At 39.3% G+C, this 53,568-nt stretch overlaps 1 protein-coding gene across 1 annotated transcript; it reads left to right on the top strand.

Annotated features, from left to right (window-relative positions):
* Nucleotides 1–12,107: 12,107 nt before the first annotated feature.
* Ddx1 (DEAD (Asp-Glu-Ala-Asp) box helicase 1) lies at nucleotides 12,108–41,857 on the top strand. The gene is made up of 26 exons (XM_013013691.1): nucleotides 12,108–12,180; nucleotides 14,972–15,023; nucleotides 15,279–15,342; nucleotides 16,013–16,042; nucleotides 16,584–16,680; nucleotides 18,322–18,369; nucleotides 22,143–22,226; nucleotides 22,402–22,485; nucleotides 22,958–23,034; nucleotides 23,722–23,794; nucleotides 24,915–24,991; nucleotides 25,101–25,215; nucleotides 26,281–26,419; nucleotides 28,671–28,731; nucleotides 31,492–31,590; nucleotides 32,494–32,583; nucleotides 33,200–33,388; nucleotides 34,032–34,083; nucleotides 35,598–35,744; nucleotides 37,841–37,932; nucleotides 38,956–39,028; nucleotides 39,150–39,222; nucleotides 39,304–39,346; nucleotides 40,367–40,462; nucleotides 40,759–40,879; nucleotides 41,530–41,857. Exons 1-26 carry the CDS (start codon nucleotides 12,165–12,167, stop codon nucleotides 41,658–41,660), a joined length of 2,223 nt encoding a protein of 740 aa, XP_012869145.1. The 5' UTR covers nucleotides 12,108–12,164; the 3' UTR covers nucleotides 41,661–41,857.
* The last annotated feature ends 11,711 nt before the right edge of the window (nucleotides 41,858–53,568 follow it).

Here is a 53,568-nt window from a genome sequence, read left to right as displayed (position 1 = left end):
GCTTGAACTCTGGGCCTGGGCGCTGTCCCTCAGCTCTTCAGCTCAAGGCGAGCGCTCTACCACTTGAGCTACAGCGCCACTTCCGGTTTTCTGGTCATTTATTGGAGATAGGAGTCTCATGGTCTTTCTTGCCCGGGCTAGCTTTGAACTGCGATCCTCAGATCTCAGCCTCCTGAGTAGCTAGGATTACAGGCGTGAGCCACCAGCACCCGGCCTATTGGCCATTCTTATTTGCTCTTCAGATAAGTCTCTCTTTAAATCTTTAGCCCACTTATTAATTGGGCAGTTGTTTCTTTGAGGATTTGTTGTTGGGGGATTTAATATTTTTAGTTCTAAGTGTATTTTAGATATGAGACCCTTGTTCGTTGTATGGCTAGTGAAGATCTTCTCCCAGTCCATGGACTTTCTATTGGTCTTGCTAGCTCTGTCCTTTGCCATGCAGAAGCTCTGCAGTTTCATGCAATCCCATTTGTCAAACCTTTCTTTGATTTGTTGTGTTTCTGGGTCTCTATGAAGAAAATTTCAGCCTATGCTACGGAGACCTAGAGTTTCTCCTATTTCTTCCTGTAATGTTTTCAGGGTGTCTGCTTTTATTTTGAGGTCTTTGATCCATTTGGAGTTGATTCTGGTGCAGGGTGATATATATGGATCTAGCTTTAGTTTTCTACAGGTGTTTAACCAATTTTGCCAGCACCACTTACTGCAAAGGCTGTCTTTCTTCAATTCTATTTTTTTAGCTCCCTTGTCAAAGATTAGGTGGCTATAGGTCTGTGGGTTCATTTCTGTGTATTCAGTCCTATTCCATTGGTCCTCAGGTATGTTCTTGTGCCAGTACCAAGCAGAAACAAGAGACTTTTTTATGGCACTATTTGCAGTTCTTTCTTTTTTCTCTCTCTTTTAGTTTATTTTCTGTTGTCATTATTTTTTATTTCTATACCCTTTGTCTTGTATATAAGTTTATCTGATTTGGGGAAAAGAAGAAACTCTTCCCCAAATCAGATAAACTTATATACACAGAAAGGTGGGACAAAGGGTAAACCAATGCAACAGTAATACTCACTATACTATGTTGAAAATGAACTTTACACTTTGAGGGGGAAGGGGAATTGGGAGTTATAAGGGAAAAATAGGGAGGAGTAACATTGTTCAAAAACAAATGTACTTATTACCTTACTTATGTAACTGTAACCCCTCCATACATCACCTTTACAATAAAAATTGTAAAAATAAAGTATGCTGCTCATTTTGTTACTTTCTTATGTTCCAGTTCACACTTGGAAACATATGAAGCATAATTTATACCCTCTACCTGATATTTCTAGTGTTGGAGAATCCGTTTCCATTTTTTTCTACTGCTCATGGTAGCTTTTTTTTTTTTTCTGTTGTGTAGGAATCTAACCGCTTCTTCATAAGTTTGGGGATGAAGTATCTGAAGATAGTTTGAGAACTATCTCAGAGGCTGCCTTTCCTGGGATGCCTTCTCTGTTACAAGGTACCTAGTTGTCCATCCAGATCTACCTCAAATGAAGATTCTAAAATTTTTCAGATGACACACAAGTGTACATTCTAGGCCCAAACTTATAAGAAGGGCAAGTTGTACACATAAATTCTTAAAAGAGACTTTCATATCCATACAAATTCCAGGCTGAATGACAGATTTGGTTTCTGTTCACCTTATGAGAACTAACAGAAAAAAATGGCAATTTATAGGTGCGAACATCAATTAGGAAATATTCAGTGATCAGTGATCCCCTCTCTACAGGCCCAAGCCTTTGTTCTCGAACTTTCCTACTATCCCCCAGCCACCTGGATTATTGCCATACCTAAACCTGGTGATCTTAGTTCTTGATTTTTCCGCAGATTTTCCTGCCCATTACCAAGGCCCGAGATTTTTGTTTAGCTTTAAAAAAAATTCATCTATTGGTGTGTGTGTGTGTGTGTGTGTGTGTGTGCGCGCGTGCACGCGCGCACGCACCCATGCACTTGTGCCAGTAGTAAGGCCTGAACTCAGGGCTTAAAGCTCTTGCTTGACTTGATCCCTCAAGACTGGAGCTCTATTATTTGAGCCCTAAGTCTACTTCTGACTGTTTGTTTATTGGTCATAAGAGTTTCACTCACTTTGCTGCTGAGGCTGGCTTTGAACCATGATGCTCAGATCTCAGCCTTCCAAATGACTAGGTGTGAGCCAACAAAGCCTGGATTATCCCTTTGTTTTTTTTTTTTAGATAAATACAACACATATACTTGAAAGCAAGAGATATGAAACTTTGTAGGTTAGGTAATATACAACATTTAAACAGCTTCACACTGGGGATGTGGCTGGCTCAAGTGGGAGAGTGTGTGCCTAATAAGCTTGAGGACAAGGTTAAACCCCAGAGTAAGGTGAACAAAGAACAGCTTCAGTATCTCCCCAGATCAACCCAGGGCCTCATGAGCGCTAGATGAACACTTGCAGCTTTCCAGTTATCCCTTTGTTTTTAACACTGTGATTCTGTTTCTGTTTCTTTCTAGCACTCTTAGTGTTCATGGAAGTTTTTCATGACATGTTCTCTGACAAATTGCCTGCCCCCACCAAAAAAAAACAACACTTGGAAACTAGCAGAGGGGTAGTAAGAGGGAGGGCATTCTCCCCAACTTTGCCCAAACAAGTGAAACAGCTTACACACACCACAGACCAAAGAGCATATCCACGGGACTCCAAAGAGAGATTATTGGCAGAGTCCAAAGGAATTAGCTCTGCTTGCCAATATGTACTAGACACTTCTGGGGCTCTCTAGAAATATTTTGTAGGGGGTCTAACCACTGAATGAGAATTCTGTGTCACCAACTGGGAGTTAGGTCAGTGAAATTACAGTGTTTCAGATTACACTGACTACTAGTCATGTCCACAAATGTGGGGATGCCTAGGGAGTCTCAAATAACACCAATAATTCAAAACTTCAAAGGGCAGCTACAAAACCAAAATACTGTAATTCTTTGTGGACAGAGACAATGGCTTTTTAATCACTGTAAATTCAGCTGGAGGGTAAACGCTGAACAAATTTGTATTGCCTCTATGATTTATTCATGGCAAGGTTGATGCTGTTATAGATTACCCTGTTGCTTAAAGAGATGGTGATCTTTAAAATAAATTCTTTCCTCTTGGAAAAATATACACTTACTGGACATCCTCTCAATAAACAGACCCTTTGTAAACTGGTTTGTTTTCTTCTCTTGTAGCAAAATTATAATCAAGTCCTTTCATTTATTCTTGACTTTATTTTCTTTACTAGCCAAAAAACAAACATTAAATGGAACTGAAGAATAATTAAACTGTTTTGATTCTGTAAGATATTGAGTGAAAATGTAGAAGTTATTAAAAACATGTAAATCAGACATTCTGCTATGTGAGAGAGCTACATTATTAAACATCAAGAATTAAAAACTACTGGAGAAAGAATTATTAAATGTTGCTTAGCAATATTTGTTTTAGCTCAACTAGTTTTGAGCTTAACTAATATTAAGCTCTTAAAATATTTTTGTAGAGTCTAAATTGTCACATCCTGATATAGACATGAGATAAATGATTTTCAGGAAAGAAACTTCCCAACCTAATTAAGTCATAAAGGAGCTGACTAAAAGAAAAACTGAGAGCTGGGCACCAGTGGTTCACGCCTGTAATCCTAGCTACTCAAAAAGCTGAGATCTAAGGATCACAGTTCAAAGCCAGCCAGGGTAGGAAAGTCTGTGAGACTCTTATCTCCAATTATCCACCAGAAAACCCAAAGTGGAGCTGTGACTCAAAGTAGTAGAGTGCTACCCTTGAACAAAAGAGCTTAGGGATAGCACCTAGCTCCTGAGTTCAAGCCCCACTAATGACAAGCCACATTACTGATTAGTGAGTGTAAAAGAAGACTGTCTGGAGGAGATGAGTGGGAAGGGGAGAGCAGAAGGAGGAAAATGGAGGATAAAGAGAATGAAAATATGATCTAGATAAAAACAGCATAATGAAGCCTACTACTCTTTGGGACAGGAATGGAGGAGAAAGAGAGGTAAGGGAATATAATAGGAGAGTGAACTTGCTTGCTCCATGTCCATCTATGGGTTGTCACAATGAACCATCCTATTGCTAGTAATATATGCTAACAAAAAATGAATGAATAAATACAAAGGAAAATGAAAGGCCTTTCAGCAAAGATACAGATCTTACCAAACTTAAGTCATTATACTGTATTAAATATAACCATCATTATGCTAAAAATTGCTTTACAATTTCTGTATGTTGAACCCCAAAGATAAAAGATAAAACTCGATTGTTCTCCAGTCAGTACACATTTTCAGTGTTATTTCTTCAGTTGAATGTCTGCAATCTGCCTGCTCCTTCTCCTCCTCCTAGAGTCAGAAAGGCCTTAGTTTGAGTCACAGCTCTGTTACTGACTAGTTCTATGGCCTTGCACAAAGTATTTGGTCTGTTTTAGCTCTCTAATCTAAAACATAGTCCGACAAGGGTCTTGGTGGTTAGTAGGCATGTGCTTTACCATGTCCCAAGTGCTCCCCCTCCCCCTGCTATTTTTCAGGTAGGGGCTTGTATTTTCATCCAGGCTGGCTGCATATGACTACTCTCTATGAAGCCACTCACCACCATACCTGGCTTATTAGTTAAGATTGGAGTCTTACTAACTTTTTGCCTATGTTGGCCCCAAACCTTGATCCTCCTAATTTCTGCCTCTGGAATAGCTATAATTACAAACATGCACTGTCATGCTTGGCTGAAAGAGTCTTACATGAACCCAAATTGGCCAGAATCCTCTGAGTTACCTTCTTAGCTAGGCTCTAACCATGGACTACAAAAAGCCACAGTCTCTGAACACAAATGACTTCACCCATCCTCCATCCCTTTCTCAAAGGCAGAGTTGCTTTTTCAAGTTTCAGACTTGCTTTTTTACTTATGGTAGATTGTACTTTGCAGAGATGACCATGTGCTCAGTTTCTTATAGAGAGTGCTGTTTCTTCTAGTCATGATTCACAGATACAGAAATCAAAGGGTGTGGGTAGGAGTGGCCTTATTATGGCCAATGGACCATTGGCAAAGTTATCACTTCCTGTCCTTACAATGTTATGCTTTGCTTTGTTCAAAGAGAAGAATGTCTCCACCAGAATGGTGAGTAGAGACCATTTGGTCCCTTTGGGATCTTCATTTCTCTGAACCAACTGGCAAAGAAGGGGCTTACTACTCCAGTTGGCATAATTGATCCTGGATACAAATGGATAATTGGTTTGCTACTCAGCAATGGAGGCGAGGAAGAATAACTCTGGAATGCAGGTTTCCCCTCAAAATTGACCTGACTTTTGTTACTATCTCAATTAATAGAGTGAAGAGGAAATAATACTGCTTGGGTTTTTGAAGTTTTCACATAAACGCCATTGCCTTTGAGATACTCGACTTCAGAATACAAATACCACGCTGTGTAAAAACCCAGGCCATGTGAGATGCCATGAATGCTAAATTAGCCACAGAAGGGGCTCATCAACATGAATATCAGGTGCAACAAGTAAACCACCAGATCTTCTAAAGACTCCAGCCCCAGCCTTTGAGTTACTCAATAGCTGGGAATTATGGAACAGCTAGAAGCCATGCTGAATGCTCTGTATCCACAGAATCTATGAATTTAAAAAATAAAGAATTATTAAACCATGATATTTTCAGGGAATTTATTGTGCAGCCATGGAAACTGGAACATCACACTACAGAACTACTTGAAGCAGCACTTGTTAGATTCCACTCTTTTTTTTAAATAAGTTTTTTATTGTAAAAATACTGTACAGAGGGGTTACAGTTACATGAGCAAGGTAATGAGTCCATTTCCTATCGAGCATTGTTACCTCCTCCTTCATTTCCCCGTATCATCCCATCCCTCCCACCTCCTCAACTACACCCCACCCCCACCCACACCCCCACCTTAATTGTAAAGTTTGTTTTTCGACATAGCCTCTTGTACATCTCATTGTTGCAATGGGTCCACCTGTATCCCTATTTAAACATTTTGTTTTTTCCCTTCCCCTCCCCAAATTATACCAACATCAAATACAGTGAAAACAGGGGTTATACCATGGGGGAAGGTTAAATCCCATTCTTACCATTGCAACCGTATGCACTGGATACTGTGTATTTCTGTATTCAAATGTATTGTCTCCAGGCATTTCAAGAAATTATTTACCATCTTGTGTGTGTGTGTGCTATATATATATATATATAGAGAGAGAGAGAGAGAGAGAGAGACAGAGACAGAGAGAGACAGAGAGAGAGACAGAGAGAGAGACAGAGGGGGCACTTAGGCATTGTGCCTTTGTGTTAGTATCCTCTTTTGGTCTCACTGTATGTGAGTATCTAGGATTCTGTATAATTTATTATATCCCAGTGCATTTTAGCTCTACCTTCTGCATATCAGAGGGAATATACTCTATTTCTCTCTCTGAACTTGGCTTACTTCACTTAACATGATTTGTTCTAATTCCATCCATTTCCTTGCAAATAACATTATTTTAGTCTTTCTAATGACTGTGTAAAATTCCATTGTGTAGAGGTACCACATTTTTTGGATCCACTCATCTATTGCAGCACATCAGGGCTGTTTCTATATCTTGGCTATTATGAATAGTGCAGCAATGAACATGGATGTACTTTATCATGTCATGGATCATGTCTTTATTATAACCTGGCTCATATATATATATATATATATATATATATAATATTTCTGGTTGTGGGGCCTCTGGGCACTGTCCCTCAGCTCTTCAGTTCAAGGCTAGCACTCTACCACTTGAGCCACAGCGCCACTTCTGGCTTTTTCTGCTTATGTGGTGCTGAGGAATTGAACCCAGGGCCTCATGCATATGAGGCACACACTCTACCACTAATCCACATTCCCAGCCCCTGTATTTGTTTTTTTTGAGGAACCTTCAGGATTCTCTCTGTCCAGAGCCATTGTACTGGTTCACATTCCCATCAACAGTGCAGTAGGGCTCCTTCCCCACTCCCCCCTTCCATGCCAACATTGGTTGTTTTTCAAATTCACAATGTTGGCCAATCTAACTGGGGTGAGATGGAATCTCGGAGTTGTTTTGATTTGCATTTCCTTTATGGCTAGGGATGATGAGCATTTCCTCATGTGTTTCTTCACCATTCTTACCTCTTCTTCTGAGAAGTCTCTCCTTAACTCCCTTGCCTATTTAATGATTGGTTTATTAGTTTGGGGAAGGGCTAGTTTCTTGAGCTCCTTGTAAATGTATATTAGGCCTTTGTCTGCTATTTTGCTGGTAAAGATTTTTTTCCCAGTTTGTTGGCTGTCTTTCTAGTTTAGTAACTATGTCCTTAGCTGTGCAGAAACTTTTTATTTTGATGTAGTCCCAGTTGTCAACTCTCTCTCCTATCTGTTGTGCCTCTGGGACTCTTGTCAAGAATTGTCTACCTATACTTATAAATTCTAATATTGGAGATAAGAGTCTTAATAGACTTTCCTGCCTGGGATGGCTTTGAACCATGATCCTCAAATCTCATCCTCCTGTGTAGCTAGGATTACCAGCATGGGCCACCAGCACCACATGACCATCCTTTTTATTGCTCCTCTTTGGGGGTCAAAGGGTTAAATTCAGAGCCTCACACTTGCTAGGCAGGCACTGCACCACTGAGATGCACCTCCAGCCCTGTTTGTGCTTGTTACTTTTGAGGTAGGGTTTTGCTTTTTACCCAAAGCATGCCTGAATTACAATCCTCCTATTTAGATTTTCCACTGTTTCCGGAAGGATAGCTGAATACCACCAAGTCTAGCTTTCCTCTCTTGAGAAAGAGTCTCTCAAACTCTTCTGAACAGGCTGACCAGGAGCCATGATCCTACAAATCTCAGTTTCCCCTGCCCCACGGTGCCCAGCTCTGGGCTGAGACAGTCTCTTGGGAACTTTTCTGTCCTGGCTAGCCTTGAACTGCAATCCTCCCCCTCAGCCTCTCACATGGCTAAGATGAAAGGACTGAGCCACAGTCCCCTAGCACATCTCCTTTCTAATATAGCACATTGTCTTGTTTCAAGCTGCTAAGGAGTCATAAGCTTCATTCATAAGAAAGCCTGTGTGATCAGTGTGACAGAGAGAAAGCAAACGCTGTGGATAAGGAGTGTGAGTAGGAGGCTGGGGAGCAAGTCTGCGCTGGGTACGGTGTAAAATGGCTCTGTGCTTCAAGTGATACAGCTTGGGGATCCTGGCAGATTCTGGACTGCTATATTCACAGTATTTGTTAGGCCCACTGCTGTTCTTAAACACACACTACCTCCAGGCCATGTTCTCTTTCTAAGACTTCAAATGTAGCACCATTTCTCCAAGTCACCAGCATTGCTCACAGGGGCTGATGTGAGTGCCCAAAATGGCAGGCATGGGTCAGAGAGCCGCGGTCACGCCTGCCAGCCAGCCAGCACTCACACATCAATCATGTCCCTGCCTGGCTTGCTTATAATGAGAGCAACAGTTGGTGGAGATCTCTTCTTCTGCTTTACAGTCCCTCGGAAGCTCCTCCAGGCTGCTCTTTGTCTTCTTCCTTCCATATATCTGCAGGGAAGGACTTCGTGGCCACTTCTTCGGGGGATGCAGAGCTATAGATCTCTGAATTTATGTCTGGTCGTCAGGTTCCCCCTCTGATTTCTGCACCATAAGGTGAAAGCCAGGGCAGTGAGAATGATGTTGCATTCTAAGAGATCTGGACCAGCTTTGGACAGATTATTCTGATAAAAAAAAACAACGTAACATTCAATGATTGTTGCACAGCTCAGAGGCTATGAGAAATCCAAGGGGAGGAAACAAAGAGGATGTCTACATATGAGCCCCCTCACTCCCAAATTGCTATCAAAAGTCAGGTAAACTGTGAATGGCAGGGAAAGCTAAACCAACAAATTGAACTTCAAGAACGGCTAGCCTAGAAACAGTAAGATGTATCCCAGAGGATGCTACATGAACATAACACTTCCTGAAATGGAGGGGCTACTGTTTGCTACATGAACACGAGAGGGGATCTTTTAGGTAGCCAGTCTCTAAGTTGGCCCTGAGGATCCTTGACTGCCTCTCATGTCTCTGTGTGTGTAAAGGCACCTCCACACCGAATGGTCCTGTGTGGCTAATAAGAGACTGCAGTGGTACTGTGGTACTGCTGCACCACTTCAGTGGCTATGTAATAAAATGTACTTTTCATGCCGTTTTGTTCCCTTGGATTGCTTGCTTTGGAAAGGAAGGGGGTGAGGCAAGGCTCCAACTGATGTATTTGGCACATACAATGTCAGTGTTAACACTGAAGAGCCCAGCAAGAAGTGCAGGCGAAGATCTGTGGCTCCTGTTAACTGATGGCCCTACTGTGTGTGTGTGTGTGGTTTGCCTTTAAAAGACGATGCTCCAGCTGGAGCTAAACCTTAGAAAGATTGGAATACCCACCAGCAGCTTCACTACCACTGTAGGAGGGATCAGAAAGCTGCCCGGCTAAGCAGCTCCTCAATATTTATTTCACAGAACTTGGGTATTGTTTTAAGTTACTAGATTTGAGATTTGTTTCATTAGCAATACTTACCCAGTGGGGGATAGGAAGTCAGATCAATTCTGACTTTGTTAGAAAAGTCAAAGAAAGATACGTGTGTGTGTGTGTGTGTGTGTGTGCATGCGCGCACGTGCACCATTACTAGTGCTTGAACTCAGGACCTAATGAATGTTCATTTGTTTTTTTTTTTTCATTTGTGGCTGATGCTCTACAACTCAAACCACTCCTTCCTTTCTGGCTTTTTGCTGGTTAACTGAAGATAAGAGTTTCACAGACATTTCTGCATGGGCTGGCTTCAAACTCAATAATCAGATCTTAGCCTCCTGAATAGCTAGGATTAGGGATAGGAGCCACCAGCACCCAGCTAAGAGGTGTTTGTTTTAATCTCATGTAAGAAATTTTAAATTATGGCTGGTGCTGAAGGCTAGAATCCTAGCTGTTCAAAGGGCTGAGGGCTGGAGTATCAGGGTTGGAAGCCAGTCTGGGCAGAAAAGTCCCCAAGATTACATTACTAGTGAACCAGCAAAATGCCAGGCTAACGCTGTAACTCAAGTGGTAGAGCACCAGCCAGGAGCAAGAAAAGCTGAGCAAGAGTACCACTCACAGGAGAGAAATATTCTCAGACTTCCCAGCCCAGAAGAGATGCCAGCTGAATGCAATTGAATGAGTGACCCTAGGAATGCCCACAGGTGCAGAAGAACTGGCCAGTTGAGTCTTGAATAACCTCTTTGGCATCTAAATAACTGGTTGTATCAAGCCACCAGTACATTTTAGCTGGTTGTTATATTGAATATATAACCAAAACTCATAAGGGAAAGCTATTCCAGTGAAAGTGAACACTGAAGAATATACATAGTAGCATGAGACAATCTGGATTGCTGGAAAGTAAAATGTATGGAAGAGAGTAGCAGGTGATAGATGAGTCAGCAGGAAGCTGGACATGGAGGATCTGACACATGCCATTACAAGGAGGATAAGTTTGAAAGCCAGAACAAAAAAGGGACAGGGCTTTTAGATGCAAGGTCTGATCAATGTGGGGTTCAAGATCCACAATAGGCACTTCTGAGTCCTTTGCTCTCCCATCGCATAGATCTGAGGACACATATAATGGGCAGCATTAGGAGGAGAGAAGATTGCTGTCACATTTGCAGAATGATCACTGGGGTTTGCTTCTGAACTATAAGGTAGGACTAGGAGGTATGTAATAAAGATACTGTTTTTGTACTCAAGCTTTTTTATCTGTGTTATGTATGTATGCACATAGGTACGTACATATGTATGTATATCTATCTATCTATCTATCTTTCTATCTAGTGTTACCGTGGTTTGAATTCAGGTCAAATTAATGTGTGTGTGTGTGTGTGTGTGTGTGTGTGTGTGTGTGCATTTGTGCATGCACAAGTCCTGGGTCTGAGCTCAGGGTCTCATGCTTTTGTTCAGGTTTTGCCCACAGCATCAACATCTTTTGTACTGAAGTAACTTCTCTTTTTTGCTGCTTCCTTCCACTTGGTAGCTAAATCTTCAAGAATGAGGCAGCTTGCTTTAAGTGTTTGCAGGAGATAGGAATAGAAGCTAGGGAGGCAGTTGATGTTAACAAAGAGCAAAGCAGACAACTTGCTTTGCTTTCTATTTCCTGCATTCTCTATATTCACATTCTTTCTTGTACATGGTACATTTCATTTTTTTTTACTGTGAAGCAATGGCTATTTAATAATCATTTTGGTGGTGCTTTCTCTACTCAGGCCAAATGTCTTCCTTGGAGCCACTATAGTTGTTTCTTGCTCTTTTCCAGATCATTTGAACTTATTCTCTCAATAATTCATTACACAAGTGTTTCATCTCCTTTCTATTCTGTCCTTCATAGCATCAGGTTGGACATCAAGCAAGAGAACATTTAAAGTAGCTTAATTCAGTGAGGCATTTTCAAGCCTTAAGTTGTCTAGTTGTGGACAGACCTGGGCTGTTAACTCTCCATCTTCATGAAGAACCTACTCTCCTATGTTTTGTTACAATAGCCTTAGTGTGAACCTTTTATCTTCCTGGATCATTGCGGACTTTCCAGGAATTGTGTCAATATTTCAGAAGGAAGAAACTTCATCCTGGTCAAAATTTTACCTTTCTCAACAAAATCAGTCAGCAAACCCTGTGGGTATCAGGCACTCCTTAGTCTTGGTTCTATGGGCAATGAATTCAGTATTTTCTCTCCAAGTCAGTCAGAGGCCACAAGGTTCTGTTTATCAGTGTGAAGCTGGGGAACTGAGTCAGGCAGCTGTTTTATAGTCTATGGTTGGACACTACTGATCAAAGATCTGCTTTATTAACAGGAAAAAAGATAATCCCCACAGCATGATCTAAATAAATGGCAATTTAAGGACTTGCTAGCAGGGTGTTGGCTTCTTATGGAAGGTAATGCTCTGATGCTCTGGGTCTGAGCTGTCCAGTCAGGATAAACCAAATGTAGAGCAGTCAGGGCGGATCTTTACTTCCCTCGGAACCATTCTCTTGGGGCCGAGTTCCTGCCCGGACTACGAACGCCGCAGGCCCGGGGCCGGAAGTGCGCGGTGCCCTTTCCCTTAGGCAGGGAGGGAGCGGGTGGCCCCGCGGAGGACCGGCGACGATGGCGGCCTTCTCCGGTGCGTAGGTGGACGCTGGGGGGTGGTGTGGGCGGCTCGCTGCGCGCCGGGCCCCGGGGCGGCTGCCGAGGGGCGCTGGCGGCGGCGGCGTGGGGCCCCGCGCTGCAGGGTCCGGGGCGGCCTCGTAGGAGGCGGCGCGGCCGGGTCCCGCCCGGCCTTCCCGGCCCCGCCGGCCCGCCCGTCTGTCCTCACGCCGCTTGGTCCAGATTCGCGGCCGCAACGAGGCGGCGGCGGCGGGCGGTGCGGCGGACGCCGGGCCTCCTGCAGAGCCGCCGACGTGGCCGGGCCCGCGGCCCCCGGGAGCCTGGTTCACATCCTCCGCCCGGTCAGGGCGTGGGAACGGCGGAGGGGGCGACTTAGGGTCATCTCGCCTGTCCGGTTGTTGCTGTTTTTAAGACCCTTCCAAGCACAAAGGTCTCAAGCACAAACCTTTCTGTTCGTTGTTGAGCTCCGCTAGGTCAGTATACAGTGAGACGTTGGCGCTGTAGGGAAAGCTTGTGTCCCCCTCGCGTCCACGTTCGCCCTCAGTATCACTTTTTAAATTAGTTGTGAATTTATTTGGCGTGGGTTACCCTCTTATTTCCAAACGGGATTTGGCGGAAGGTTAATCCAATCCAGATGGCGGCCGTCGTTTTTCTGTCTTGCTCTGGCCTGTTCCTTTATGCATCTACTTTTACAAAGATCCAGTTGGTATTCAATGTATGAAATAGGAGCCAGATGCCAGTAGCCCACACCTGTAGTCCTAGCTACTCTGGAGGCTGAGACCTGAGGATCATGGTTGGAAGCCAATTCCGGCAGGAAAGTTCATGAAAGTCTTCAGTTAAGCCAGCCAAAAGCCAGAAGTGGAAATGTGGCTTAAATGGTTGAGTGCCAGCCTTGAGGGAAAAAAACTAAGGGACACAGTTCAAGCCCCAGGACTAGCACAAATGTGTAAAGATAGAGATGATATATGAATGATAGGTTTATATAACAGGAAATACATGAAATTAGACATACTTTTTTTGTTTTGACCTGTTAAAATGACTTAAATGTTAACAATGTGTTTTTCAGTTTTCTCCAGTAAGAATAGTAGAAATTCATAATCTCCAGTCTCATTAGAATAGTTCTGACTGTTAAGTGTCTTGATAGTAAAAGTCTGGAGAAAATCTACTCAAAGTGGTTGCTGTTTTTCTTTTCCCAACTCTTAGGGAAGACAGTATTAAACCTAAGAGTTTTAGAGTAGTTCCAGGCTGATATGTAGGTGCACATCTTTGGGAATCATACACAGATTTTTGGGAATGTTGGGATAAAAGGCTGGAAGAAAAACCAGGTGCCAGTGGGTCATGCCTGTATTGCTAGCTACTTAGGAGACTGAGATCTGAGGATCATTGTTTGAAGCCAGCCCTGGCAAAGTCCATGAAACTCTGATCTCCAAATAACTAGCAAAAAGCTGAAAATAGAGATGGGACTTAACTGTTAGAGTGGTAGACTTGAGTGAAAAAACTAAGGGAGAATGCTCAGGCTCTGAGTTTAAGCCCCAGTACACACACCAGAAAAGGACTGGAAGAGTCTGTGATAGGATAAAAATAAAGATAAAAAGAATTGAAGAACATAATAGTCCTATTTTTCCCCTTAACCGTTAGAAGCATGATTTCAAAGAAAACCTGCACAGCACATGACCATAATAGGACAGGAAATTAGCTGGAATTTGCTGAAAGGAATCTTGTTTTCTGCTTGTATGTTATCAGTCTCAGCTAAAGTATCAGGACACTTTAAATGGGGTAATTCTTAGAAAGATCTCTCTGGCTATACAAATTTAGAGCATGATAAACAGATTATCCTGAGGGAGATTTAGTTAGAAAAACTTCTTTTTTTTTTAATTTGGAAAATGGTGGTTCTCCACCCGATACAAAGGAAAAACTACTTTTGTAAAGGTTATAGTCATATTGTGGATTTGCTTTTTCACAAACGAACAAGAATTACAGAATTTCAGAGTTGATTATCTCTAGGGCTTGGATATTTTAATGGTACTCATTTGTTAACAGGGATATATACTTTTATAATGAAGTTATAGGTTGGATCTATAAATGTAGACTGAAGATAAGGATGACTTCTCATCTTGAAGGGAATTTTAATCTAGTTAACTACTGGAAGTATAATTACCCTCTGTTTTATTTGAGAAATGATACAGTAACAAAATCTAGTCAGGAATAACCCATTGTATTCATTTAAAACTATCCTTAATGTAGAGTTATTTAAATACATGAACATTTAAGAGCTGATCTTTGACATCTCTTAATTGCTTAAGTTTTCACTACCAGCTCCTTCATTTAACCAGAATTATGATTATGGCTGCCAATTTTCTCAGATTCTTCTCATATTCTTAAGAGTTCAATTGTCAAGATATGCCACATAATCCCTAAAAGAATAGAGATTCTGGCTAGAACCCTAATTCCATAAGGCTTTTTAGTGGCCCAGTAGTTAGTTGGTAAACAAATACTGATGGCTTCTCTGTGGTAAGATACAACTGTATACAATACAAATTACATTATTCTCTAATCTTTCTGTAGCCCTACAAGTTTGGTAATTTAAGCCCCATAATGTAGGGCAAACAAATTTATGGACTTGCCTAAGATCTCTTGATAGGAATTGAGAGCTTAGAGACAAGCCTCTTTTCCAAAACTTAATACTGTTACAGTAGTGCCACACAGGGTAGGTCCAATAGAAAAGCCGTGTGAAAGTCATCTTAAGAGCAGGATGGTTTATAGTAAGCTTAATATAAATGTTTTGTAAAATTTCTATTTATTTTCAGAGATGGGTGTTATGCCTGAGATTGCTCAAGCAGTGGAAGAAATGGACTGGCTGTAAGTACACAGAACTTAAGTGATATTCTATAACTTGAGTGGTGATTTAATGAAAAAACATTTTTTAGTGGGATAAATGAAACTCAGTTTTTCTGGTGATTCTTTAGATGATGGAATGCTTTCTTTGAACTTCGTTTCTAGGCGGAAAAACACTAGTTTATTTTCCAAATGAAGATCTCTTTTAGGTTTATAATATAATGATTTAATCAGCTTGTGGCTTTTTTTACTAAAATTTTCTCAATGCAATTCTTTCAGTCTTCCAACTGATATCCAGGCCGAATCTATCCCATTAATCCTAGGAGGAGGTGATGTGTTGATGGTATGTTTGTATTGACTGAGGTGGCTGGGAGCTGGGATGGTGTGTATGGTCTACTGTAAGAACACCCGTACAATTAAAAATGGTGTTTTTGCCAGAATAATTTTTAAACTCACCAACATTTATGAGATAGTGAATAGGAGTGCAGGATATGACCCTGGAATAGTTTAGGTAGATAGTAGCATAAAATAACTATATCTGGGTAGGAGAGAGTAACTTTTGATAAAATCGCAAACAGTTTGGGGCCCTTCTCGAATCTCATTAAAAAGTTTGGGAAATTGTTTGTAGTGGGGGTATGCAGTAGATGTGTTGCATGGTTAGAATTATGTTTTTGTGAACGCTAATTTGGTAGCAGATTATAGTAGCTCTATGAGTTAGATATTATTTGGATAGATATTAATTGATCAGATACTGTTTGGATACTCTGAGAATTAAATTATGAGGGCTTCCATTTGACTGCTGGAAAAAGGGAAGGGAAAGCAGATCTTAAATGGTTTGAGAGAAATGACGTGATTGGCAAGGGTCAAGGGTGACTGAGGAAGTCTGGGTAATCCTGAGGCACTGTGAAAATAAAGGTAGCTATTGGTCACATGTAACAGATTTTTACATGGTATGCTGATTTGATATCTTGCATTGATAATTTATAAGCTCTAAAAATTTCCCTCTTATTCAGGCTGCAGAAACAGGAAGTGGAAAAACTGGTGTAAGTAGTACATTTAAATTTGGTTAAGCACTGAATTTTAAGGAGTTTTTCAACACTAGCTTTTATTTTGGATTAGTTAGTAAGACAGTCACCTCCAAATGTAATATACATCACACACATACATATATTCTTGTGGCTAGCAAATTATAAAGCCCTACAAAAGAACAAAAATAAGAACATAATTATAAATGGGTCCTGGAGGAAGAGTTACAATATCTTTAGTGTTTATACTCACTTCAGAATGTTAATGGATTGGTCTTTTTATAAAGAGATCACAGAATGTTAATCTACTGTAGTTTATACTAGAAAAACAGTTTATCAGACTGGATAATATTTTTCCTCTTAGGCTCATTCTGCAGGTCCTCATTTATTAAGGCCCTCAGCTGGCTTATATTTCCTTTTTCTGTCAACTCTTGGTTATCTTAGTGATGTTTTGGGTTTTGGGGCAGCAATCTGAAATACATGTAATTATTTAATGTGCATACGTAATTTCAGTTTATGTCGGTTATGATCTAATATAGAAAACGTATTTCTCTGATAGGCTTTCAGTATTCCAGTTATCCAGATAGTTTATGAAACTCTGAAAGACCAACAAGAAGGTAAAAAAGGAAAAACAACAATTAAAACTGGAGCTTCAGGTAAGTTTTATACATTGATACTTCCTTTTGTATAAATCAGTTATTCTCTATGTAGCATTTAGAAATGTGACATTTAAGTGGGGTTGTCTTGTTTTGTTTTTTTAAAAAACAATTTCTGCACTGTGCTACTGGACTTAGGTACCCTGGAAACCAAATATGCAAAATGTCATTTAGAGCCTAAAATATAGGTAGTGCTACTGTTGAGAAAATACTGCATTTTGGAAAATACATTTAGTTGTCTTTGCATTTTTATTAACTTTTCATACATAATATTAAAGATGAATTGGCATATTTCGCAAAGGAAGTATTAGGGAAGGATTTTATGAATAATTTATGTAGAAAAACTCTTGATGGTGAGAAACATAGCTGCACACTGGTAAAAGAGGCAAACCTTTTCCTTTAGGATGGGAATTGAGGAGTGGAGTCTAGGAAGTTAAAATGTAAAATGTGAAGTCATTGTTTTATTTTTAGCCCTGTTTATACAGTGGTTGGTTTTCTCTAGGTTTCTCAGCCTGTCAATACCATAAATGACCTTTTCTTAATTTCCTCATCTTTAAATGAGGTTATTTGTTAGATGTTTTCTCAAGTTTATTTTATTCTTTAACCTTTTTAAGTTTTAACAAAATTGCTCAGTATTTTGACATTACTTTTCTCATGATACAAAGCAGGATAGTGACCAAACAGCAAGCATAAGTAGAGTCATTCAGCATGTCGACATTTTTCTTTTCAATTTGCAAGAGTGTCATAGTTCATAGAATTCGTAAATGAATTCTGAAACAATAGTATTAGACTAAACTACGAATAGTTTCAGAACTTGTAACGACCATATGCTATCATTATGAGAGACACAGGAGGATAACCAGAGGGTGATGGTCCAGTGAGACAGACATTTATTTAAAAGGTGAGGATGATTGTGATACCACTGAACAGAGCTGGAGCAAATAGTGGTTTTACACAGCAGGGCCAGAGCAGATGGAAATAATCTAGGTGATTATTAGCTTAAGTTCTTGCTAAAGTCTAGATTAAGCCAGCAATAGGAGATCTCCTCAAGAAAAATACTTCTCTTTTGTGCAAAGTGTTTAAGCAGATAATGATGTCTGTTGATCAGAAATGATTTTAGAAGGGTTTCTGCTTTAGTCAAGAAGTTGTGTACAATTGTTTGATTATTCACAGCCTATTAAGATGAATCAGGAAAGGAAAACATCAATCTTTATGAAGAGTGGCAGAGGGGTGGGGAGGAGGAAATATGTAACTTTTGAATGTAACAGTGAATTAAGATAAAGGACTTAGTGTTGTCCAGTTCTTTCCCAATGATTAAAGTCAACTGGCTTACTTACTTAGACTTCATTTTTTTATTACTGACCTAGAAGTAGGGCAAAGATCCATGTCCTCCAGTGCCAATGTCACAAAGCAGTAGAAGAAATTGGTGGTTGTCCTTGTAGGCCAGTGATTAGTACCCTTGAGAGCTTTAGACTTGCCTTTAGTGAAAGTAGTTCGTTTCATTTTATATCCCAAATACTGTATAAAACCTTATTAATCTAGAGGAATTAAGGCATCATAAAATATGTTTATAGAGCATTTTAGTTTTATGTTTGTATGTAACTTTTTTTGGTAACTTTTTAAAAATCTTAATATATTTAGTGCTCAACAAATGGCAGATGAACCCATATGATAGAGGGTCTGCTTTTGGTAAGTATATGGATTTTATTCACTCATTTATAATTCATAAACTTTTTTCTTGAAAAACAGGTGCAAATACTAAGAAAATTAGGGGAAAATATGGCATTTTAGTTTGTCAAATGCTAGAATACAGCCACTGTAGTTCAACAGTATAGTGCAGAAATAAGAAGAGATGTGGAAAATAGTGGAGATAAATTCAGGATACATGAGAAATGAATATGCAGGGAAAAATAGCATTTTAGTGGAGAAAAAGGAATAATTTATTCAAGAAAAGTGTTGGCACAATTGATGATCCATCTGGAGCAATATAAAATTGACTTCAGTCCCATTATGATTAGAAATAAATTTCACATAAACTTAAGATTTAAATTATATACGTGTGTGTGCATGTACATGCATGCATATATAAGTGTATAAAACTTTAAGTTGAGAAAAATCACTTATACAATTTGGTAAGATACAAACTTTCCTAAACCAAGTAGGAAACTCCAAAATTGTAAAAGAGAAGATAGATCTATTTGTTTTTATTTTTATGATTTTAGATTTAGTTTTATAATTTTAGTTTTAGTTTTATAATTAGTTTTATAATTATTTTAGTTTTATAATTATTGACATTAAGTGTCCAAATTAATGGTATTTAATGGTGATATTTCCATAGGTGCATATGTTATATATGATTGTGTCCATCCCTTTATTCTTCTTTTAACTGTCCCTTCTCCTCCTGGCATATTTGGGATTTTGGGTGGTGATAGAATTTTTGTTTTGAGACAGTCTCAATATGTAGCTCAAGTTGTCCTTGAATTTATAATCCTGTGCCTCATAGCGTCTAGCTGATAAAGGTATATTTGCATATTTGCAAAAATAGCATTAAAATTATTCCTTTATTTGTTTTTGGTGGCACTAAGGTTTGGACTCAGGGCTTGCACTTATTTAGCAGAGCTCTACCCACACCTTTAGTCATTTCCCCCTTTTTTTTAAAAAAAACTTTCTTGTAAAGATGTTGTACAGAGAGGTTACAGTTACATCAGTAAGGTAATGACTACATTTCTTGTTGGGCATTTGAATAGAGTCTTTGCCTGGGCTAGCCTGGACTGAAATTCTATTTATTCTTCCCACATAGCTGGGATGACAGATACATGCCACTGAGTTGAGCTTTTTGTTGGTTGATTTAGAGGGTCTTGTGAATTTTTCCCCCAGGCTGGCTTCAGACAACAGTTCTGTTTTCAGTCTCTTGGGTAACTAGGATTACCAATGTGAGCTGTCATGCCTTGCTATAAGGATTCTTTATGTAAATAGCAGATAATAGTCTAGTAAGAAGGAAATAATAAAATAGGTAAAGGTATTAACAGGCAGTTGAGAGAGAAGAAATTAATAGTCACTAACTATGCAAGGATCATACAGATAGTAGGAAATGAACATTAAAGTGCTCACGATGACAGAGGATCATGCCTGTAATCCCAGCTACTCAGGAGGCCTAGATCTGAGGATTATGATTCAAAGCCAGTTTTACAGACAGATTCTTGAGGCTCTTATCTCTAACCATCAAAAAACAAGAAGTGGACTGTGGCTTATTGTGGTAGAGTGCCATTTGTGAATGAACAAGCCGAATTAGAGTGCAAACCCCCAGAACCAGCATACATATACAATTAATAACTGTAAAGCTAGGCTCTGGTGGCTCATGCCTGTAATCCTAGATACTGAGGAGGCTGAGATCTGAGGATTGTGGTTCAAAGCCAAGCCCAGGCAGGAAAGTCTGTGAAACTCTTGTCTCCAATAAACTACTCAGAAGAAGCCGCAGGTGGCACTGTGGCTTAAGAGAGGCTTAGGGACAGAGTACAGGACCTGAGTTCAAGCTCAAGCTCCAGGACTGGCAAAAAAGAAAAGAAAGAAAAAAACTCAGAAAAAAAAAGTTAAAGTGAGAACATGACTTAGATCAAGATACATGGTGCCCTAAATAAATGGACATATTAAATTGTAACTCTTGTACAGCCATTCAGAGTAATTTAAAATATGAATTAGTAGTCCTAAGTAGTATAAAAAAGATATTAAGAGATTTTCTCTAGATCCCTCTGATTAGAACAAATATGAAGTGTGCTCCACTTAGAATTTTCTTGAAAGCAGTTTGACTTACCTACTAAAATTTTAAAAATTCATTGCGTAGGATCTAGCTCATTAGAATAAAAACAGCTGTACAAAGTTATGTACAAGCTGGGAAGGTGGCTCAGTGGTAGAGTGCTTGCCTTACATGCTCAAGGCCCTGGGTTCGATTCCTCAGCACCACATAAACAGAAAAAAAAGCCGGAAGTGGCGCTGTGGCACAAGTGGTAGAGTGCTAGCCTTGAGCTGAAGAGCTGAGGGACAGTGCCCAGGCCCAGAGTTCAGGCCCCACGACTGGACCCAAAAAAAAAAAAGTTGTATGTACAAGGCATTTTGTTGCACCAGCACTTGTAATGAAGAAATCAATACAAATAAGTTTTATTGATCAGAGGGTGATTTAACTAACATTAGAACTGTTATATAACCATCATGAAGAATGAGTAAGGACTAGAGTTGTGGAAATGTCACCAGGTGTTGATGAGTGAGAAAAGTATTCATGTGAATGTAAGGTCAGCCCTACTTGCACTAATAACCCCAAACAAAATCTGCTATTCTGTACCATAAGATATCTAATTTATATAAAAGCTTAGTTTGTATATATGCAGGAAGACTTTTGAATATAAGAATTTTAAGGATTCATCTCTGCTAGTGAACTGTTTTAAAAGTGTTTTATGTAAGTCATTTCCACAAGCCCATGCTTTTTCTTCTGATACTTGAATGACTTCATCTTAGTTAGACAAGTGAACATGTGCGATGAGGTGTTAATTTGAAGGTGCTATATCCAGGTGCTGAATATGAGGTGCAGATGTGAACTAGGGCAGTAGTTAGGTTTATTTCTAGTGCAGACATCACAGTGACCCACTGGCTTATTAGTATAATTCAGTATTAGCAAATAATAGGTATATGTTAGTTGATGTGCTTTCTCCTACTTTGCCATTATGATTTCTGGATCTGTGAATTGGGAACAAGCCAAAATAGTTCCTATAACATTTTAGTATAGTGGTCATTCAAGCTTTAAGTATAAAGTCAACAATGGGAACAGTAATGAACAGGTACGGTGCTGTCCTTGGTACCAGTTTCTTTGAACAGCCTAGAGAATGGCTGTCTAAACACATTCATGTTGGTGGGGCAGCTACTACTAGAACAAGTCAGGTTAGGGGCTACGTTGGTTCTTTCTGGATTTGATACAGTAAAACTTTGTCCTTGTTAACAGATATCAATATAGAACTTTTGTTTGTATATGTGTGTATTCCTGTCCTGGGCTTGAATTTAAGGTCTGGGCACTGTTCCTGAGTTTTTGTGCTTAAGGCTAGTGCTCTTCTACCATTTGAGCCGCAGCTCCACTTTGCAGCTTTTTGCATAGTTAATTGGAGATAAGAATCTCAGACTTTCCTGCTTAGGCTAGCTTCAAACTATGATCCTTAGATCTCAGTCTCCTGAACAGTTTAGGATTATAGGTATGACCCACTGGTGCCTGGCCTAGCCCTCAACGTTTTTAAGGACAGCTGGGATGAATAAGGGCAATGATTTTTAAGGACAGTACTGTTGTCACTCAGGAATCAGCAAGCCTCAAATTCTAGAACATTGTAATAGCAGATTTGTTTTCAGAGTGAATTGTATTTATTTCAGAGTATGTGACTTAAAACTTGTACTGGCATGATTTGTCTGCTTTTTCTCAAATCCAGCAATTGGGTCGGATGGTCTTTGTTGTCAAAGCAGAGAAGTAAAGGAATGGCATGGGTGCAGAGCTACCAAAGGATTAATGAAAGGTATGGAATGACATTTATAAAAACTTTAGAGACTATCTGTGTATGAACATACCTTAAATACCTAGAGTACTTATGTTCATTATTTGGTACATACAAATGATAATTCAGAAGCTGCATGGTATATGAATCATATGTATAAAATATGTAAAACTTAAAGAGTATTTTGCCCCTACAGGGAAGCACTACTATGAAGTGTCCTGTCACGACCAAGGTTTGTGCAGAGTTGGGTGGTCTACCATGCAGGCCTCTTTAGACCTAGGTAAGTGTTTTCGAAGTAACTGAATTGATGTGTATTTGTGGAATGTTAACGTTTTATTAGCTTGGAAAACATAAACTTTATGTTTTAGAGACAGAGAAATAATATTTATTAGTACTTTTGCCCTGTTCCAAGAAAGATTATAAGTAACTTATTAAAACACAAATATGTATTTGAACATTATGAAAGTAGGGAGAATAAGGTTTAAGAATATGAAGTCAGGGTAAGGTAGCATTAGTTCCAGATAGCATCTTAGAGATATGTCAGAGTATTGTGATTTTCCTTCTGGATTTCTTAGAGGCCATAGCAAAGAGGTAGGCTGTGTAGTGTCCCTAGTGTTGCTGATCTCCCTCAGCTGAAAATGCTTTGGATGTTTCAGAATTTAGAGACTTACCTATGGTTTCTTAAAATCACTTCTTTTACATGGCTTGTAACTTTCTATGTATGCCTACTACATAAACTCTTTTAAATCTAGGTACTGACAAATTTGGATTTGGATTTGGTGGAACAGGAAAGAAATCCCATAATAAACAGTTCGATAATTACGGAGAGGTAAGCCATGATGTTACCTGATTTAAATTGCGTTAGTAAGTTTTCTCACTTAATCACTTATGACATGACTGAGGGTATAGAAATGATTCTTTAAAAAAATAGATTTTCTGTATGTTTTTCTTACAGTAATTAGACTGTTCTAAAGTTGAACTTTAGAACAGAAATATTAGAGAAGAATATAAATACGTAGGAGTTATAGTATTTCTTTCATGCTACCTATTAGCCCTTCAAAAATTAACATTTTCTATTGTACTGTCCTTCTTTATGCCCATTCTCATTTTGCCTTTGGCTCTTGTATGTATATTATTCTCCTTAATTTGATCATGTCAACTGTATTATTAGTTCTTCAGGTAAACCTCATCCCATGGTAATCCTCAAAAACCTGTCAGATGCACCTGCTATTATATATACTGTTGCATGCATTCAGTGACTTTTTTGACACCTATGTTGCCAATTAAGAAAATTTATTTTGAGGAGTTGGAGGATCAGTAGATAGAGTGCTGGCCAGTGAGCAAAAGCATCAGTACAGAGTTCAAGTCCTAGTCTTGGTCCTAAAAAAAAAAAACAGAAAAGAAAATCAATTTTGAAATACTAGCTCCTGCTTTTATTCTTGATAATATATTTGAACATTGACTTCATTTAAGATTCTGCTTCCTATTAAACATACATTACTTTCTGGATTTCTAGGAATTCACTATGCATGATACCATTGGATGTTATCTAGATATAGATAAAGGACAAGTCAAGTTTTCCAAAAATGGTAAGCTCTGTGTGAATCCTGTCAGCTAAATGCTGTTTAGTATTTGTGATTTTTTTAAAGATTTCACCCTTTGTCCCTCTTGCCTTTCATTTGAACATACATTTATTGAGTATTTGCTTTGTGCCATGTATACTGATAAGTGCTGAAGGCAGAAAAGAGAATGTGCAGGAAGAATTTCTCTGTGAGGCTCTCATTACTGATGGGGAGTGGCAGACATGCAAATCCCATGTTAGGTGGTGGTAAGTTTGTGAAGGAGAGTGTATGGTAACAGCAGCCTGAGAATGCATGCTTTTTGATAAGATGGTCAGAAAAGGCTTTGCTGATGACATTGAATAGAAGTCAGAGTGGGATGGTGGGCTGTGTGGATATTTTGGAAGAGCATTTCAGGCAGAGGGAACAGTAAATACGAGCATCTTGAGGTAGAAGCATGGTTGAGGTTCCTGAGTCACAGTGAGGAGGCCCAGGCTTCTGAGACAGAAACTATCTGGGATCTAGGTTCCTCTTGCTAGAAATCCGCTTGCTGTGGATTACCCAGTAGAGGAGGATGAGGAGAACCAGGAACACGTAAGGTCACGTGATCTAGATGAAGAAAGCATCTCTAGGAGAAGCAAGCAGTTTGTGTCCAATGCTGCTGCTAGATCTAGTCTAGAAACATGAGGAGCGAGAATTAACTGCTGGATTTGGCAAGTAGACAATATCAGCCTACCTGTGATTGTTTTGGTAATGGGTGAAGATTGCTAATTGAGTCAAATCAATAGGCAGTGGAATGAAAGGAAGTGAACATATTAAAAATGGAGAGAGAAGGCAAATGGAAAGTAAGTGAAAGGAAAGGGGCTCAGGGAGGCTTTCAGAGTCTCTAATTGGGGGTGTGTTTGCTGTGCAGTGGGCAGTGGCAGTGACCTTGTAGACCAGGGGAAATTACAATAGACGGGTGAAAGGGGGCAGTTTGAAGATGTAAAGTAAAAAATCAAAGCCTGGTCCTATCCTAGGTGGCACGGTTTATCCATGGGTGCAGAGGGAAAGTATGATCTGAGCTCAGGTGCGTTGGCAGGTTGGTGCTGAGTGTGTGGAAGTCCTTCTCTGTTGTTTCAGTTTCTCTGGTGGTGTTTGTTTCTTTAAGGAAAAGATCTTGGTCTGGCATTTGAAGTACCAGCACACATGAAAAATCAAGCTCTCTTTCCTGCCTGTGTTTTGAAGGTAATTAAAATTCTAGGTAGAAATTCATATGTTCATCAGCTGCATTTGCATTACCTTCTATGGAGCAGTTTGCTACTAGGTTAACATTTTTTTCTCCTTTATTTGCTAGAATGCTGAACTAAAATTTAACTTTGGGGAAGAAGAATTTAAGTTTCCACCTAAAGATGGCTTTGTTGCTCTTTCCAAGGCACCCGATAGTTATGTTGTCAAGTCACAGCACACAGGTTTGTACCTGAGAGGATACAGGTTTCTATAATGGGATGTTAGAGAAAATTCCAGTGAATAGGTTTTCTCAGAGAGAATTCAGTTTATCTCCCTTTCTGACTTAGTTACACGTTTTTAACAGATCAGAGTTGTAAATGAACCCATAAAGTCCACACACATCCAAGTTGTAACTGAACCATGAAGTACAGTTTCAGAGCTTAATTCTGAACTCTGTTTGCTTTCAGCTTAGCCGTTTAGAGCACCTCAGCCTTGCTGGTAATGGTATCTGATTCATGTGCACTGGTACTTTTAAGCTTCTTCAGTGCTTTACAGGGAAGTTTTTATTCTAAACAACAACCTTATGAAACAGTGCATTCTCCTTTGTACAGATGATGAGCCTGAGGAATAGGAAATTGAAGTAACCAAAATCACAGAAAAAAAAAATGATAGAACTGAATGTAAATTGAAGCAGTCTAATGTGAAAGTTTATATCTCCCCCTTTGGATTTCCTGGTATATGTTTAAAGTAAACTCTGGTTTGTTTACCCAAACAAATGGGTCATTTTAATAGACATAACAGTCAGTTACATTTATTGCAAAAGTAGGCTTAAAGAAAAATAGTTTGGGGCTGAGAAAGTGGCTCAATGGTAGAGTGCTTGCCTTGCATCCATGAGGCCCTGGGTTCGATTCCTCAGCACCACATAAGCAGAAAAAGCAGGAAGTGGCGCTGTGGCTCAAGTGGTAGAGTGCTAGCCTTGAGCTGAAGAGCTGAAGGAAAGCGCCCAGGCCCAGAGTTCCGGCCCCAAGACTGACCAAAAAAAGAAATATAGTTTGTTTTAGGAATTTTGGCCTTATTTTGTTTGACTGTCTTCCATACTTATTTCCCTCCTTACTGGGGAATTGAAACCAGAAACTCAAGCATGCTAGGCAAGTGCCCCACCATTCAAGTTGCATTCTTAGCCCTGTCTCCTGTACTTTTTGACAGTTGTTATTTAAAACTTTGACATATTCAAACTCATATTTTATAGACAGTGGTGTTTTTAGGTGTGACATAAATGTGTTGTAATCTTTTTTTTTTCTCCTAAGGTAATGCACAAGTGACACAAACCAAGTTTCTTCCCAATGCTCCAAAAGCTCTCATTGTTGAACCCTCCCGGGAATTAGCTGAACAAACTTTGAATAATGTTAAACAGTTTAAGAAGTATATTGATAATCCTAAGTTAAGGTAGGTCCTTCTTTGTGCTCAGATGCCTTTTTGTCATTAGGTTTAAAGTGGTTTAGAAGAACAGTACAAAAGAAAAGAAATATTTATTGTATATACATAATACACATGCATCAGTAAACAAATATGATTAACTTTTATATGTAGTATCACTGTTTCCTTTATAAAACTTAAAACGAATTCCTTTGTAAGTGGTATTTTTGTTATTTTTTTAGGCAAAACCAAATTGTGATTTTTTTCCTGTCTTACAGAAAAAGTCATGGTGGGGTAGATGAATGAATAGAGGAAAAGAGGAGAATGCAGTTCTAAAATTCAATGTATATACTATGAAATTAGGAAAATTGAGGTGATGGATAGGGTTAGAGGGATGGAGGAGAATGATGAAAGGGGTGAGATTTTACTCATAACCTAATATGATGAGTTGTAACCCCTTTGTACAAGTACTTAAAGATAAATATTTTTTTTTTTTTTGTCAGTTGTGGGCCTTGAACTCTGGGCCTGGGCACTGTCCCTCAGCTCTTCAGCTCAAGGCAAGTGCTCTACCACTTGAGCCACAGTGCCACTTCTGGTTTTCTGGTGGTTTATTGGATACAAGAGACTTTCCTGTCTGGACTGGCTTTGAATTGTGATCCTCAGATCTCAGCATCCTGAGTAGCTAGTATTACAGGCGTGAGCCACCGGCGCTCTGCGATAAATATAGTTTTTAAAAGTCATGGTTAGTCAAACAGTAAAATATTTTTGATGGTAACTTGATGTTTAATGTTTTTAGGAATTACTGAGCTATTTTTCAAAGCAACTCAACTGTGCCATTTTTGTTCTTCCTAGCAATGTATGAGGAGGGCTCTCTGTAGCCTCACTCACACATGCTCCCTGTTGTTGCGGGCGTTGCCCTCCCCGAGGTGTGACTTGGATTACTGTCATCCTTAATAACAATGAACATCTGTTCTCATTCTGGTCATCTATTGTTTATCTTAGGAGAAATGTTTTAATCTTTTGTCCATTTTATTATTTTTATTTTTTGGTTTTTTTTGTTTTGTTTTTTTGGGGGGTCCGACTGTGGGGCCTGAACTCTGGGCCTGGACGCTGTTCCTCAGCTCTTCAGCTCAAGGCTAGCGCTCTACCATTAGAGCCACAGTGCCACTTCTGGCTTTTTTCTTTTTGCTTATGTGGTGCTGAGGGATCGAACCCACAGCCTCATGCATGCAAGGCAAGCGCTCTACCACTGAGACACCTTCCCAGCCCCATCTTTTGTCCATTTTAAAATTGGGTTGACTTCTCTTATCCTTGAGTTCTAACAGTTCTTAATAGATTTTGAGGCATATTTTTCTGTATATTAGATTTTTGTCTGAAAGTATTCTATTTTATGATCTTGTATTTTTACTCTCTTAGTATCTCTAAACTTAATTTTCAAGAATTCTAAATTTATTTTGTCACTGTGTTTTGGAATTGTATAGTGCTTAAAATAAGGTTATGAAAATCTCTACCATTTTTTGTGAGTTTTATAACACCTTTCAGTTTTGTTCAGTTCCATGTAGAGATAATTTTTATGTTTGGTGTAAAGAAAGGGTCTGAGTGTAGACTTTTGCATATATGTATACGTGTATATGTATACATTAGTCCCAGCCCCACTTGTTGAAATGAGAAAAATTCAAAAATAAAAGATTACTTTGAAATTAAGTCTTATTTTTATCTTCAGTTTCTAGTGTCCTTTCTTGAAGTCAACCATTTTATGTAGACTTTATTCTTTTTTTTTTGGTCTTGGGGCTTCAACTCTGGGCTTAGGTGCTGTCCCTGAGCTCTACCACTTGAACAACAATGCCACTTCTGGTTTCCTGATGGTTAATTGGAGATAAGACTCTCATGGACTTTCCTGCCTGGTCTGGTTTTGAATTGCGATCCTCAGATCTCAGATCCTGAGTAGTTAGGATTATAGGTGTAGGCCACTGGCACCCAGTATAGACTTTATTCTTTTAGAATTTTTTTTACATATACAACTATATATCTTTAAAGACAAATTGAAATTTTGTTTTAGAAGAGCTTGAATTATCCGAATATAGAAGGATACGTAAATGACCAATCATTTTGTGTACACTTAAGTGTTCACATTTTTTTAAATTACTACATGCCAGCTTGTTCCTGGCTTTGCTTCTGACGTTGGAAGTATTTACTATATAATTTCCCAGAATAGATAGGATCTAGCAGTGTAAAAACAGACTTTAATGTCTTTCTGCATTATCATTTTGACTTATTTCAGGGAGCTTCTGATAATTGGAGGTGTTGCAGCACGGGATCAACTCTCTGTTTTAGATAATGGGGTAAGTTGTACTTTCATTTTTTGGGTCCGGTCGTGGGGCCTGAACTCTGGGCCTGGGCGCTGTCCCTCAGCTCTTCAGCTGAAGGCTAGCGTTCTACCACTTGAGCCACAGCACCACTTCTGACTTTTTTCTTTTTGCTTATGTGGTGCTGAGGAATTGAACCCACGGCCTCAGGCATGTAAGGCAAGCGCTCTACCACTGAACCACCTTCCCAGCCCTAAATTGTACTTTTAATGCTTAAAAACTTCTTAGAAACTGATATGGTCATGCTTATAATTCTAGCATTTGAGTGATGGTATAGGGTTACAAATTTGAGACCAGCAGGATCAGTGAGACCTCTTTTTCAAAGGAATTGTCTTCCCTCCTGCATCCCTCCGCCCTGCTCAGCACACAAGCATGCACATGTTGTTTAGCAATATGGTTCTGTTTTTGTTTTCTTTTCCCCTTAAGAAAAATAAATGAAGCGGAAATTAGTAAAAGGTCAAAAGACTATTTTTTATCAGAAACATCTTGAACATACCTTTTCTTCTCCAAAAGTATACAGATTGGTAGCTTGCTCTAAAATGTTTGTACAGAATTTGACTATAGATAAATTTGTTTAATCTTTTAGCAACTGATAATTTTCTTATAGCGTTCACTAATTAAATGTCACACTTATTTGGGGGAGGAATGAGGCAGTTACAATGCAGAGACTAAAATTAAGGTTAAAAGTAGAGATGCAGTAGATTGCAGAAAAAAGTAGAAGTTTTAGCAGAGTCTCTTGGAGGATGAGGAGTTGTAGACAGTTGGTAGGAGAAAAATGAGCTTACATATGGTAAGGAGAAGTCTTAAAAGACTGCTCAGATATGTGACCGTGAAGGACAAAGCTAAAACTTCCAGTTGTTGGGGAAGAAGTTTGGGGAATTCTCACTGTGTTCACCAGTTCTCTGAAGGTAAGACTTTGTGAATTATTTTTTAACTCATGGAATGAATATTTAGATATGTCTTAGTGCCTTTTCTGAATATTTCAATTAATATAAATGACTTGATACTGAGTCATGGTGAACAGTTAGACCTCCCTTCCATTCCATTGGTTCCTCTATCAGTCTTATTTTGATCCCAAATGGACTTTATTTATTTGTTGTTTATTTATTTATTGCCAGTCCTGGGGCTTGAACTCAGGGTCTGGGCACTGTCTCTGAGCTGCTTTTACTCAAGGCTAGCACTCTACCACTTGAGCCACAGTGCCACTTCCGTTTGTTTCTGTGTATGTAGTACTGAGGAATCCAACCCAGGGCTTTGAGCATGCTAGGCAAGTGCTCTTCCACTGAGCCACATTCCCAGGCCTGGACTTTATTTTTTTTTTATTGTAAATTTATTATGTAGTCGTACAGAGAAGTTACAGTTTCTGATAATGCATCTTGATCAATATCATCTCTTTTATCCCTCAATAGACTTTAGATCTGACTTGGTATAGTATAGTCAGAGCAAGGGATCATTACTACACTTGTTAGTGTTATTGTGAGATAAATGCTATTGCTTTGATATATTTTGTTTAGTAGATTACATTTTATTTTTATGCTTGGTAAGAAATTTAATATGTTCATTTTTAGTCTTGATTTCTTAAATAGAAACAGTAAGTTTCTTGTCTCATATTTTCCAGCTACAGTACTTTCAGTAAATTAGATCTGCATTCATCAGTCATATTTCAAACTTTGATACTGACTGAAGCCTTTGTGCTGGGTTGTATTTAAGCAAGTTGGCATTGGAGTTAGAGAAGAGAACTACTTCATTTTCTTATCACCTAAAGTTGCTGTACAGACAGCATGCTGGAATGGCTAATGTTCTTATACTTCCTTTGAATGCCTCACTACTCACTACCTCAATAAACTAAATGCTGTGACTTTAATATTCTGTACTCCTGTTTTCTTATTAAAAAGAATAATAGACATGATTTCAAAAGAGGGACTATTTGGGGAGGAAGACAGCAGAAAGGTAGAGGAGCAGCAAAAGAGAGGGTGTTTGTAGTTGAGTTACATATAGCTGCAACATAACATAATGAAACCTACTGAAAACTTAGGGGGAAGGAGATGCAGAGAGTTATGGAGGGATGAATTTAATCAAAGGATATGTGTGTATGTAAAATCAGAATGAAACTCCTTTGTGTAATTTATGCTAATCTAATTAAAAGTAGGAATAATAATAGTTGTACTTACCAGAGTGGTCATTGGAAATGGCTGTGAACACTTGACAAATATTTATTTTTTCCTATAATCACCAATATTGTTAAGTATAATGAAATTTATTGAGCCCCCAGTACACTGGGTACTCAAGAACTTTATGTATCTTCTCTCTTAAGTATCATAAATTACCTTGCAAAACAAAGATACTCCTCCAATTAAAAATGAGAAAACGGATATTAGAATATTCTTAAAAAGTGGTGGTCACACAGTTGAATGATGTAAGACTGGAATTGTCAGTTCTGGTTTACTTGCAAATTCATGCAAATTTATCTGACTTTTCCTCAGAAAAGAATTTTATACATTAGCCCATATATATTATAGTTACTATCATCCAAAATCATTTGCCAAAGTCTTCACATTTATATAAAGCCAAACTGAAGTTTAATGTATGGTAATATGTATATCTCTTTCCTCAGAAATTTAACATTGACTATGATACTTCAGTATGTATGTTTTTATTTTAAGTAGATTATTGGTTCTATTTTTGGCAATTACAATAGTTCTTCTATTTTCATTAAATGCTTTTGTTATTTTTCAGGTGGATATTGTTGTAGGTACTCCAGGAAGACTAGATGATTTGGTGTCAACTGGAAAACTGAACTTATCTCAAGTCAGATTCCTGGTCCTGGATGAAGCTGTATGTTTAAATATAGTCATGCTTTTTTAAAAAATGTGTTTACATTTTTAGAGATAAAGAAAATGTGTTGACATTTTTAGAGCTAAATAGTAAAATGAAGAACAATATAAATACAGTAGACCCTATTTATATTTCATAGTCACAGATTAAACCAAGCTTGAATAAAAAAAAATTTTTTTCTGCTATTCTTTGCACTATTTACATTGTATTATGTATGCAGAATATGAAAACAATGTAAAGAATATGAGAGAGTGTTCATCAAATATTACACCATTTTATGAAAGGACTTGATATCCAGCAGCAGTCTAATTACCTGTGGACTGGGAGGTGACTGTTAGTTTAAGTAGTTGAAGATCTTTTTTTCTTGTAAAGTATAAATGTTCCATGTCATTATTTCTTAATCATTCTCGAAGTCTTTATTGATCTGTTATAGTTGTACTTCATAAGTTTTTTTTTTTACTCTAAATGGGTATCTTTTCATAAATTATTTTTTTACATTACAAATTACTTCTTTATGTCATAGTTGGAAAAGGTGGATGATCTGGAAGGCCATCAGTGTTTTTGAAGCTTTTGAGATATTCTTAAAAATTACTTTCAGGATGAACTGTTACGTAGCACTTAGACTTTCATGCCAAACTCATAATTTTAAGGACATAAGTTATAATTGCATTCTTCCTGGAATGCTAGAGTATTATTTTAGATTGATACTTGTAATTTTTCATATTTTAGTCTTAAGGAACTTGAGGTTGAATTTATTACTTTATCTTTGAATATCCAATAGAAAATAAGCATTTTGAAAATACAGATAGTGATTAGTTTCTTTATCATACATTTTCAGTTTGACTTAGAAGGGAAAGATTATGATACTGATTGAACATGTATGTTTTTCTTTACTTCCTGCAGGATGGGCTTCTTTCTCAAGGTTATTCTGATTTTATAAATAGGATGCACAGTCAGATTCCTCAGATTACCTCTGATGGAAAAAGACTTCAGGTATCAAATGACTAATGCAATTTAAGAATATATATAGCCAATTGTTATACATTAATTCAGGGCCAAAAGTATTTTGCTTCAGTATCTTAGATGTTACAAAAGACGAAGTACAAATCCTTAGCTGTTCTTTCCTGTAGAGCATCTGGGATTAATATATTATTAGCATGGCTTCTTGGTTGAAGGAAAAATAACTTCAGCTATTGGCAAACAACTCCTCAGTGGCAATTTTTGAAAAGGTTTTTAATTTTCTTATCCTCCCTTAGGAAGTATTTGAGAGGAATAAGCTTTTGTGAGAAGGGGATAAATAGTAACTTGGAAGACTTCTGATTTTCAAAAACCTTTTAATTTTATTTAGTTTGTAAGACTGTGAGGAAGAGGTAGCATGATTTCTGTGTGAGAGTGAGGGATTGACCTTCAGCGAGTTTGGCCTGCCCAAGGTCACGAGCATCCTTGCTACATAGAATTAGAACATGTCTTTGGTCCTTGCTACACAGAATTAGAGCATATCTTTGGAGACCACACTGTCTTATTTTGACTCCACACCAGTATTAGTCTGATATTATAATTATTGTTATAAATTAAAAGTTTGTCTGAATTTGAGGTTTCCTATTCTTAGGTGATTGTTTGCTCTGCTACTTTGCATTCCTTTGATGTAAAGAAGCTGTCGGAGAAGATAATGCATTTTCCCACATGGGTTGATTTAAAAGGAGAAGATTCTGTTCCGGATACTGTGCACCACGTTGTTGTCCCTGTGAATCCCAAAAATGACAGGCTCTGGGAAAGGCTGGGGAAAAACCACATTAGGGTAAGTACTTTGCAGACTTGTATAGAGTAAAGCAGCTCATGAGCTTGTAAACCCTGGGCTCTTAATGGTACTTTAAAGTGATTAGATATTATGCTGCCAAAGAAAAGTTTTACATGCCACTGTGAAAGCTTGGAACTTTAAAATAATAGAGTTCACTGAATGAATGAGGGACCCCTTTTATTGTTTATAAAATTACTTCTGCAATCAGCTTCCATGATACAATTTTTATAAGTAAATAGTATAGCATATCTAAGTTCAGCTGCAGTAATTTCCATTTTTAGCAATATTTTAATATGCTCACCATAGCCTGTTGAAAACCACCTTAATGTGGTCATCTTGTCATCTTTGCCACTGTGATTCCATTTATTTTCACATAAGGATATAGTTATTATAAATACACAGTAATCTGAAAAACACATTTGTGTTTTTATTCTTACATTTGTAATTAATTGCCTTAAATCTACCATTAATGAAGGATTTTCTTGAACCTAAAGAGTGGCTTGTCTAGATTATAAAGATGTCTGAGATGTGAGCCAAAGAAAAACATAGTTCCTCTTTCAAAATATAATAATAATAATAATAAAATGTCTTTTCAACCACTCTTAACTTTCTCTATTCCTTTTTTATCCCTTTCTCTTGATAGACTGATGATGTACATGCAAAAGACAACACAAGACCTGGTGCTAACAGTCCAGGTAAGTTGAGTCAATAACATGTGTTGGTAGATCTGGAAAATTAATTGTTTTTCTGTGTTGAGTTTATGCACTATCTACTCTTAAACAGGAAATTTGAAAATGAAAGCAAAAATAATGAAGTAATGGAGAGAAAGCTATAACTCAGCTTAAAGAAGGAATGTCAGTCACTGAACTTAGTTACTAATCTTCTGGCATCTCAATCACAGTTCATATTGATCATAGGAAATGAATAAACTTCTCTGAGACAGATATTTTATTATTTCTAAAATTCCAGAATAAATGTCATATGAGAGATTTGGGGTTAAAAATATCTTCAGTTACAACAGTGAAAGATAGAAAAATGATCTATTCTGGTTTAATGATTTTTCTTTTTTGGTGTGGTAAAATGTACATAGATAAAATGTACCATTTTGACTATTTTTCTAGTGGATCTATGGCATTAGTATTTGCATTGTACAGCTATCTTCACTGTCAATCTCCAGAACTTGTTTGTGTTCCCAAACTGAGACTCTGTCTGGACCCATTAATCAGTTTTTAGAAAAGTCTAACATTAAATTCTCAATGTTGTGAGGATACTTCTAGGTAGAGCTGAGACACTGGTTCATGTCTACAAGGTATGAATGAATGTACATCAGAATACAAAGATGGTGCTAAAGCCTAAGAATTGGATCTTAAACCCACTAGGCAACATAGAATGTGTGTAGTAGGTCATTGGCAGTGGTCAGACTGACTGCATTTGCTTCTTGGTTGAATTCACTGGCAGATTTGTGACATGTATCTGAAAGATGAATTTTCTGGCAGCGCCGGTGGTTCATGCCTGTGATCCTAGCTATTCAGGAGGCCGAGATCTGAGGATCGCGGTTCAAAGCCAGCCTGGGCAGGAAAAGTCCGTGAGACTCTTATCTCCAATAAATCACTAGAAAACTGGAAGTAGCACTGTGGCTTAAGTGGTAGAGTGCTCGCCTTGAGCTGAAGAGCTCAGGGACAGCGCCCAGGCTCAGAGTTCCAGCCTTATGACTGACAAAAAAAAAAAAAGATGATATTTTCTGAAATCTTACGTATGTGTATGCTGGTCCTGGGACTTGAACTGAAGGCTTTATGGTCTCAGTTGTGCTAAGGCCTAGGCCCAGAACCAAACACACAAATTCAAACATTCATTGCATTTATTGAACATTTAGGTAAATTAATGCAAGGGCAGATTATGAGTAGCTCTCCATGAAAGGTAACAAAGTTTTGCTGTGAGTTTCTATTTATTTTAATTTGTGTGTGTCTTTATAAGAAATGAAGTTGTTGGTACTTGTGTACCTGAGAAAGTAATGTAAAAATATTAACAGGAAGAATAACAAAAACAAGAATGTATTGACTTGCTCTCTCTTTCATATTATGTCTTGTTTGTGGTACTTGTAGTAAAGCAGTTTTCTTAGAGTTGAGGGTAAGTCTGTGATGAATTATATATAATCATGACAACTTGAGGTTGAAATGTGGATTTTTTTGTTGTTGCTCTGATATTCAAGAGATGTGGTCGGAAGCTATTAAAATCCTGAAGGGGGAGTATGCTGTCCGAGCAATCAAGGAACACAAGATGGATCAAGCAATTATCTTCTGCAGAACCAAAATAGACTGTGATAACTTGGAGCAGTACTTTATGCAACAAGGAGGAGGTAACTTTTTTCATTTGAAGTAAATTATGTTTGTTTCCTTATTGAATAGATTACTAGATTCATGTAACTTAGAGCTGTGAGAGCTGATTGTTATCAATCTGTTTATCCAGTACTTTTCCATTTGGTAAGTCCTGGGGAAACAGTGAAAATGTTCTCCACATAGCTTTATCTTCTTTATAGTGAACTTGAATCCTAGTATTCTGAGGCCCTTCTGTCGCATGGGAGAGATATGAATTTATTGCTTAGCTTTAATGTTAAAGGATAAAATACCTAAAGTATAAAGTATCTAAAATAATAGTAATCACTAAAGGAACAGTATATGAGGAAGTGAGACTACAGTAATGAAATTAGTATAAATAAATACTACAGTGGATTGAAGTGTGCTGGTAGACACAGGGTTTTAAACTACGTGAACTATGAGTCTCAGAAACATGCTGAATGAAGGGCCTCGTACCCAAAAGCCCTCACTGTATAAATCTAATGATTTTTTACATTTTTAAGTGATTATTTTTTATTTTTAAATGATGATTTGTGGTTTAACTTGGTGCCTTGTACTTGCTAGGCAAGTACTCTACCACTTGAGCCACACCCCAGCCCTGTTTGCTTTAGTTATTTTTCTGATGGTGTTTTTGGCATAATTATCCTACCTATGCTTCACAAGTAGCTGGGATGACTACACATATTGCCTCCATGCCTGGCTTGTTTATGTGAGATCTCACTAACATTTTCTCTGTATTGACCTTCCATAGTCTATCAGCTCTCTACCTCCCAAGTAACTGACATTGCAGGCATGGGCCACCGCACCTAGTACAGAATAAAGAATTAGTCTGAACAAATGGTCACTGTTTATTACGTTGAATAGTAACACATTTTCTTTCCAAGTTCTAGTAACCAGATTTTATCCTTTCCTAAATATTCTGGTTGCTTCTCCCTAGAAAACAGGTTCAAGAACTTCAAGGGAGGTAGGGAAGAGAATAGAGGATAGGATAGCATCCCTTCCAGAGAGTAGAAACTCCTGGAATTCATGGTTCAATAACACCTCAGCTATATGCTTATGGAAGTTCTTTTTCCCTGTTAGTTTGCTTCTGCATAACTGGTTTTCATGTTAGCCATTTTGAATTGATGCCTTTCAGAATGTAGTAGTGTCTTCAATCCTTTGTTGAACCTGACTTACTGTATAGCACAGTCAAGTGACATAATAATAACTAATAATTATTATGGTTATTAGTATTTTGTCAGTTGTGGGACTTGAACTCTGGGTGCTGACCCTTAGCTCTTTAGCTCAAGGCAAACACTCTACCACATGAGTCACAGCACCACTTCCGGTATCTGATGTTTAATTGGGGTTAAGAGTCTCATGGACCTTCCTGTCTGGGCTGGCTTTGATCCTCAGATCTCAGCCTCCTGAGTAGCAAGGATTACAGAAGCTAGGATTATAGCCACTGGCACCCGGCCATAATTATTATTCTTAATGATCTCAGAGTGGTACCTACAGGTTATGTTCAGTTCTAGGGGGTATTTATCCTAATATAGGATAAACTGCATTCCTTTAAAAATGTTCTTTGTCTAATTGAAGAATGTCCTTTTTTGAGGACATTCTACCAGCTTCCAAAGTGGTACCTCTCTACCCTTCCATTGTGCTCTTTCCAAACAATCAGCTCCAGCCCAGAAATGCAATGTGACTAAGCTGTTTAGAACACCCCGAGGGGAGAAGCCAGGCTGTGGCGCCGGCCTTTTAGAGACGGTGTGAATATTACGGTGCTCACTTTGGGTCTTCACAAATGAGCCTTGTGCCTGCTTTTTCGTTCTTAGTTTTATAGAGAATAAAGAAGTTCTTAATTGGCACATTGCCTAATCTACTTTTGCAGATTGGGAAGGTAACTTAGAATCTTCTGAAAAGCAAATCAGTTTTAATGCTCCATGTAATGCCATTTTGCCTGTGACAGAAATTATGTTACTGTGGTTTAAGGCAAGTTGAGGCATAGAATTTGTAGAATTATATGGTAGTGTTATGATCCAACTTCTATTGGCTTTTTAATATGGTTTTTAGGTATAATGATTGCCTAAATGGTCAAATGTTCAATACTTTTTACTAGGACCTGATAAAAAAGGACATCAGTTCTCGTGTGTTTGTCTTCATGGTGACAGAAAGCCTCATGAGAGAAAGCAAAACCTGGAGAGATTTAAGGTACTAATATTTAGTTAGCTATATATTCTTACTACTTAGGAAGTGGCAGTTCTAGAGTTAATCAGTTTCATTTAATACTATGGGAGAAGAATAGATAATCCATGTCTGTGAGTCTTCTTTGTCTTTTTTCCTTAAGAAAGTATATAGTAATACTTATAGAAATTTAATTTGGAAATTAATTGAAAACGGACATGAAGAGAATTATTTGTGGGATTATATGTATTTTTTTTATACTGTTTGGGGTAGACCTTTCCAGTTAGTTGCTTACCACATACAAATGATCAGTAGAGTTCTTGGTGTAGTTGGGAGTAGGGCTTGAGCGGTTTAGCACTAAAGGTCATTGATTTACCCACAGACATTGTCATTCATTTACCTATGTGTTTATCCCATTGTATGTTACAAATGCATTTCCTTTGTGACCCAGAGTCTAAAAAGCAGGGAGCACTGGGCTTGGGAGCGTTATGTTTCTATGCTGGGCATACTTGATATAGATGTTTAAACATATTGCCTGGCCTAGAGTCAACATGGGCCTATCTTTTTTCCTCTGGGGATTGTACTAGACCTGAACTCAGTATGTTCTTCTTTCCTCCAAATCTCTTAATTTTGCTGCACACAAATGACATCTAAACACTAATTTGTATTTTCTTTACTTTGGGATTTTTGTCTATTAACACAAACAGTGCAACCTTGAAGGAAGGAATATGTCAAGTAGTCTGGATTTATATTTATACATTATATACTGTTTTATCTTTTTCTTGAATTTTCAAAATATTTCTGAAAACTAAACATCTCTCAAGTTTAAGCCAAATGTAAGCAGTGGTTTAATTAATGAATCCAGTCTTTATTATCTTACGTGGCATATTTCAGCAAATCATAACATAAAACTTGTTCAATTATGAATTTGTAAACCTCTAATTTGATATTAATGTTTAGTTATTAGAGATCTCACCTAGTGAAAAGATAATATTTATTTGTATTTTTAGCATATTTTCTGACACTCCTTTTTCTTTTGGTTCTCTTTAGAAGGGAGATGTAAGATTCTTGATTTGCACAGATGTAGCTGCCAGAGGAATTGATATCCATGGTGTTCCTTATGGTAAAATTAAAAAATACAATTTTTATGCCTGCAAATTAAATTTTAGATGCATAAAGCTCAGTACATTTTTAAAATTTCCAGCTAATGGCAGTGGTTAATAGTTGCTTTTATTTTTTTGTAGTCATAAATGTCACCCTGCCTGATGAAAAGCAAAACTATGTACACCGAATCGGCAGAGTAGGAAGAGCTGAAAGGTATTACTGTGATCTCTTCCTCTTTTTTAAGCTTCTGTGTTTCAGAAATGAAGTCTAATAAAGATTTTTCAAATCTTTTAGGATGGGTTTGGCTATTTCCCTGGTGGCAACAGAAAAAGAAAAGGTAATCTTGTCAGTGCTCCATTGAATTCATTGTGTGTGTTGTAATTTTTAGATGCTGCCAATAAAAGCCATTTGATTTCCCATTTCAGTTGGATTCAGGCAACTGGAATATAAGGACATGAGCTTTTATGGCAATTTATTCTCTTTTATTCATTGAATAAACAAGCATAGGACAAGACTTAGAAAAAAACAAAACAAGATTTGCCTTTATATAACTTTTTGACAAAAAATACTTAAAAATTGTAGTGTGGTACCTTAGAAGACTGCTTAGGATGAATAACTTATTTTGATATAATTATAGATTTATAGAAAAGTTGTAATTAAATTACTTACACATTTTGCCCTAGTTTTTGATTCTCTTGTATAAAACCTACTTAGTTTTTTATAGCAATCCCCAATTTTTTTTTTTTTTTTTACCATTTTTATTTTTATTTTTTGGTCATGGCGCTTGAATTTAGGGCTTGGGTGCTGTCCCTGAGCTTATAATTGCTCAAGGCTAGCATTGTACCACTTTGAGCCACAGCCCCACTTCCTGTTTCCAGTGAGTAATTGGAGATAAGGATCTCACAGAAAGTGGCATTGTGGCTCAAGTGGTAGAGTGCTCCCCTTGAGCTGAAAAGCGCAGGGACAGCGCCCAAGCCCAGAGTTCAAGCCCCACGAACAGGAAAAAAAAAAAAAAGGATCTCACAGACTTCCCTGCCTGGGCTGGCTTTGAACTGTGATCCTCAGATCTCAGACTCCTTAGTAAGCTAGGATGGCAGGTATAAGCCACTGGTGCTCAGCATCTTTTACCATTTTCTGTCTGAGAATTTCTACAGCTGACATCTATTTTAGGGCAGTTTTTGGATTACTCTAAAAAAATCTCAGAAGGTCTATGTAATGAGCTACTGAGTAGTAACAGTAATTGGGCAAGAAATATGTAGTTTTATTTTTCAATGCTTTAAGGAAGTAATTTTTTTTTTAAGTAAAGTGTTAGCATGACTTTCTCTGCATGCTCACATTTTCTTCATCTTTAACCTAGGTTTGGTATCATGTGTGTAGCAATCGTGGAAAAGGATGTTACAACACAAGACTCAAGGAAGACGGGGGCTGTACTATATGGTATAATGAGATGCAGGTGAGATTGGGAGACACAGGGAGCATTGGGTTAATGTGGGTAATGAGGACTGTCTGTTTAGAAAAGCTGCCTCTCCACCATTAACAATCTGTGTAACAGTGGAGAAGAGTAGTGATGGTTGGTGGGTAATACTGGCTGTAGTTGGTAAATTATTATGGGTGAGCTTTTATCTTCAGCAATCTAATTTTCATTTATCCTATGCATTCAGGCTTTGCTGGTTATTGAATGCTGTTAAAATTATAACTGTCAGAATTAGAGTTTTATTTGGAAATGTATCCATTTTCTCTCTTTCTTAGCTGCTGTCTGAGATAGAAGAACATCTGAACTGTACCATTTCTCAAGTTGAGCCTGATATAAAGGTTCCAGTGGATGAGTTTGATGGGAAAGTTACCTATGGTCAAAAAAGGGCTGCTGGTGGTAAGCTTTGATTAGTTCAAATTCTGCTTTACATGTGAATGTACCCCTTTTGAACTCGGGTTTGTGAGGAGAGTAATTTTGTTTCAACGTGCTGAGTGTGTTATTAGCATATTAATGAGTATAACTACTTGTACTCTTAAACACTTGTCCACTCTTGTCTTACAGCAATTTTATTGTGTGATCTGTGTGTGAATGAGAGACAGCTGCTTAGCTGCTTCTCTCCAAGTGTTAATGTCACAAGAGCACTTGAACTTGTTACGGGATTATTAGGACACAGGAGAATAATATGTAATTTTGAACAAGGAGCCAGAAGCCGTTGCCTTAGGTGCCAGCCAACCTCACCGTTCATTCTCTTTCCTGGAAGGTTCATCCTTAGTTAGTTCCTGACCGTTTTTGAGTCAGGCTAGACTAGAATTTGCAGATTGAGGGAGGGGAGGGAGGGGAAGGGCAGCTTTTAGTAAGGTCAAGTCAGTTATGTTTAAATAATTGGCTTAAGATTTTACAACTGACTTTCTGAAGACACCCTGCCCAGTAGTCCATTTTTATTGCTAGAAGTGATGTTTAAAGTGTTAGAATTGAGCCAAACTATTGCTGACAAGTACTTCAAGCGTGTAGTTTACATTACTTTGTGATTTGTGTGTGTGATGCAGGTGGAAACTATAAAGGCCATGTGGATATTTTGGCACCTACTGTTCAAGAGTTGGCCGCCCTTGAAAAGGAGGCACAGACATCTTTCCTGCATCTTGGCTACCTTCCCAACCAGCTGTTCAGAACCTTCTGATTTCCATGTAGACTGAATAAGATTGGAGTAATAAAGTCTGTAGTCTTAAAACTAACACAGTTGCACTGCTTCCAGGAGGCAGTATTTATAGTAACTAAGCTGTTAATGCCAACTCTTGCATGTCAAGAAACATTCATCGTAGGGATTCTTTATCAAATGGCAGTCTATGAAAATAAATTCAACTGTACTTCCATGAAGATTTGTTTGTGTCTTCTCATAAGGTTTGTGTCCTTTTTAAAGTTACTTTCTTCTCCCCTCCTTTAAAGAATCTGTGGGGCTAGGGACAGGGGACCCACGCGAAACCACCAGCAGATGTGCTGTGGGTGGCTTTTCCAGGGGATTATTCCTAAGGGCAGTTGTTCTTCAGGTGGGTAAGATTGTTTGGGTGCATGTTAAAGCTGGAGGGGAAAATTATCCCAAGGCAGAAGGAGTGCTCCGTTGGTTTGAAATTCTGTGGGGTGATGTTAAAGTTATATTTTGAAGGATTACCTTCTTTCCAAATTACACATACCCAGGGAAATAAATCACATCTCTGGGTCCTCTACAACTTAAAAATCAAGCTCAAATTCAGTTAAGAACTTAAAACTCAGTTCTGTGGGACATACTTTCTTAAACTCTTGTCTCTTGCCTAAACTACTACAAAGAAAGGGGGAAATGCCTGAACTGTTTCTTTGTGCCTTTGTTTATAGGGATTTCTTTTTCTAGTGAGGGTTGGGAGGGAATTACTCTTAACCGTAGCGTTTGCTGAGAGCCTAGCTTATTATGTATTTCTTATGTGATGGTTTGCAAACCTCTTGGCAGTGAAATACTTTCTTTGAGCAAAATCTTGAGTGAAATGCAATATATAATCAGGTAAAAGCTCTAATGGAAATGCTGTTGCCTGGTGTAAGGTCTTAGTTTGTGCAGTGATTGCAGATGCCATTTTGGACCACTTTTTGTGGAGATTTCCTGGAACTATTCTTCAGGTCACTCAGCTGTGATGGCAGCTCTTTGCAGTGCTCACCCCAGTAGTTAACTGCTTTAGAAATGGACTTTTGGTGGACACATAACTGCAAACACTGAGAGTCAGACTACATCTTTTCCCATTTCCCTCAGGCTGGAACTTGGGTGTGGTATTAGTGAGCCTGCACCATTACAGAAGAGTAGTGCTTGAGGAATGACAGCAGCAGGACAGAAAGGGAGAGAGCTGTGCACCTGCTCTGGATGAACTGTTGGAATCACTCGATCTTATCTGAGCCACTAAAACGTTAGATCTGAGCTACAGAACTTTAGCCTCTGCCCAACTAACACAGAGCACTAAAGGCCCTTGAGAGTCTGGAGGGTGTTAAATACTAATCTTCAAATGCCAGTATTTCTGACTCAGTGTGTAGTGGGATCCATGGTTGTCCCAACTTGGGCCCAGGCTGGATATGACAGGAGCTTGGCACCTGCTTTCTACCTGTCTGGAGGCTCAATGGTGGTTCACCTTCAAAGCCATTTTCAGGCTTTGATTGCTAGAATTATACTTTCTTAGTAATGGGTTTTTGGAGGGTTTGGGTTTTGGGTTTTTTTGTGGGGGGACTTTTTTGAAACTTTGTTTCTAATCTTAGCAAACTGATGTGTTTTACTCTGACTCACATTTACTTCCCTGTGTTATTTGATATTTTGAGGTTCTTACTCAGAGAAGGTAGAAAACCAAATAAAATGAGCAAATGCTTTTTTTCCTTAGAACTGATTAGAAAGGATTCTAACTAGTGGCCTTGGTTACAAGATTGCCAAAACCTATCTGCATTTCATCCTTAATACATCTTTTATAAATAAAAATGTGGCAACTTTAATTCCCATCTCCCTTCCTACTTTTAAAAAAAATCTCATTACAAGAGAGTTAGTACTAGCATTTTATTTTATTTATTTATTTATATTATTTTTTTTGGGGGGGGGTCCGGTCGTGGGGCCTGAACTCTGGGCCTGGGCTCTGTCCCTTAGCTCTTCAGCTCAAGGTTAGTGCTCTACCACTAGCATTTTAATTGATTTATTTTCTTAGTCAATTTTTTTCTTTTTTTCTTTTTGCTTATGTGGTGCTGAGGAATCGAACCCAGGGCCTCATGCATGCAAGGCAAGCACTCTACCACTGAGCCACCTTCCCAGCCCTTCTTAGTCAATTTTTTTAGTATATAGGTTAGTCAATTTTTTGGTATATAGGTTAGATCATTATATATACATTTATGTGTATATAAATTCTTTTTTTTTTTTTGTCGGTCATGGGGCTTGAACTCTGGGCCTGGGCGCTGTCCCTCAGCTCTTCAGCTCAAGGCGAGCGCTCTACCACTTGAGCTACAGCGCCTCTACCACTTGAGCTACAGCGCCACTTCCGGTTTTCTGGTGGTTTATTGGAGATCGGAGTCTCATGGTCTCTCCTGCCCGGGCTGGCTTTGAACCGCGATCCTCAGATCTCAGCCTCCTGAGTAGCTAGGATTACAGGCGTGAGCCACCAGCGCCCGGCTTATATAAATTCTTATATCTTCATTTAACCTACGTATTCCTCATAATGACTGATCATATATTGAAAGGGCAGTGGTTTATATATCTCCTGCTCCTAGTAGTCCTGAGGAGAACTGAAAAGACTGAGCTTCAAACTGGACACTTGTGGCTTATGCATGTAATCCTAGCTACTCATTAGGCTTAGATCTGAAGACCAAAGTTAGAAGCAAACCTGTCCAGAAAAGTCTGTGAGGTTTATTTCCAGTTAATCACCAAATAGCTGGAAGACAAGCTGTGGCTCAGGTGGTAGAGCACTATGCATGAGTAAAACAGTCTCAGGGACAGTGCCCAGGCCCTGAGTGTTCAAGCCCTGGGACCAGCATTAAGAAAAGAATAAGGCCTGTGTTTGAATCTGTATGCTATCACGTGACAGAAGGTAAGCTTGCTAGCCTCTAAACTAGCTTGTGAAAAGTTTGTATCATTCAGCACAATGTTTAGCATTCAGTAAAATGTTCAGTTTAGGCTCTGATAGTGTATATGTTTTTAGTACTTACATGACTTATATTGTGTTACATGTAATACCCAGGGAATGTCTTCTGCCTTTTGGGTTGTTTTGTTACACTAGAATCCTAGAAATAGGATTTTTTTAATTAGATTTGAACTTGAATGCTTGTTGGGATAGTCAACACCAGATTACTTCCTGAAAGAATTGTTCTGACTGACAGTCCCATTAGCCAAATAAAAATTCCCGACAATTTATTTTACAAACTGAAATTTGTTTCACCTAAAACTTGGCTTTCCTGTGTCATCATGGGCTGTGTGAGTGAGTGCTGGTGAGTAGAGGTGATTTTGCGTCTTATACACAACTGCTTGTGTGTGACCCTCACCCCCACCCCCACTCCAGTCCCACTGCCATCATATTGGATTACACGGAGGACCCAGACTTACTATAAACAAGCTTGAAGGCTTCTTTCTCTTTTCATTTCTTTCTTTTTTTTCTTAAGGTAGAACTGTGTGTGTGGCAATGACTCAGAACTGCCTGCCTTTAAAAAAAGAAAAGTTGGTTCCCAGCCAAGTCTAAATGGGCAAAGCCATTTAATCACATTCCTCACCTCATTCCAACTTAAAAAGGAACTCTGCACTTTATTGCAGTTTGAGTGAGATATGTAAAATATGAAAAACGTGTAAGTAAATACAAGGAGATCCGGAGGTAGGCTCTCTTGTAATCTTATCATCTGTCTATAGATGTTGACAGTTTCTAAAGTACAGGGTTTTTGGTCTTCCCCTCTCCCCCCACCAAATGACCTTATTTGGGGGGAAAAAGAAATATTTGTTACAGGGGAAAAATGTAATGGAACAGGAAGGAAAGGGAGGGATGCTGTTTTGGTCCTCACAGGCACTGATAGAGGATTCCCTTAGGAGGCATGAGGGGCCTTTGCTGCTCTTCTCCACCCTGTTGCTTTCAGTGATTAGCCTTCATTAAAATCTAGAGCTCTAGTTTTTCTGGACAGATTTTCCACCCTTTCTGGTGAAGAGTATTGAGGGGAATTTGAAAGAACATGGAGTCAGGAAGGCCTGAGTTTTATTCTAACAATAGTTACTGACTTCTCCAGCTAAACGACTTTCAGAGTCTTGGGTCTAAGATGGTATCCAGAAATCTGCATTTTATCTGTACCGAGTGTTTACACCTCATTCCTCAGCATACTGGCTCTCACTTTAGTCACATCTTGGGATCATTTATTTAGGACATTCCTGTGCCCTAAATGAAAGTACTAATGTCTAGCTCTGGAAACTGCTTTTCCTCATCCTAAGTGTGCCCTGCGTGCCCCCATGGGGTACTGGTGTGCTCTCAGAGGTGGGGCTGCTGCTTTTGTGGTTGTGTCCTCCATGTGTCCCAGCTGACAAAGCCTGAGCTTAAATAGACTTCGGGCTCAGCCTGAGCCCTTGCTGAAAGGAATATTGTGTAGTGGAGCTTACTGAAGAAAAAGACTGATAAAAGTATGTCATTTGCTGGCTCATTTTGAGAAACTAGTATGATTATTTTTAAAGTAAGTTTTGTCACCAGGTTAATTATCTTCAAAATGATGACTTTGGGCAAATAGATAAGTGTTATAAGGAATTGTTTTAAAACTCATTTGGGCCTGAAATCCACTCCCCTCCCCCCTTTTTTTGGCTAGACACGACCATTCTCAAATCACTCTGGAAATCACTCAAGCCAATATTGCAGCTCAACTCTTGTCCCTTGGTTGGTAATCTGCTCTGTCCTCCAGCAAAGATTCTAGTATGGTTAGTGGTGTGTTTCTTTAAACAGAATCCCAATCACAAGGTAATTTTTGTCCTGCACAAGTTGGACTTGGAAGAGGCAGTTGGAAGACATGTCTCATGAGGCATTAACTGGTGTGTTGGGGCTTCCCAGTGTTTATGTCCAGACAGTTGTCTGAGGGAGGAGAATCTGAGATGGAAATCCTGTTCAGAATAGGAAGTCAAGAGACAGAAGGCCAGTAGGGATAGCTTTGGCTGAATGTCGGAGCAATGTGGCTTCCTTGGGTACCTTCAGGTGTTTGCAAAGGGAGAATTCTGTGTCTAGACAAAGTGATGGGGGGTGGGAGTGGTAAGGGTGGGAGGAGGGGGTGGCGACCTGGCCAGGACCTTGTGCCATGGGGAACTCCTGCTTCTGTCTGCATACTATTACCTTCGCACTGCAGTTGGCTCAGAACCCAGCAGTAAAAGTACAGTACTGCAGAGTAACACAGATCGGGAGGGATTTCCACACCACAGCCACGCTTGTGGGTTTGCGGTTTGTCACTTCCCAGTGGTGTGCACCAGATGGCGCCAGTGTCACACTGAACACACAAAGACGAAACACTTGTGCTGGTGTATTTTTTGCCACTTGGAGTCACCTAAGGATTACTTGATTTCCCCCCTCTTTTGCAAGCAAATCAGATTCATAGGTATTATTTTCCCTTAGTTTTGTCAAAGACTATAGTATATTTTTTTCTGGATCCTGAAGGCTAAGAACTGCACATTATTAGGATTTTTTTTAAAAAACAAGTTGGCTCTCCAAATGGTTAGTACTCAGATGGTTTCTATGTCACAAAATGCTTTCTCCTGGGCCCAGCACCCGGGACTTCTCTGTACAAAGAACTTCCACACATGTCAAAATCGCACTTATGCTAATTGCCATGCTCATTAACATCCCCAGAACTCTGAATGCTTTTTCTCAGGCTTTTCCTTTGATTCTGCCTGTCTCTGAAAGCCCAGACCTGAATGAAATGAGGTGAAGTATCATGTTAACAAATCCCTGACACCCAACAGCCTTCCTGCCACTTACACAGCTGATCCCAGGAATTATGCCGTTGCCCTTTGAGAGCATGTGGGAGCTTTGTGGAATGGCCGCCAATTGACTTGCCTGCCTGTGTGTGGGTATGGATGGGGTGAGGGCAAGATGTGCAGGCCTAGGCAGCCCAACATCGAGCCTAGTCGCTTAAATAGTAGCTCAGAGCAACTTACTGGAAAGGCTAAAATGACTGGACACTGAGTCTTCTAGAATCTCCCTTCTGAGCAAAGTGATTTTGTGGAGTTGTAGATTAAGAAATATCTGACTGGAAAAATGACCAGAGACAGTCTGTCTGTCTGTCTGTCTGTTTCTCCCTCTTTCCCTCTCTCGCTCTCTCCCTCTCTTCTCCCACCCCTCTCTCCCCTCTCCCCCCCCCCCCCATCTTGGGGCTTGAACTCAGGGCTGAGGTGCTATCCCTGAACTTTTTTGCACAACGCCAGCACTCTACCACTTATGCCACAGCTCCACCACTTGCTTTTTGGTGGTTAATTCGAGAGAAGAGTCTCACCGACTTTCCTGCCTGGGCTGGCTTCAAACCTCAGTCCTCAAATCTCAGCTTCTCAGTAGTGATGATTACAGATGTGAGCCACCAGTGTCTGGCCCAATCTGTCTGTCTTTTACACTCTTCTTTAAAGAATATCTTGGGGATCAGAAGCCAGAGACTTGAGTCAGTTCATAAGAACCAGCTCTTCTAATAATACTATTTAGATCTATTTAGCTTCTATCATTTTAAACTTATAATTAATCTGGGTCAACGCACATTCAAGAACCCGTTATAAGTCTAAGTGCCTTACCTAAGTCCAAAATAACTTACTGCCCTTACGGCACTGAAGGTCCTATATAATGTCTTCCTAGCCTTCCTGTTCTTATTTCCCTTATTCCACACATCACAAACTTGGTCTCCTCACTCCCCTCCATAAATACTAAGGCTAATGCTTGTCAACCTTGCATTATGAGGTATTGTTCTTAGTGTTGGCCCACATTAGCTCAGTTTCCACCACAACCTAGGAGCTAGGTTCTCTTAGTGTTTCCCTTTCTTTGACTAGGAAGGTGCTTTGCTTAAGAGCACCCTATTGCTAAGGAGCAAGAGGGGTAGAATTTGAATTCAGGCATTTGAGCACAGATTCCTGCCTAGTCTTATGTTGCCTACTAGAAGACGTGCCCATTCTTCCTTGTTGGTATTCCTCTCAACCTCAGGGACTTGAACCACATCTACCTCCTTTGTGGGCCGTGAGAACTCCATGCTTTTGAATATATGCCATAAGCAGATACTTTCTATTTTATCTCCTAAGAGCCAAATGTGATTTTTTTCTTTTTTTTTTTTTGCAGGTAAGGAACCCATAACCCACATAGGTGAAGTCTAAGTCTTATAGGTTGAATTTGTTAAGCCTCAGAATGTGGGATTTTCTGCTTTTTTTCTCCTGTGCCTCCAGTAACCCCTTTCAGGACATGCCTGTCTTCCCATACCCTTTATAATGCAGCTCTATGTTTTTGAAACCTGTTTCATGATGTCTTCCCTTTTCTGGTGAACCAGAGACGCTTCCAGTGAAGAGTTTCTGGGCCACAGCTCCTCTTCTCCCTCTGTAGTAGGCAGAGAACAGATATTACTGGTTAGATTATTTTTCATATAAAGGAGGAAGGATCAATTTACCTGACAATAAGGAACGTTCTATGGAGACTGACACCCCAAACAGAAAAGATATCTGGTGACTTCTAACCCTGACAGGAAGTGTTATTCCATGGTCTTACTCAGGGCAGAGTGGCAGACCAGAACAACACTGGATTGGGAAAATACAGTTTTCTGCTTCTTTAAGAAAATCTTGACCAAAAGCTGAGCACGATTTTGAGCATATGGGCCCAAAGCTCCAATTTGCTATGGCTGAGATTTCACTGGTATGGTGGACCGACAACTTGCACAGAAATATGTGAATTCATCATGGATATTTTTACAGCATTAAAGCTGGCAAACTTCCAAGTCAAGAACTTTCTGCCTTTGCAGTTCTTAGTTATTTGAGGCCGGATGACTCACTCAGTGTAACATCCTCTTGTTTTCCTCCTTTTCCTCCTGGGGCCCTTCCCACCTGAGAGGGTTGGCAGGAGTGGGGAGGGTTATGAATCTCAAGCTGCTGTGGAGGGCTTCTTCAATCTTCCTTAACACTTTGTTGGAAACCACCTCCTCTTCTGACCCCTAGCAGTCAGGTCACTTTTCTCTGTTCTCTAAGCCTTTTGTACCTTAGTTTACACTACTGCCTGTCTTCCTCTATTTTACTTTCCCACTTAGATGTCAGTATCCCTGGCTGCAAAGAGTAGGGCCTCATTTCACTCCTCAGAACCCAGTGCAGTCTTGCCTAGAGAGGGTCATCTAGTAAACTTCATTTATTTGGAAGGAAAGAATGAACAATGTGGGGACAGATGACACACCAGAAGCTTCCATGAAGAAAGTTTTAGACATCAGCCTGCACAGTTAGTATGAGAAGATAGAATTTGCTAATATTTGGAGAGTAGATCTGTGTATCTTGAAATTAGGATGCAGAAACAGGCCCTGAGCCTCAGTTTCTCTTTAAGAAAGGCTGTGATCTCCAGACTAAAGCTGGGTTGGCTCACCTCAGAACCACCTGGCTGGGTCAGGGGTGTGTGTGTGTGTGTGGGGGGTAATCCGTGTGTGTGTGTGTGTGTGTGTGTGTGTGTGTGTGTGGTAATCTACCTCTCCACCAGGATTCTACTCTATCACTGCATTCCAAGACACTGCAGCACAGCCTGTGTGGCAGGCTGACTTGGTGCTTTGCATTCTTTACTCCCTCTACAGGCAGGAGTTATTTCCATTAAGGAAACAATGGTTCAGAAGGGAGAGATTACAATTCAAGAGCAGCAGTTGGAGACTTCAATGCTCTACTCTCAACAATAGATAGAACAATGAACCAAAGTCAGAAAAAATACAAAACTTGAGTAATGCTGTAAGCTGACAAGACCCACCAGACTCCTACAGACAACTCAGCAGTGGCAGAAAATACGTTCCTCTCAGTTGTACATGGAACAATCCCCGGGATACACCATATTTGAGCCCATAAAACAGCCTCAATATCTTTAGTAGGATTTAGAGCATATGAAGTCTATTCTCCAAGCACATTGGAATGAGTTAGAAATCAATAACAGAAAGAACTTTGGTAAGTTCACTAATAGGTGGAAACTAGGTAACACTACTAAAAAGCCCGAGTCCAGAAATCACAAGGGAAATTAGAAAATACATTCAGAGGTGAAAATGGAAACAGTCTAGGCTCTCTCATGGGGAGTGAATAAAGCAGTGCTTAGAGGGGGAATGTATAGCTGTGGGCAACAGTGCTACCAAGGAAGACAGACCTCAGTAAGCCAACCAAATGGGGGATGAGGTGGGTAGAAAACAGACTTAACCCAAGGCAAGCAGAAGGAAGACAATAATAAAGATTAGAGCAGATGTGAATAAGGAGAATCGAAACACAATAGAAAAAAAATAAAACAGAAGCAAAGAATGGTATTTTGAGATCAACAAAGCTGGTAAACCTTTAGCTAGAAAGAGATGAAGTAATTTTCCCAAGGTGATTCCAATAGTAAATGGCAGAGCCAAGACGGAAGTAGCCCAGGTTGATGTCACGGTTAGGGTTGTGGCTCTGTCTCTTCATATTTCCTACAAGAGACCCAGGACCAAGAGCTCCTGTCACTCCTCCGTGCCTCTTTAGTGCTTTACTCTGTGCCTGGCACATGTAGGGGCTCCGGAAATATTTGCTGAACTAAAATGAAAAGTAAACCTCCTCCCCATCCTTAGCCACCATCTGCGTGAGATGATAAATTATGCTCCCAATGCAGATCAAGCTGAATTGCACTATTTCTGATGAGAAAAGCTGAAAACAGCAAACTGCTTGTCCTTAAAAATAAATCCTTCAGCTTCAGAGATTTGGCCCAGAAATGCACCGTGTTATTGCTCCAGGCCTGAGATTGAGTTTATTATCCTGGAGCCAGGGGCCATGGGAGTTTCTGGCTGGAGAGAGAACCTCCGTGACCTTGACCCTTCCCATGGGTGCAGAGTGTGTACATCTCTGCTCTATTCTCCTCCTGGGTCCCAGGACTTGTCCCCAGACTGATAGGAACTGGGTTTGGGAACCAAGCTTCATGTCGAGTCTGGCTGCAAGACATTTCATAGGGGATTGAGAGGTTGACCTTAACCCAGGTGTATGTTGATATGTCCTAAGAGGCTGGGATGAGAAGATGACCCCATATATATGGGACTGGCTATGTATATGTATATGTGTGTATATATATATATATATATGTATATATATATATATATACACACACACACACACACATATACATATACAGGCAGTCCTTGGGCTTGAACTCAGGGCCTGGGCACTCTCCCCAGGCTTCTTTTTGCACAAGGATAACTCTCTACCACTTGAGCCAAAGTGCCACTTCTGGCTTTTTCTGTGTATGTGGTACTGAGGAATCAAACCCGGGGCTTCATGCATGTTAGACAAGCACTCTATCACTAAGCCACCTTCCCAGCCCCAACCCCAGGTATTGTAAGACAGTGACACATGCTCAGACTAGAGCACTGTGGCCATTCTCCTAAGGACTGGGGAGGAGACAAAGCCTCCAGGAAGAAAGGCAGGGTGCAGACTACCTACCCATTTTTCAGACAGACTAGATAAAGCCCCCAGAAGGGGGCTCCTCTACGGTGGGAGGGAGGAGGGAAAGGAATCACGAGCTTTGCACTCCCATGTCTTTTGTTCCCCCCTACCCTCAGGAGTCTGCTTTCGGATTCCATGTTTGTAAGTTTCCCAGGGAGACTGTGGGGGTGGGGGTGGGGGGAGGACACATGCACTTTCGTGTGTGGTTCTCTCTGCTGATACTCAACAGCGTCTTTCTATCCTCATCTTAATTTAAAGGTGACTATTCTAGAAGCTTCAAATGTGGAAATGACCCTAAGTTGAAAAGATCTTTTTAGGGCAAGAGCTTTGTTCTTGTGAATTTTCTGCCTCACCAACCGTGGGGAATGTGTGGGGGGAGGTCTGTTAAAGAAGCTGGTCATTCATTGCGGGGGCCAGGGGGGCTGTTGTGCAGGGGAAAAGCCTCCCCTTTCTCTCAGCCTTTTGATTCGCCCTGGGCTCTAGGCAGGAAGGCATAGAGCAACCACTCTGATCCTCAGAGACCTGCACCTGCCATTGAAGGAGCATTATCATGGGAGGGAAGGGAGGATGGTGGAATTGAAAATAGGGAAATGAAAGTTTTAATTCTATTTGAAAATTACCCATCTCTGATTTCCATGACTAATTAATTTAAAAAGATAGTTCTTTTTTATCTTCTAGAGAGAGTTATAAATTGGAAGTCATATCAGGCTGTGTATTCTAGTACAAGCCACCACAGTATCTAGCCCACAGTCAGAACTCAAGATGTTGGACATCAAAGTAAATGTTTCATTTCACAATTAGAATAAAACTAAGAACTGTGATCCACAAATATGGATATATTAATTTCATTTTATATATATATATCACTTGGAATTTGGAACAATTATATAGAACAATGTGTTCAATGAGGCACAAACAGAAAATGTTGTGCAGACAATAGGTAGTTTGGAGCAGGAAAAGTAGATCCTCCACATTAGTGACCCAGGTTCTTTCTAGCTTTCTTCTCTGACATACTTATTCCAAGCTAATGTCTTCCTTCCTCAAAGATGCCACATGACCTTAACTTGCTGCTGGAGCTCCAGCTATTACATCTCCAGTAAGGACAGAGAGCAGAAAGAAGGCGGGGAAGAGAGGGCCAAAAGGGAGCTCCTTACCTGATGGACTCCCTTGTAGGGAGTTTTCCTGGAAATGTCATGAAACAAATTCAGTTTGCATCTTTATTCTCCAGAAGTAAGAGCCATATTCACTAGAAATTACAAGGGAAGAAAATTAAAAAAAAAAAAAAACAACCATGCAGAGTTTTTAGAGTCCGGAGCACCCCTCCAGAAGAGTGGCCATCTAAGAGTGGCCTTTGCAGCATGACATCATGCATGTGATGGGGGCTCACATGCAGCATGACATCATGCATGTGATGGGGGCTCACATGCAGCATGACATCATGCATGTG

This window comes from Dipodomys ordii, unplaced genomic scaffold (genome assembly GCF_000151885.1).
Source record: "Dipodomys ordii isolate 6190 unplaced genomic scaffold, Dord_2.0 Scaffold20, whole genome shotgun sequence".
Classification (NCBI taxonomy): domain Eukaryota; kingdom Metazoa; phylum Chordata; class Mammalia; order Rodentia; family Heteromyidae; genus Dipodomys; species Dipodomys ordii.
Note: the sequence above shows the minus strand (reverse complement) of the source record. Positions and strands in the feature narration are given on the sequence as shown.

What these genes read in the sequence shown, in the direction of transcription:
- Ddx1 (XM_013013691.1), top strand. An exon ending in TTCCTGCCTGTGTTTTGAAG is followed by an intron (nt 24,992 to 25,100) that starts GTAATTAAAATT and finishes TTTATTTGCTAG; the next exon opens with AATGCTGAACTAAAATTTAA. An exon ending in TGTCAAGTCACAGCACACAG is followed by an intron (nt 25,216 to 26,280) that starts GTTTGTACCTGA and finishes TTTTCTCCTAAG; the next exon opens with GTAATGCACAAGTGACACAA.